The 65,384-nt window shown below is 28.3% G+C and overlaps 4 protein-coding genes and 3 pseudogenes across 7 annotated transcripts; 3 read left to right on the forward strand and 4 right to left on the reverse strand.

The window, feature by feature from the left end:
- The first annotated feature begins 9,747 nt into the window (after positions 1–9,747).
- On the forward strand, positions 9,748–10,631 carry LOC149059666 (uncharacterized). Its single transcript, XM_089225395.1, has 3 exons — positions 9,748–9,930; positions 10,162–10,514; positions 10,588–10,631. Exons 1-3 carry the CDS (start codon positions 9,836–9,838, stop codon positions 10,629–10,631), a joined length of 492 nt encoding a protein of 163 aa, XP_089081521.1. The 5' UTR covers positions 9,748–9,835.
- Positions 10,632–10,834: 203 nt separating this feature from the next.
- LOC149059667 (zinc finger MYM-type protein 1-like) lies at positions 10,835–16,513 on the reverse strand. Of its 4 annotated transcripts, XM_089216312.1 has the most exons (10): positions 15,328–16,513; positions 14,996–15,073; positions 14,778–14,864; positions 14,557–14,634; positions 14,339–14,425; positions 14,118–14,204; positions 13,901–13,987; positions 13,685–13,771; positions 11,468–13,596; positions 10,835–11,354 (listed from the first exon to the last, which is right to left on the reverse strand). In XM_089216312.1, the coding sequence occupies exons 1-10, from the start codon at positions 15,512–15,514 to the stop codon at positions 11,085–11,087; spliced, it is 3,177 nt and encodes a 1,058-aa protein (XP_089072438.1). In that variant the 5' UTR covers positions 15,515–16,513; the 3' UTR covers positions 10,835–11,084. The 4 variants fall into 4 exon arrangements, with proteins under 4 accessions (XP_089072438.1, XP_089072439.1, XP_089072440.1 ...); XM_089216313.1 differs by lacking the exon at positions 14,996–15,073; XM_089216314.1 differs by lacking the exon at positions 14,339–14,425.
- Positions 16,514–17,661: 1,148 nt separating this feature from the next.
- LOC149059668 (uncharacterized) lies at positions 17,662–21,564 on the reverse strand (annotated as a pseudogene).
- Positions 21,565–25,555: 3,991 nt separating this feature from the next.
- On the forward strand, positions 25,556–27,245 carry LOC149059669 (uncharacterized; annotated as a pseudogene).
- Positions 27,246–29,042: 1,797 nt separating this feature from the next.
- Positions 29,043–29,461, reverse strand: LOC149059670 (uncharacterized). Its single transcript, XM_089217051.1, has 2 exons — positions 29,335–29,461; positions 29,043–29,227 (listed from the first exon to the last, which is right to left on the reverse strand). The coding sequence occupies exons 1-2, from the start codon at positions 29,459–29,461 to the stop codon at positions 29,043–29,045; spliced, it is 312 nt and encodes a 103-aa protein (XP_089073177.1).
- Positions 29,462–33,906: 4,445 nt separating this feature from the next.
- LOC149059671 (uncharacterized) lies at positions 33,907–34,429 on the forward strand (annotated as a pseudogene).
- Positions 34,430–35,296: 867 nt separating this feature from the next.
- LOC149059672 (uncharacterized) lies at positions 35,297–36,562 on the reverse strand. The gene has a single exon (XM_089225414.1). The coding sequence runs from the start codon at positions 36,560–36,562 to the stop codon at positions 35,297–35,299; it is 1,266 nt and encodes a 421-aa protein (XP_089081540.1).
- Between the last annotated feature and the right edge of the window lie 28,822 nt (positions 36,563–65,384).

Here is a 65,384-nt window from a genome sequence, read left to right on the forward strand (position 1 = left end):
TAGCTTATCGTTGTCGGCAACATAAAACGTAACAATTTTTCCTAATTAAACAAATCAGATTCACATGTACCCAATAACTCAACTCACTCAGTCATTCATATTAGGTATATACAATTTAAAGTACCCTCAAGGCCACAAATGATATTGTTAAATTACAATAATATAGCTAACATTGTTATTTTTGGTTATTTAATTGATAATTTCATCCGAAGTTAAACAATCCATTAAAAAAAAATTGTGTTTGAATTATTAAATTATTAAATCTTTAGATTATTTTTGCTGAAGAATTAAATAATTACGTGGAATCTTGTTTTAAATTTTCAATCGTTAGCTATAAAATTTAAGCATTTTATAAATTTTTAACAACTGAAGAATTTGTTATATTTCAATTAAATAAATTTTGTCAAGATTTGAACTTTAAATGCTTATAAAAAAAAAAACGTGGCTATGTATTTTTAATATTTTCAATCTACTATTATATAAACTTATGTGGAACCTTGTATTAAATTTTCAAGTTTTTTGACCCGACGGATAAAATTTTATTGACATTTATAGAATAAAAAACGAAAAATTTCAAATGTCAGTTGTCTGTACATAACTTAAAAATTGTTGAAATATTTTGAAACTTTTATCAATTGTAGGAATTAATAAAATAAATATATGTTGTAAATTTCAGGTTTCTACAATTATTCATTTTTTAATAACATTAAAATAAGAAAATCGGTACCCAAGAAATTGAGTGAATATCCAATGTTGTAATTCAAATGCTCATAAAAATTTGATTTGACTTTCCGGTAAATATTTTTTAATTGATAAAAGTAGACAAACTCATGGAGAATCTTGTATTGAAATTTCAAATCTTAGATTTCAAAAGAAAATTTTTATGAATTTATAACACAAAATAAATTGCAAATTTTCGGGATTTTTACGTATTTTGTCAAAATTCAAACTCTAAATGTATTATGGCAAAAAATGTATTGTAACAATGTATTAGGAGCCTTGTATTCAATTTTGAAGCTTTTTTACCATACGAATAAAATTTTACTGTCATTTATAAAAAAAAAAAAAACTAAAACGATCGAAAATTTCAAAAGTCTATAAAAATAATTTTAAAACATTTGAAATATTTTGAAAATTTTATCAAGTATAGAAAATGCCAATATAAATATTCATAAAATGTCATGTGTCTATGGTAATTCGTTCAAGAGTTACACCAATATCTAAAATCGATTTTCTCAAAAATTGATTTTGCGTAAAAATTCCCGTTTTATCTTATTTTTTTTCTCTGTTTTTCCTGGTGCTTTTACTATTGGGAATTTCTAAAAATGACCTCCCCAATGCATCAACTAGATTCACTTTCGAACCGGCAAAGCTACTGAAGTTGAAAATTGAAGCCTGGTCATTTAACCATTGATGTATTTTTATATATTTATTTATTGTATATTTTGCTATAATATGGTTCAACTTGACTGCAGTAGTAATCGAGATTAAGAATAAACATTTATTTATCAATTTAGTGTTATCAGTTACAAAACTGGTATCTAATCATAGATAATAAATATCTATTATTTACACAGATATATAAAACAACTAGATAGCCGACTTTCTATACCGTGCTATACAAACCGGTGAAACTGGCCGCCATATGTTAACAGGGCAATGTTTACGTTTGAAATGTAATGATAATAATGATAACAAAATATGAAATATTCCCTCCATACTAGGAAACCGATGTCCTATTCCGTAAAACATTTTTCTAATTTCAATGGTAAAGCGAATTTCAATTGATATTTTTGAGTTTTTGATTTGTTGCTTGTTTCATTTGTTTGCTATAACGCTTAATTATTATTCGCCTAAAGCACTTAAGTATTGCAGGTAATATAGCTTTAATTGCTTTATAGTTTTTTATTTATATGGTTAGGTATATTAGTTATGATATTATAATTTATATATTATATTTTTTTAGGACTTTTATGAAACTACCTAGTTGCAAATCTATTCGTAATTGGACTTCAAGTGTAGATGGAGAACCAGGTTTTTTTAAAGAAGTATTTACTGCTCTTAAAAATTTAAATCCTGATGATAAACATTGTAGTCTTATGTTTGACGCTATGTCTATAAAAAAAACAAATATTATGGGATGAAAAATTACAGAAATTTGTGGGAAACTGTGATTATGGAAACGAAATAGATATTGAAGGTATTGATACTCCAGCCTCTGAAGTGTTAGTTTTTATGCTGGTTAGTATTAACGGAAGGTGGAAACTGCCAGTAGGTTATTTTCTACAAAATAAAATTACAGCAATTGCTCAAGCTGAACTTATAAAATCAGCATTAACCCATGCTTATGATTCTGGTTTAAATGTCTGCAGTGTTACATGTGATGGTGCATATACTAATTTTTCTTCCTTAAAGATACTTGGTTGTGAATTTGGCTCAAGTTATGATGACATAAAGTGTTGGTCTGAACACCCTATTAGTAAGACAAAAGTATTTTTTATCCCCGATGCCTGTCATATGTTAAAACTTGCTCGTAATACACTAGCAAATAACTTTGTGTTAGAATCTGAAAAAGGCTTCATTCGATGGGACCATATAAAACAATTATTTAATGTTCAAAAAGAAGTAGTTTTAAAACTTGGTAATAAATTAAGTATGGCCCATATTGCTTGGTTCAATAACAAGATGAAGGTAAAATATGCAGCACAAACCCTTAGTTCATCTACAGCTGATTCTTTGCAATACCTTCAAAGTACACATTTTCCTAATTTTGAAAATGTTGAAGCCACAATAGAATATTGCCGAACAATAGACCGAATTTTTGATTTTCTCAACTCCAAAAGTAAATTTTCAAAAGGATTTAAGTCCCCTATTTTCTCTAATAACATATTGAAACTTGAAGAAATGATAGTGCCATTAATTAAATATCTGTTCACTCTAAAGTTTAAAGATTCCCTATTGTATACTTCCAATAAAAAAACTTTTATCTTAGGGTTTGCTATTGCAGTTAAGTCAGTTTTATCCTTATCCAAACAATTATTTTCACAACACACAAATTTTAATTATATATTAACGTACAAATTTTCTCAGGACCACCTAGAGTTACTTTTTGGACGCATTCGACAACGTTTCGGCTCAAATAATAACCCTAATGTTTTTCAATTCAAAACAGCAATCAAACAAATTTTAATGAAAAATTCAATTAAATGTCAGTCTAATTTTAATTGTAATACTTTTGATGATGAACCAATTGGTTCCTTATTTGAATATAAATGGAGTAAAAAAAAGAAAGAAATTGATTATGATAAAGAAGTTGTTATAGATGAAATTGACGATATTGCTTTAAAAAAAGTGGAACTCCTTAATATTTATGATAGCTCCCATAATATATGTCAATTACAAGATGCTAAACATAACATTTTATACTATATTGCTGGTTATATTGTGAAAAAAAATTGATTTAGATTGTTTCAGCTGTACTAATTCCTTGTATAAAAAACCTAATGAACATGATTATTGTAAAGAAAATTATTATTCTAAATTTGTTAACTTAAAAAATCGGGGTGGTCTTATTTCAGCTTCTAAATCAGTTTTTCTAATAATTTTAAATGCAGAAAAACTATTTTTACATCTTACAGACAACTTAAAATCTCTTCATGTTCCACAACTAGATGTAAAAATTATTAAACACGCCATCAACACTTTTTCATTAGACAAAAATATATTTCCAGATTTAAATTGTAACAATGTAACTCTTCTTGAACGACCACACAAATTAATATTAATCACCCTAATAACAAAAAAGTTTTTAAAAATAAGATTAAAATCATTTGGAAAAATGTTTTCTTCTGATATATTAAATCCAGTAAGCCAAAGACACAAGTTGACAAAACTTATTTTATTTTCAAATCAATGAATTGAATCTAAATTTAATTGTAATTGTAATTGTAACTGCACAACAGAGAATATTATAATATATCGATATTGTCAATAACTTATTTTGATTATAATATGATTTAGTATAAATAATCTGTGATAAATTATGTGATTTATGTATACAAATAAATGCATTATATTATAAACTAAGATTATTATACTTAGTAGTTTGAACTTTTTTGAAAATAACACCCAAATGTCCCAAACTCGGAAAACATTAATTTGACAAATTATTTAATGGACTTTTATCAACTAACAAAATTCTTATCATTATTGATGTTTTGTAAACATTGCCCTGTTGGAATATGGCTACTTTTGCTTCACTATTAATACAGAGTCGGCTATCTAGTTGTTTTATATATCTGTGATTATTTAATATACGTGTCTGATAATAATGATAATATAAATTGATAATCATAATAATTAGTTTAGTTTTAGCACAGAACAATATAGAAGCGACCATTGACATAATATAAATGGACTGCGCTTGATGTGTTAATATTGTGGAGTCATTATTTGCCCTGATCTGGTAGTCAAAATCAATGGAAAAAAAAATATAATTTTTCATATTTCCATGACAATATTTCTTATTATCATTGTGTTGAATATATTAAGATAATAATAATATTCACATTATCATCTGTGCCCTGTGGTAAATATGATTGAAATTTGACAGTTGCAACTTTCTGAATTTCATAGTGACTTTAAGTTTTTTAGAAGTGTAATTTTTAAAATGGTTATTGTTTGTGGTATTGCATCTTGCAGAAATCGGAGTACTAAAGAAAATGATGTCATGTTGCATAGGTATGTGCAATTTTTGTAATTTATAATAATATAATTGAGAATATAATGTACAAATATTACTCTTATGCTCATATGAATAAATTAGTTAGTAAATAATTATTTTTGACAGATTTCCTGCTGATAAAATTCGTGCCGAATTGTGGTTGAAAGTTATACAAAGCCATCAACCATCATTCAACATTTCGAATCAAACAAGAATCTGTAACTCACATTTTGTTGAAACAGATTACACTAAAAAAAAATTAAATAAAGAGGCAATTCCAAGCATTTTTAGACCAAGTATAGTATATATAAAAAAAATAAATATTATATTTAAATATTATAATTTGTTAATTATTATTTTAGCTCCACGTCGATCATTGGTTCGAATTTTTGATTTACCAACTGATGAACAAATTCGAATGATTTCTCAGTATACTGGAAATGAATCATTATTATCAAATATTTCTTCAGAGTCTGGTAAATAATTACTTATAAGTCTTATAAATTTATTTATATACATTCAATTTTTGATTATTTAGAAATTCCAGAAAATGATATTTCTCAATATACTGACGATCCATCTTTTAATCAGCCTTCAGAGTCATACATGGAACATATTCCTTCGGAGTCTAGTAAATAACTCATATTATACATAATTTTTATGTCTATAAAATAACTTCATATAAATGTATTAAAAAATATTTTTAAATATATTTAATATAATATTTTTGAATATCTAGGTAGTCCAGAAACAAATCTGGCTGTTATACCTGAAACTCCTGAAGTACTTAACATATGTTCTGTTGTTAGAAAGAAGTAATTAAAATAATATGATATGATTTACCTATTATAATAAAATTATGTATTATATTAATACAATTTTTATAAATTACAGGCGGTATATGGGTGACTTCAGTCAGGAAGATTTAAATAGTCCAACTAAAAGGCGCAAATATTGGTATATTACACAGAAAAATAGTCAAAATTATGTCAAAAAAATTAAAAATTTAAAAAAAAGGAATCAACGCCTTCTCAAGAAAGTTAAAACGATGGCTAATTTAATTGATCATTTAAAGGAAGAAAATAAAATTTCAGGAACATGTCATACAGTATTAAAGGTAAACTAAATCAAAATTTAAAAAAAACATGGTACTGGTTTAGTTGACGCCCACTAGCCCACGTATTCTCCCGTCACTCAGATTTAGTTGACATCAGCCACTAATAGTAATATCTCTCGTATTTTCGATGTGCTAATCATCTTTTATACAAATTTTCCATTCTACTGTAGATAAAAAAAGTATGAAAATCTGTGCTATTAAAAATAATAATAATAACAACACAATAAATACATAAGTATGATAAATTGGTATATATTGTATATTTTGTATTTATTGTGTTATTATTATTTTTAATTACAATAGTATCAAAAATATAAGAGAAATACAAGTGGCGGGCATCGACTAAACATGAGTGGTGGGAGAATATGGGAACTAGCGGACGTCAACTAAACCAGTACCAAAAACATAACAAAAACTGTTTTGCGCGAGAAAGAACTGAAAAGGCTAAAGTCATAATTAAAAAATGAAATTTTCACCAAATAAAAAGGAGACTTTTGGCTGTTATGACTGTACCTTCTCTGTTCTGTCCCACGCAAAATAGTTTTTCATTTGTAATACGGAGACAGCCAGTTCCTATTTTTGTGTGCAGTAGCAAATGACAAATAGACAAAAGAATGTTTATGTTTACTAGTTACAACTCTTAAAAGATGTTTGTCTAGATATGGTAAATAATAAAAAAACAAATGGTTAGTGAGTAATGTAATGTAAGTAGTAGCAAAATTTCCAAAAAATAAACAAATAAACAAATTATAGTTTTTATCATATTATATTATGTTTTTGGTTTTTATAAAAAAAAGTATAAGAAAAAAAAAATTAAAATAAAGATTTATTTATAAGCGTTTAATATTTTTGTATATTGTACCTAATGTACCTACATATTATAAAAATAAAATAAAAACTGAAAAAAAGTTTATGTTGTTTATTTTTATTGTATTTTTCCCATTGACTTTGATTTTTCCTGATCTTATTATGCTATTAATTATATATATATCCTATTAATTTATATATGTATATGTAATAATAAATATTTTTTTTCAATAGGAATCATTACCAACTTTTGAAAGTGACTTAATTTTAAAACAGTTAAATAAAAAAACAGGAAAAAAGATTTCCCCTGAACTTAGGACTTTTGCATTGACACTACAATTCTACTCACCTGCTGCTTATAAGTATGTTAGAAGCAAATTTTCTAAATGCTTACCACATCCAAGTACCATAAGAAAATGGTATGCTACAATAGATGGTTCACCTGGATTCACTAATGAATCATTAAATGCCATAAAAATAAAAGTTGATGAAATGAAAATAAAAAATAAAAAACTATACTGTGGTTTAATCATGGATGAGATTTGCATAAGAGAAAATGTAAATTTGGTTGGAAAACGGTTACATGGATATATCAATTACGGTACAGGCATAGAAGGAAGTGATGGACTACCAACAGCTAAAGAAGCCCTGGTGATTATGCTAGTTGCTTTAAACTCCTGTTGGAAAGTTCCCATAGCTTATTTTTTAGTCAATGGAATGTCATCCTAAGAAAAATGTAATGTCGTTAATTTGAGCTTAAAAATGTTACATGAAACTGGAGTAATAGTAAAAACCTTAACATTTGATGGAGCTGCTTCCAATATAGCAATGGCCAAATGTCTAGGAGCAAATCTCATGTCACAAATTGATCAAGTAATATATTCTTTACAAATGAGTCATACAATTGCAAAAGGTCATATTATGTCAATACAAATATGACATATTATTGATTTTAGCAAGATTGAACATACAACCTTTTGAAATTGAATGACTCAATAACAGTTATGAATATGATAACTTTACCTTTTCCTATAAAATTGTAGGTTACATTTTTCCAACATCCAGAAACAAATGATAGGGTACACATATTCCTTGATCCTTGTCATATGATTAAATTGTGCCGAAACACCTTGGGTGATTGGAAAATTTTGAAAGATCCTGAAGGTAATATAATTGAGTGGAATTATTTCAAAAAATTGGTAAGTTTACAGGAAACAAACGAGTTACACGCTGGGACAAAAATTAGGCAACGCCACTTGAACTATTATAAAGAAAAAATGAAGGTTCGCCTTGCTACACAACTGTTTAGTACAAGTGTTGCTGATGCCATAAAATATTGTAGAGAAAAATTAAAGTTAAATGATTTCTGTAACAGCCTATCTACTGAACATTTAGCTAGGAAATTAAATGATATATTTGATTTCCTAAATACTAGAAATTTTTTAAGTAAAAGTATTTACAACAAACCTTTGAAGTTGGACAATGAACAACAAATAAAATTATTCATTGCTGAATCAATAAAATATTTAGAAGAATTACAGGATCAAAATAATGAAATGTTAATAACTTCAAAGAGAAAAACAGGATTTATTGGCTTAATAGTATGTTTGAAAAGTGTAGAAAATTTGTTTGATGATTTATTAAAAACAGGAGAACTTAATTTCATTCTAACTTATAAAATTTCACAAGATCATTTAGAGATGTTCTTTTCAGCCATCAGAGCAAAAGGCGGTTTTAACAACAATCCTACTGCAATGCAATTTGAGGCGGCATATAAAAAATTACTAATTCATACTGAATTAAAAACTTCCGAAGGGGCTAACTGTACAGCATTAGACAACACTACAATATTATCTGTTTCAAGCTTAGCAAAACGTAGTGAAGAAAACTATTTGGATTTACTCTGTGCTAATGAGTCTGATGAAGACATGATTGAAGACGACCTCACAGAATATTCAATTGATGTGCTTGAATATATATCTGGTTTTATTGTCAAAAAAGTTTTGTCAAAAATCAAATGTAGCATATGTTCAGATGCTATTCAAGATGGTAATCGAATATCTATTAATCTTTTAGATATAAAAAACAGAGGTGGACTTAAAAAACCATCAAAAGATGTAATTTCGTTATGCAAAATTGGTGAACTGGTTTTTAAAATACACAAAGACAAACTTCTAGCAAATAGTCCTATTGAATTTTTAATAATAAAAGCATCATCTAAAATAAATATCAACAATTACTTTACCAGTCTCAATATCCATATTTTAGAACAGTCTCCTTTAAATAACCACCTTCTTCAGTTGATAAAAATGATTTTTAAAATTTTCTTTACTACACGATTAAACTATCACCTGAAAAATCTTAGTCAGCCGCAACACAGAATACGAAGCCATTTAACTAAAGTCATACATTTCAAAAACCAATAATAGAACATAGAAAATACAATATATTTAAATTTACAAAAAAAAAAAAAAACTGATGCATTTTAAAACAATGTGTATATATAATTTGTTTTTATGTACTTTCAAACATTAATATTTAATAAATAGGTACTTAATTAATCTTTTAATAATTTAACACAAAATCTACTATGTTTATTGTTAGTATTTTATACATGGGTAATATCAAATACCTACTCTATATGAATAAAGACTACTAGACTAGTAAGTAGTATTAACTATTAAGTAATATCTAGTAAAGAATTATACTTAATATTATTTTTTTTAATTATCTATGATTTTATTATTATTTAGATTTCTATGATAACACTCCTGGAAAACACGACAATTTGTTTCTCTCCTCCATGATAATTTACTACCAAGTTGAGGGTGAATGACCTGAATGATGGCCCCAATGTATTGCACGTTAAGGTATAGGGAATGCGCAGTCCATTTATATTATGTCAATGGAAGCGACACTCTGCAATCCCCACCTGCTTGGTGGTCGATCTCTGGTGGTTTAGTGTTGAAGTTGTAAATGATTACCTGGTGGTTTAGAAGTGTTGTTATGAACGATTTTTTTTTTGAGATAAACGGTTTGTTGTTTGTTTACGTTTTTGACTAAACGGCTTACGGGCTACGGCTTTACTAGAACATTTAACTTATAATTTTTCGCTAAACACGTTCAGTAATTTTTTTTGTTTTAATTATTGTTAGTAATTATAATTATAAATAATAATTAAAACAATCATGGTTATGACGTGTGCTGCATCGTTTTGTTACAACAAGACTGGACAGGAACAATCCAAGGTTTCGTTTTTCAGGTTTCCGAAGAATGTTGAAGAGTAAGTACAAATATAATTATTAATTTATATTATTCATTATATACCTAATATTATAGAATTGTTGACTTTTAAAGAAAAGTTTGTCTTTATCACTGGGTTATAAATTTGATTATTAGCACAGAACAATGTTATTAGGTATCGTGTTTAGTATTTCCATATTACAGTATTTTTTATAAACATTTAAGTGCATTAAAATTATACAAGTTTGTATGGTGTTGTGTCTTGTTTTAGGTCTAATCAATGGGCATCATTAATTGGTCGTAATGACTTGGTGAATTGTGATGTCCAGTTTCAAAGAGTCTGTTCTGCACATTTTGATGCTACATGCTTTACATCGTCATCAGTGGGGCGACAGAAAGTGCGTCTTATCAGTGGGGCTATGCCCACAAAGAAGAAGGAAGACGATGCAGAGCTTGATACTGTCACTTTCAATGATGAAACCGCAACTTCTGAGGGACAAGTATCTATGTGCACTGTAACAGATGTTTGTGACGAAGAATGTTTTAATAATGTTGAGATTCCAACTGATGTATCACAAATGGTTATTGAAAGTTGTTCAACTCCATTGTCACTTAAGTACCAAAGTAATTTAATTATGTATATTTATAAGTTAAAGACATTACTATGTTGGATCAATTTATTATTTACTCTCTCAAGCCACGTTAACAAGAATGTCTTCTGTCAATTGTTATTTAAACTAATTCTATTAATGTGTGATTATGTAACACCATTACTATAATATTATATTATTATAAAACATTGCACACAGCAGTGGCGCCGAGTTCATTAAAAAAAGGTGGTTCAACTCTCCCCAAAGACCACCCACCCACCCACAAAACTAAACCACACAAAACCGCTCGCTTCGCTCGCGAATCACATACACTTTACTTATCAAACAACTGTATTTATGAAATTAAATGAATTTATCTAATTCAATAAACCTTACTGTTTAGTATTTACAAACATTTTGATACCATATTATTAGCATACATTTATAGGATGATAAATATATTTTACCTCTTAATTCTTATCAATCTATTATTTATTATATAAGTATAAACCTTAATAGGTACATAAATATGAAAACATTTAGAGATTTTTATTCATAAAATAAAAAATAAAAAATATACCGGTAGGTACCATAATACCAAACATTAGGTTAGATGTTTTGATAATACAGATGTAGTACTGGCAAACTCATCTACAACTTGATTATGATCTATATCAATATCAGATTCGCAAGAAATAATCATTAACTGCTCCAAGCGGTCCTGACTAATTGTTGTCCTCAATCGGTTTTTAACGATTTTTAATTTAGAGAACGTCCGCTCTGGTGTTGTGCTAGACACTGGTAGTGTACATGCGATTTGAAGAGCCATGTATAAGGTCGGGAAAATGCTCTGTAATCCGGAAGTATGACATACCTATAAATTACAATAATTTAGAGTTACTATATTATATAATTTATTTTTTGCTCTTATCCAGCAAAAATATTTAGGTCTAAATAGGGAATGTAAATAAATAAATTAGTAACAACCTTAAATACGTGAAGAAGTGTTCCCAAATTTTGGCTACTGTTTTTTTTTAGACCAACGGTATCTTCTTTTTCTTCTTCTTCATCGCTGCCTTCTAAATCTGAAGAACTTTCTTTATTATCACTAGTTGCAGAACTAGGATGTAAACATTGAGAACCTATCATAGCAGATTCAAAATAAGAAAATAATTTTGAAAATTCTAAGTATTCTTTTTTTAACTCGGTATGATTAATAAATTTGCTGTACAAATTACAAAATTTATTAAATGCATCATCTGGTAATGTGTTAGGGTCAGATTTTGTTTTTTTCAGAACTGAAACAGAAAATAAAGAAATATCTTTCAATAATTCTTGAGATTTTGAATGAAAGCGTTCTTCAATACAAGTAATTGCTGAATCTATTGCAATTAAGTATGTTTTAACTTTATAGTGGAATTTAGGATCAATAAATGTATGGTCTTCAGTTGTTTCACCAGACAATAACTTTTTCTTTCTACTACGCTGTATTGGTAATGAAGTAAATGTAAATTCCGATGTATTCATAAATTGTGTTGCTTCATTGCACAAGTCGTTATATGCATCATCAGATCTCAAGCGTTTGATGCTGCTCGAGACTGCTTGAAGACTATTTACTGCACCTAGCAAATCAATATCTTGACTTTGAAAAATTTTTGTTACTGGGTCTAAAATATTGAATAGATTTTTATAACAGATTGCTGTCAAAACAAATCTTTCTGATAAAAAAAAATCTATTAAACCCGTAGCTTTAGATCTGGCTTTGAAGTCTGCATTTTCAGTTATTTTGATCTGTTCTAATGTATTAATAACTATGTCGTATGTTAATAATACTGTATTCAGTGCTGATGAGTATGACATCCAACGAGTGGTTTCTACTCTTTTAAGTCTATGCACTCTTGCTTTAGGATTTTTTTCTTTTTGCATATTTTCATATATCGCTACCCGCTTTTTACTTGTTGAAATCAGTGCATACAACTGCTCCAGATTCCCAAATGTATCAACTGCATTAGCTGAACAGCTTGACATTTGAACAACAACCAAACTAAGTCTATGTGCATAGCACCATGTATAAATCGCTGCTGGGTTTATTTCTCTGATTAAAGCTTGTAGTCCTTCATATTCACCCCGCATATTGCTGGCTCCATCATATGATTGACCAACAAGCAGCAATTTCCAATCCAAATCATTTTCTTTGCATATATCTTGGAATACGGAAAATAATTTTTGACCGGTGGTAGTAGATGTTTCTTTAAGTCCTAATAAACGTTCTCGTATAACTGGAGAATGTTCAACTATACAAACATAACGAATTATAAATGCCAGTTGTTCTCTTCTAGAGCTGTCAAACGTGGTATCAATTGAAACACTAAAAAAATTGTTAAGATCTAACTCTTTTTTTATAGACTTTTTTATACATTTTGAAACAGAATTTATCAATTGATTTTGTCTCTGCCATGAGATGAAGTTAATTTGATTTCTTCCATGTATTTGAAGACGGTCCATATAAACAGCCAAGCTAGGAGAAAATTTACATAAAAGTTTTACCAAGTCTTTAAAATTGCCTTTTATTTGCTCAGACCACCCTTCTCGATGACCCCGAAATGGTAAAGAATGTTGTCCAAGAAACAGTGTTATATCAATTAAAATATGAACTATTTCACGATTTTCTGCTACTTGATTTCTTTTACTTGCATACATTTGTGGAAGAACAGCCATTGATGAACATTTCATTTTCACAACAATTGAAGCATTGATATGAACTTCTGTTTTTTCATGTACACTTATATCCGTAAGACGTTGCCACGCATGAAATCCATCAAAGGTCCAAGATTTTTGAGCATTTTTCCCAAAGAACATGCAGTGTAAACAATAAAATCGTTTACTACTCAGAGAATAGCTCAACCAATCTCTCCAAAGGCGACTACCATTTGGCAAAGATTTATAATACTGGTTACTATTAAAACGATGTCCATGCTCTTGAGGAAAATTTCCACCAGGAAGTTCATGCTTCTCAGGCTGAAATGGTTTGCGAATTAAAGACATTTTTTCTTCAATTGATAAATTCTTTACCAAAGTAAACAACTTTGGATCATATGATAAAATGTTTGGCCGTTCTGTAATAGGGTAATACATTAAAAAAATAGATATTTAAAGTTGTTTTGTTACAATTAAAATAATATTAATATAAACATTTGTACCTACCAGTTTCATTTAAACAACTCGACTTAGACATAATCTGTTCTACTGGCTCATTACAATTAACACTGGAACTTGGATCATCAGTGAATACTATAATACATATAAACAAAATAAACTTATTATTTTTTAAAAAATCTAGTATTACTTATTTAATTTTCTATAATTGTTATTCGTTTGTATTTATCAAAGAAACAGTATTGAATAATTGTTTGTACCTACCAGTTTCATTTAAACAACTCGACTTAGACATAATCTGTTCTACTGACTCATTACAATTAACACTGGAACTTGGACCATCAGTGAATACTATAATACATTTAAACAAAATAAACTTATTATTTTTAAAAAAATCTAGTATTACTTATTTAATTTTCTATAATTGTTATTCGTTTGTATTTATCAAAGAAACAGTATTAATTTAAATATTTGTACCTACCAGTTTCATTTAAACAACTGGAGTTGGATATAATCTGTTCTACTGGCTCATTACAATTAACACTGGAACTTGGATCATCAGTGAATACTATAATACATTTAAACAAAATAAACTTATTATTTTTTAAAAAATCTAGTTACTTTTTTCATTTTCAATAATTGTTATTTGTTTATATATATTAAGGATTAAGGAAACAGTATTGAATAAATGTTTGTACCTACCAGTTTCTTTTAAAGAACTCGACTTAGACATAATCTGTTCTACTGACTCATTACAATTAACACTGGAACTTGGACCATCAGTGAATACTATAATACATTTAAACAAAATAAACTTATTATTTTTAAAAAAATCTAGTATTACTTATTTAATTTTCAATAATTGTTATTCGTTTGTATTTATCAAAGAAACAGTATTAAATATACATGTTTGTACCTACCATTTTCTTTTAAAGAGCTCGAGTCAGACATTATCTGTTCAACTGGCTCATCACAATTTACACTGGAACTTGGATCACCTGGTAATAATATAACATATTTAAACAAAATAAACTTATTATTTTTTAAAAAATCTAGTTACTTTTTTCATTTTCAATAATTGTTATTTGTTTATATATATTAAGGATTAAGGAAACAGTATTGAATAAATGTTTGTACCTACCAGTTTCTTTTAAAGAACTCGACTTAGACATAATCTGTTCTACTGACTCATTACAATTAACACTGGAACTTGGACCATCAGTGAATACTATAATACATTTAAACAAAATAAACTTATTATTTTAAAAAAAATCTAGTATTACTTATTTAATTTTCAATAATTGTTATTCGTTTGTATTTATCAAAGAAACAGTATTAAATATACATGTTTGTACCTACCATTTTCTTTTAAAGAGCTTGAGTCAGACATTATCTGTTCAACTGGCTCATCACAATTTACACTGGAACTTGGATCACCTGGTAATAATATAACATATTTAAACAAAATAAACTTATTATTTTTAAAAAAATCTTGTATAACTTATTTAATTTTTAATTATTGTTATTTGTTTGTATAAATATATTAAGGATTAAGGAAACAGTATTGAATAATTTTTTGTATCTACCAGTTTCTTTTAAAGAATTTGAGTTATTTTATATTATAGATTTATATTATAAATTGGTTTAAATTCAAAAACTATGTATCCAAGTTAAACTTAGTAGGTACTTACCAATAGAATAAGAATAATTTGTTCCTGTATTCACTTGAACTGTAATCGGTGTAGGAAAAAATGAAGATATTGAACGAGAAGAAATTTTGGTTTTTCGTACTTTACAGTTGTCTAAATGTCTTTTCCAGTTAGTGATATTTAGCTGCTCTCGTTTTTTTCCACAAACGCACATACACTTTTCCGACATATTAAGTTTTTTATATAAACAAGAAGTTATAAAAGTAAATTATGAATATAAAATATTGTAATGTAGTATCTATATAGAAGGTAGTCGCTACTAAGGTAGAGCAATATTCAAAAATGTATAAATAAAATCAAACTTTTAAATTCAAGTAGGAAAAAATGTATCATTAATTTGTAAATAGGTACAACACTTCACATTTCACAGTACACAAATAAAAATAACTAATAAGGACATCAGTAATTACCAACTGGCAACTGCACAAAATATGAACAAATAACAATGTTCAATATACACTGTAATCCGTGTTGGTATAAATTTTCGATTTATGATTAGTCGTAGGTCGTAAGCCGTAGCCCGCATATTGATACGAATACGGAATAACCACAATAATAATATTATTATTAGGTATGCATTTATCAGTTTTATCGCAGTCTAAAAATATCTTGTCATTTTTATATTATTGCGTCGTCGTCGTCTCATGTCATATACAATAATATTGTATACGCCATATTATACATTTATACGGTATACTGTATAGTACTATAGTGTATACCTACGTGCTAATAACATGGTGGTGCGACTGGACGGTGTTATTGGATTTAAAGATAATTTAAGATTTTTGCCCGATTTCGATTTTTGACCAACGATAGTCAATAAATAATCCCACAATACCTACATAATGTTCAATCAAACTATGAAGTATTCAGTATTGAATTATCAGACTATATAGACTAATAGAGTCCATGAATCATGAGTCAATATTTTGGCCACATACTTTAATATTTTATCCATAACTATCCATACGCTAACGTAAGTGTTATAATAATAATATAATAATGCAATACCTTATACCTACCTAGGTTACAGGTAAACAGGTAATATGTTGTAACTGGTAACTGCTTAACGCTTAAGTAGTTAAGTGCCTAGTACCTACTTAAATACTTTATACTTAGTATAGTAAAAGAATTAACTATCTTGGTTCAATATTTTTACTTACCTACCCAAGACCCACACAACCCACCCACCCACCCACCCACCCATAATTTTAGGTGGTTCAAATGCACCACCTTAAGTGCGTACTCGGCGCCACTGGCACACAGGCACAAAAATGAAAAAAAACATGTTTGACGATATAATATAATTTATTAAAGCATAATAATAAATAATAAATTATGGAATTAATAAAATTTCTGTGTTATCATAATGGTATCAAGTATCAACTATCAATTATTGAAATATCTGATATGAGCCGTCAGCTGATTCTCATAACTAACAAAATGGCAGTGCCCATGAGCTCAAGGCCATGTCCCCACTTTTTTCAATTAACATTGGGATTTGGGAGAGTGTCGTAGGCCTGGTTTTAGTCACGGCTATAGATAATATGGATGCGGAACGGCCTATACTAAACAACGCAATAAGCCGAGCCGGAATCTTATTGAAAAGTCACGTGACTAAAATGACGAGCCTGTCACGCCATCTACGGCATTTGATAGAACCACGGCTATAGATAATATCTATTGGGATAACGCACTCTGGTGGAGACAATTTGTACCTTCCGATTCGGGACAGATAACCAAGCATAATAGTAGCTACCACGGTTTAAGATAGAATGGTTAAGCGACGAGGCCTGTTATTTCGGCGGAAGAGTTTCTTATCAAAAATATGAAAAACTCACTGCCCCGTGGCGCGATCTACTAAATTACCATGATAATCTTGATATTCTATATTATAAATTATAATTATTATTAATTATTAATTATTATTATAATACCTACTTCATAATACTTTATGATTGAAAACCACGGTTTAAGATCATCTATCTAAAACCGTGTTGAAAACGTAGAAGAACTTTACAGTGTATTTTTTTTTAACAAATGTCAAATTTATTTTTATTTTGGCATTTAATAGCTTTCCAATCTAATACCAGCTGTATGAAGTGTTAACTAATTTTACAAATAAAAATAAAAACCAGTTGTTAAATAAACCGATTTTTAATTTCAATTTTTCTATTCTAAACCAAAACAGATTACCAAAAGGAATAATAGGTAAATCAAAATATAAATATAGTTTGTATAAAACATAATTTTATAATTTGTAATTGTTAATATCTTACTATATATAATACACTATAAACCAAAAGCTTATATTTCCTAAGAGGACACTAATTTAGATATTTTTTTCTTGGTTTTGTTTAATTTTTTTGCTTCCTGATTTTTTGTATAACTATACTGTCTCATCCTCATTGTTAAATACATAATAAAAATGTCTGTTATGATTTCTGTCTTATGTAGATTACATGGAAAAGTTATGGTTATGTTCTCTGTCTGGAAGAACTCTTCATGTGTATCATCAAAAGGACTTAAAGATTCAGCATGTTTCATAAAGCATAATTCTAATGACTCCAAAAGTTTGAATAAATAGTGATTTGGATGGGTCAAAAATCCCCACGTTTTCAAATTCACCAAATCAGCAGCTGGATTTGATGATGTTCCATAAATAGTTTGTAAACTCATAAGGCATGTTTCACATTTTGTAGTTTTTATTAATCTTTTATTTATATATCTATAAAATAATAATTTAATAATAAAAATTTTATTTTTAATTATTATATAATCTGTAGGTATAGTACACCTACCCTGCCATAAAATAAACTGCACACTCAAAAGCTGTAGAACTGACATCACTATAATTATGTTCGCTAAAAACATCCTCAAAATTCCATTGACCTTCTTCAACAATGTTATCAATTTTTTGTTTTAAATTATTTATTTTTACTTCCCTAACATTTACATCATTTTTATCGTTTAAAATAGTTTTTAGGTCTGTTATTGTAATAACAGGGATATTTTCTACAAGAATAAATATGATAAAGTACTTAAATTAGTAAAAAAATGAATTGTTTACCTTCTAGTATACAACAATTTCCTGATTTGGGGGGCTTGATTATTGAATATACCGATAACATTCTGTATAGTTGTAGAAATGTAGGTGTAGTAGGGTGGTCATTGGGACCAGCAACTTGTCTAATGGTACCAAAAAATTTCTAAAGAAAATAAATTCGCATACAGTATTAATGTATCATATTTCTAGGAAATCAGTAATTATGTACCTAACTATTTGATTTCACTGAACAAAATATAGTAAATTTACAACAATTATAACTACCTACTTTATAACAAATTATTAATTAGCAAATAAATAAAATACTTTCCTAGGATTTTAGTACCACAAAACATCACATAGAAACGAGCAACACATAACATTTAATTAAACCTCCAAATCTTGACTATTTTTTTTTATCCCTTCTGCTGGAAATTTTCTATTGAGGGCGTCAAATAAATTATTCATAAAAATAGTAAAATGTATTGTTTCTTCACATTCATTGAACCCTGGGTATGATTTAGTATTAAAAAATCTTATACCATCTGCTACTGATTTGCTGAAAATCTGTTTAATAAAAAATAATTTACACAATATTAAATAATGTTTTTATTTTATTTTTCATAAGGAGTTATTTGATTTTACTTGTGAAGCAAACTTCACTTTCATCTTTGAGAAACTGTTGAGTTGAAAGTGATTTTTGGTGAGTCTTGGACAAATTCTTGTCAACGACTTAGAATCAGTTTCATAAAGGTGCTCATAAATTGCCCATTTAATGGGAGGTTTTGTTGGACTAATCTAATCAACAAGTAATGTTAATATAATAGGTATATAATTATAATATATATATAATTATTTAAGTTGTATTTACTAATATTCTTTCAAATATTGTACTATTAATACAAATTAATAATTATATATTCATTGCTGAATCAAACTATTTAATGAATAATATTATATGTGAAATAATCACTCTTAATGTTTTTTTAGTGTGCAACCGGTTTCTGACAGTTTTCAGCAAATGTGGCGCATCAGAGAATACAAACACTTGGCGATTGTTGTCGAATGGATTGGTAAATGAATTTCGTATTTCATCTGATTGTGCATAAATTCCTAATGTATGCCACATTGTACGATTAGTTGATGCGCCATCACTTGTTATGGCTAGCACTTGAACCCCAGAATTTTCCAACAATAGAATTGCCTTCAGCACAATTTTAGTTAGATCAATACCTATTCAATTTCAACAATTAAAATGTAACTTATTGTACTATTTAATAGTTAATACACGGGTTCACTTAAATGTACCTTTAACTGGTCCTTTTGAGGCAAAGACAGCGATTGGCTGATGAAACTTCTCAGATAATCCTTGAATCATCAAAACTAATGCGTGATTAGCTTTTTCTGTACTTTTAGTATTCAACTCATCACCATAATCTTCCAAACCATGGTATGTTAGGTTTCTAGTGTTAACTGATATACTCTCTCTCGAAGATATTTCATCGAACACTAATACAACTTTTTTTTGATTCTCTGTCTTATTCTCAAATTTTTTTTTTAATAGTTTGAAGAAATTACTGTCAAAACCACATCCAATTTTAACTGCTAACAAGTGATGTCTTAATGTTGTTACACATGGCAATGGCAAGATATTTTGTCCACGAAGAAATGAATAACCGCTTGGAGATCTATGAAATATTCCAGTATTTGTAAATTATTAAAATACTTGAATATTATACTATTATTACTTACCTTATTTGAAACATTAGGCATAATAACATCCAGTTTTCATTATAGCGTCTACTTTTAGGATTTTTAAATTTTGCTGCTGCGAATATTTCTTTAATTAATTCTGATTGACCCTGAGAAACGTTTGCATTATTTAAAATGTCACTTAATTTTTGTTCACTTATGTTTTTCATTTTATTTTGAATTTTATTTAAACTATTTTGTAATTTTACTATTTCTACGAAAATTTTGTTTTTGAATGATTTCTTTAGCCTTTTGGATTCTACTATAATTTTTTTGTTTGTTAGGAGAAAAAACGGTTAAAATATTTTGTCCGCTATTAATTCTTGCACGTTTTTTTTGAATTGAATACAGTAGACGTTTACACCAGAGACAAATATTGCAGTTACTGGAACACATTTATTACAGTATTGTGAGTTAAAACTATACATATTATATATCATTATTCTAATTTTATCAACTGCTCAATAATTTACCTATCATCTTTAATTACACTTGAACATTGTATGTGTCTCCATTGACCACATGATTCAATGTATTGAGGACCATATGAAGCCCTTATATCTTGATTTTCAGTAAAAGATAAAGCTCCTTGACAACATTTAATTTGATCAAATTCATTGAAAAGTGACTGAAATTCTATTAGGTTTTTATGTTGATTGTTTTTTAACCCAATTTCATGGGGTGTTACAATTTTATTGTTGATAAGTAAAATTATTTTAGAATCTAAAAAATATTACATTTAAATATTATTAGTTATATTTATTTAATACTGTTCTTTTATAATACTGATATAATAAATAGTAATATACCATTGTTAATAATGAGTTGCTTTTCAATATATCTAGAATAGTTGCTTTTGAAAGTACTCAGAGTGTGGAAAGCAATATCAATTGGAGCTATTTCATTACTATGAAACCAGTTATTTGGTACATCGATCATTTTTCTGTTGTTTAAAACCAATTGGTATAATGAAGTTGAAGGGTTTAATGTGTCAATCTGCTTAAACAATAAAGTAATTGAACAATGAAAAATGTTATTCTATTTTATTTTGTAATCTGTTTTTGAAATTTACCTTTCTTTTTTTAGATTCTGGTGGAAGCAATGTATTACTAGGTATAAATGGTTCAATAAATGTCTGTACACAGTTAGAGACGTTACCAAAATCAATTTGTTTATTAATATTTAAGCTTGGGTTAAGACTTAGTGGTAATACCACATTTTCATTACAAATATTAATATTATCATTTTTAATGTTTATTGGGATCGCACCCTTTTTAAGTTGCAATCTCTTTAAACATACCTAACAAAATGTAGAAAAGATTAATTATACAAAAACTTAACATTATTTATAAAAAATATATTTACAGTATATTTACTGGATCCTTGACCTGAGTCTCAAGTACTAATAATATCACTTTCATAGAAATGTTTTGCACAGATCCTATGACTTTTTTTAAGTTGCATCCCTAATGCTTCTTCCCACAAAATTTTAATATCTGCATTTTTGGGGACTCCAAAAAGAGATTTTGATGCCTCATGAGGCTCGTGTACACAACAATAACTTGGCATTTTTAAATTAATATAAAAAGAAGTATGAACATTTTATAATTAATTCACAATAACCACAATTATTATAATATCATGGTAAATAGAATTGGCGCGAATTAACATATACTTTATCTCTTTTTATGTTTATGACCATTGCTATATTCTGTAGTGTGTTCACAGCACGGTTATAGATCTTAAACCGTGGTTCACAGTCTCACAGAATAGAAATCTATTTATTTTCTATTCTGTGGTATGGCTAAATAGTAAATAGTAAAATTCCGTCTGGAATTATTGCTTTTGGCGCCAACATTTAGTGATAGTTCATGTTGGCACCGGAAGCGCTAGTATCCAGTGAGTAAAAACATTTATTTGATAAGAAACTTTTCCGCCGTAAAGTACCGTGGGATTGTATGGATCGTCGCTTAACCATTCTATCTTAAACCGTGGTAGCTACCGAGTAGGTACCGGTCTACCGCATTACCGTTTATTACGTATTTTTTGTGTTTGATTTTTCTGAATTTTTATTTTTTGTGTTAATCTACAGTAGTACATTAATTACTACCTACTACCTACCTATTTGTTTTTACTTTTAGATTCTGAACGAAGTGATGAATGTATTGATTTTACAATGATGTGTTGTTTTTTTTTTTTTTTTTTTTTTTTTTTCGTGTCTGTGTACAGCATAACTAGTCGAAATAATGCTTCGATTTCAAACTTTGGGGGTGGTTTCCGATTTAAAATTGAAGATCCTTGGTGCATTATACAGGTCAAAAGTAAACATTTTCCAACAGTTTTCAAAAAAATCGAGAAAAACAAAAAAAAAATGACAGAAAAACGGGAATTTTTACGCAAAATCAGTTTTCGACCAAATCGATTTTTTTATATGGTTGTGATTCAAAAAATAATCACTTTAAATACTTGAAATTTTCACCAAATGTTTATGTTAGTGTTCTCTATATACAATTTAATTTTCAAAAATTTTTGACTTTTTTTGAGTTATTTATAGACCACTGAAATTTACACTTTTTTTAAGAATTTTTTTTTGAAGTGTCGGTAAAAAAATGTTGGACGACCAAAAAAACTTGAAAATTTAATACAAGGTTCCTTATGAGTTTTTCTTATTGTAGCTAAAAAAAATTAAAAATCGTAAGTCACAATTTTTTTTAATAAGCTTTTATAGTTCAAAATTTTACGAAATCTGTCGAAAACGTGAAAATTTGCAAGTAATTTTGAAGTTGAAAAATCATAAAATTTTTTGCGTTTATAACTAAGGATTAAAAATACAACACTAAGTTCTCCATAAGTTTTCCTTCAAGTAGCTATAGAGAAAACTCGAAGTATCATTATAGAAAAAATTTTAAGTGCGTTTGAATTTTAAATTTTTACGAAATAGCGTAACGATAACGATTTATCCTGAAACGATTTTAAATATTTGTTATTATTCAAAAAGTATAAGTCCTAGATACTTGAAAATTTTACCAGTTATTAGGATTGGTATTTTCTTTACATGATTAAATTTTCAAAATATTTTGACTTTTTTTGAGATATTTATAGACGACTGAAATTTTCAATTTGTCTGAAAATTATTTTTAGAAGTGTCGATAAAATTTTTTTGGCCCTATCAAAATACTTGAAAATTTAATACAAAGTTTCTCATAAGTTATTCTTAAAGTGATTAAAAAATTATAAGAATACATAGGCACAATTTTTTTTTATAAGCGTTTATAGTTCAAATTTTTACGAAATCTGTCGAAAATGTGAAAATTTGCAAGTAATTATGAAGCTGAAAAATCATAAAAATGTTTGTGTTTATAACTAAGGATTAAGAATACAACACTAAGTTTTCCATAAGTTTTCCTTCAAGTAGCTATAGAGAAATCTCGAAGCGTATAGGAAAAATTTGAGGTGCGTTTGAATTTTAAATTTTTACGAAATAGCGTTCCGGTAACGATTTATCCTGAAACGATTTTAAGTATTTGTTAGTATTTAGATTGGCATTTTCTTTACATGATTTAATTTTAAATGAAAAATTTTTTTGAAGGGTTGATAAAATTTTTTTTGTCCTATCAAAATACATGAAAATTGAATACAAAGTTCCACATTAGTTATTCTTATAGTAATTAAAAATTTATAAAAATACATATGCACAATTTTATTTTATTAGCATTTGAAGTTCAAATATTGACTTAATACATAAAAATTACGGCAATGTTCAAATTATGTTAGATAGAAATTCATAAAAATTTTTCTTTTTAGATCTAAGACTTGAAAATTTAATACAAAGCTCCTAACATATTTTTACAATAGCAGTTGAAAAATAAAAGAAATATACATGAATACATTATTTTTAAAAAGTATTCAAAGTCTGAATTTTGACAAAATACATAAAAATTATGGCAATGTTCAAATTATCTTAGATAGAAATTCATAAAAATGTTTTTTAGATCTAAAATTTGAAAATTTAATACAAGGCTCCTAACATATTTTTACAATAGCAGTTGAAAAATAAAATAAATATATAGTCACAAATTTTTTTTTTAAGAATTTACAGTTCAAATTTTGACTAAATACGTAAAAATTACGGCAATGTTCAAATTATGTTAGATAGAAATTCATAAAAGTTTTTCTTTTTAATTCTAAGATTTGAAAATTTAATACAAGGCTCCTATCATATTTTTACAATAGCAGTTGAAAAATAAAATAAATGTATAGTCACAATTTTTTTTTACATGTATTCAAATTTTAATTTTGACAACATACGTAAAAATCACAAAAATTCGTAAATTATTTTATCCTAGAAATTCATAAAAAATTTTCCTTTTATACCTAAGATTTGAAAATTTAATACAAGGCTCTTATAATAGTTTTACAATAGCATTTGAAAAATAAAATAAATATATAGCCACAAATGTTTTTTATAAGCATTTACAGTTCAAATTTTGACTAAATACATAAAAATTACGGCGATGTTCAAATTATCTTAGATCAAAATTCATAAAAGTTTTTCTTTTTAATTCTAAGATTTGAGAATTTAATGCAAGGCTCATAATATAGTTTTGCAATAGCAGTTGAAAAATAAAATAAATATATAGCCACATTTTTTTTTACATGCATTCAAATTTTAATTTTGACAATATACGTAAAAATCACGAAAATTCGTAAATTATTTTATTCTAGAAATTCATAAAAAAATTTTCCTTTTAATCTAAGATTTGAAAATTTTATTACAAGATTCCTTTCAAATTTGTCAATCTTAATCACAAAAAAAATGTCCACCGGAAATTCAAATTAAATTTTTATTAGCATTTGAATTTCAAATATTGACAAAAATTTGTCAAAACCATGAATATTTGCAAATTATTTTGTAGTTCAAAATTCATAATATTGTTTGTATTTATATCTAAGGTTAAAAAATTTAACACCAAGTTTTCCACAAGTTTTGCTTCAAATAGCTATAGAGAAAATTTGAAGCGTCATTACCTATAGGAAAAATGTGTTGAGCGTTTGAGTTTTAAATTTTTATGAAATCGCGTAATGATAACGATTTATCCTCAAACCAGGTATTCGTATATATAAGGTATTATGAATTATGATAACTACATGATAACTATACTAATTGATTAACCATGCCATATGCAAAATGCATCTTAATTGAAAAATAAAATATTTGTTTCAAAATAGAATATATGACAATATTTAAATATAATATATCCTAGACTGACAAATCATCTCCGTTCAGAATCGTTTTTCGTATACAATGATACCTATCATTGCATTCAAATTTAATCCCACCCATTACAGTAACCTACAGTACAGCAGAGCGACATCCACGACTTACCCGCTTTTTTTTACTTTTGAAGTTCAATGGCAGTTCAAAAAAAAAGCAACAACTATTGCAGTGTTTTTGGTTGTAATACATATTATTGTTCTGATAAAAGTATTAGTTTCCATCAGTTGCCGAATCATAATGAACCAAAAATTCTACAAAAAAATAATTTCGGAATTCAAGAGTTGGTCGACCGTCGGAGAATGTGGGAGATTGTTTTAAAATTATCTAAAAAATCATTAACAAAGAAACGGATTCAAGTACTTTTTGTAAAAATTCTTTTTTACTATTCATTATAAATGCTATACTCCCATGATCCATTAAAATGAATGTAAATATAAATTATGAAATATATTATTTTATGAATCATAATTATTATATCTTATGTTTAGCAGATTTATTTTCTTCTTATACCTTTTAATTTATAGGTTCAAGTAAATTACGCTCACGCCTTAAGCCTACCTCAATTCCATCACAAAATTTGCCTAAATCATCTGTTAAGGTCTTTTCTCCAAAAAAGAGAGCTTCGCCTAAGAAAAGATCTTCTCCAAAAAAAAAAAAATTTGGTACCAAAAGATGAGGAACTATAATTATGTGATGTAAGTATTTTCATGGTAACATTTTTATCTGATTTTCTTCTATACAATTATTTACTGTGATTAATATTTACTAGTGTATTGATGAGTCAAATGTGAATAAGGAATTTGAATCTACATCACAAATCCTCCACCCAGACTGTGATGACGTTTTAACAGACATCACAGTTGCTAATAATCTTATCTCAGAACTAACAACTTTCAAGGATAGGGCAGTACAAGTAACTAGTGGTGATCTTGTTACATCGTTTATATCTTTAATAGATTCAAAACAAAAATTAATTACGATGAGAGGGATCAATTCTTTCAAAATTTTGGATGAGATAGTAGATTTGCACAAAACATATTTTCCTGATACAAGAAAGCACCATTTAACTTTAAAGGAACGTGTTATTCTGGTTTTTTTAAAACTGAAACAGGGACTGTCTTTTGCAATTCTTAGTATTTTGTTCAATTCCTTAACTTCGGAGACTTGTAGATTACTGTATAATTCAATGATTCCTCAACTTGCACAAATTTTTAAAAGTTTAGTTTATTGGCCATCTAGACAAGAAATATCATCAAATACTCCATATTGCTTCGATAAATTTACTAACGTTAGAGTTATACTTGATTGTACTGAAGTGTCATTGCAAAGGCCAACATGCTTAACATGCAGAATAAAATGTTACAGTAACTACAAGTCAACATATACTTTAAAATTTTTGATAGGTATAGCACCCGCAGGCATTATAACTTATATCAGTAAGCCTTATGGAGGTAGATGTTCTGATAAGGCTATATTTGAACAAAGTAATCTGGTTGAATGTATGCAAAAACATGATGCTGTGATGGTGGATAAAGGCTTCCTAATTGATGACTTGTGTAGTAAAAAAGGAATTATGGTTATCCGTCTTCCTTTTTTAAAAAATCAAAAACAATTTAGCAAAGAAGATGCAATTTTATCTAAAGACATTCAGTCATTTCAGTCGTTCATATAGAAAGAATCAATCAAAGATTAAAAACATTTAATATACTTCGGCATACATTTCCTTGGCCGCACATCCATTTAGCCTCAGATATAATGACTATCATTGGTGGCATATGCAATATTAGCCCATCAATATTTGGTATGGATAAATTTAATTTATAATCAATTTTGTGTTTAAAAATCAAAAAAAAAAAAGTTTGTATCAACATTTTATTTATTTGTAAATAAATAATAAAGATTTTTTAAATGACTATAATTCTGTTTTTTTAAATTTTTTTTTACACTAGCACATACTATTTTTCAATAGAATAACATTATAAATATAATTGTGTGGTTGTCCACGACTATTAAATATGTAAATAAAATGAAATAGCAATACTGATTGAAAGTGTAAGTAATAACTAATAACAAGATGACAATTGAACATTTTGGTAATTTTACATTGCAATATATATTTTCATAACATAATAATATAACATTGAAATATGTAACAAAATAGAAAGGGAGAATAAAATGTGTAACTTATTTATAAATACTAATAACATAATAACATTAATAGGTAACAATTAGGTAAAACATATTAAAATTATACTAATTTGGTAAAAATACATATTTCATGTAACAGTCTTTCAAAATAAACAATTTTTAAATTGTTCAACATTGTTTTACAATACATTTCATCAAAACTTACTTGTATCAAAAAATAGTTGTTGTCATAACTACTGTAGATGATAAAATCACAGACAGTAACATTTAATAATACAATACCTAGTTGAATTTGAGCATAGTATGAATGATTAGGTTTGATACTATATGAACCATCTTGGTTTTTAATATTATAATTTAAATCATTTATAAGGTCACTAATAGCTGATGTTTTACCTTTATAAGGGCATTTTATTTCAATTATTTTCACAGGAATATTTTCATCATCAACAATAACTCCGTCTGGTGTATAACCTAACCATGGATTGCTGGGGTTAGTTACTAGCCCACACTCTAATACTGTTTGGTTGGTATTTTTAACATATACATTTCTAGCAGCACTTTCATATTGAATACCATGTTTTACAAATTTATTTGTAAATGACTTTGGCCATAAATATCGGCTAGCTTTTAGTGACCATTGAGCATCTGTTTTTGGAGTTTTGTGAAATGTATATAGACCATAGCATCGGCTTCCAGTAATTCTAAATTGTCTGCATAACTCCCAGAAGGTTTTGTCCCTTTGAGAGCGATTTAAAATGTCCATAGTATCCATTGATAGTGAGGAAAAAACCTCTTTGCAGCAATCACCCATATCCATTACAGGATAGTTTTTCAAATTTTTTAGTAATAAATGCGTTGTTAATGTTAAATTTGTTAACTGTACATTTTCATTCTGTGTTAAAACAGATGAATCACCAGATAAATGACGGCCTGATCTGTGCAAGGCTATAGCTGATGTGGGAGCACAAGCAATGAATCTAGATCTAAAATTGTATTCAACATTAATCAAAAGTAAATCTTATATAAATATTAAATATTATGTACCTTATTAAATCAGCCATGTCAGTTCCTAAATTGATACTTGCAGTTGCATGTGTTTGTTTGTGACAATCAAATGTATCAATTGGCTTTGGCTTGTACTGAGCCAAAGTAGGCTCTTTCAGTTTGGTCCATTGGCATTTTATATCAGTTGAAGATAAAATTTCCACCTCAGAAATCAAATGTCTAAACAAAAAATATTTTTTTCACGTTGAATACAGTCATAAATAGAGAAAGCTTTAATATAAGTTGTTTTATATCAAGTTTATTAAACCCCTAAAGCCCCTCCTAGAACTTGGATCTGCTACTAATATAAACTGAATATTCTACGTTTTATGTTTTCTGCCCTGGATAGTATAATGTTGCAGGAAACCTCAGAATAAACTGAATAAAGAGTAAGCTTGTTATAACTTATAATAATTGAATAGTAACTTACCTTTTCAGGAATAAAAGTATTGCCACCACATGTTTACAACATTCAGAAGCTCCAGCCTTACAACTACAAGTAAAATTTACTATTTTACATTGTGGATTAGTAAGTTCGCCATTAACTTCGTGTGGCATTTCGCTTATGTGTGAAGTTTGCACAACCAAGGCTTTAATTGAATGACAGAAATCTATAATAAATTATTATAATCATTATACTCTAATTTATTCAATAATATAATGATGTATTTATAATATATTTTTAATGATATATAAAGCTAATTTTTTTAAATTCTACTTACCATTTCAATTTTTCCGCAAAGGATAATTTGTTGACCTTTTAAAATCTGCTCACCTTCTACAGCACTCCGAGAATTGAAATTACACTTGGCATAGTTGAAGATGTCAATCAAAGATAAAGCCATGGTTTAATATATACAATAAATAGATACTTATATTTAAATTTGTGTTGACTAGACATCAATTGGCAAAGTATTCTTAATTATATGAAATTTATAAATAATAAATCAAATTATTATTCGAGAAATGCCGGGAAATGGCATACCAGCTGATATTAGTATCCCGAATCGAACTGGGGGGAAACCGCCAGCCCGACACGACATCAGCGCTCTTGGTGTTAATTTGTTTCCCCAATAGCCGTGGATAGAAATAATTGTACAACGGCTATTTATAGTATATTATCACAGATTATATAAAACTTATATAATATTATAAATAAATAAACTTATAAATATTTTATATAATCTGTGATATTATCATTATATTATTGTTCTATGATATTATGCAGATTTGCGGACCATAAACCTTTTAGACCTTTTTTATAGACCAGTAGACTACGGTTACGGCTATAAATATTTGATTTAGTATTTTAAAAATATATCATTATGGCTAATTGTTGTGTGAACTATAAACTATAAACCTGAATATTTATTTATTGCATATCTACCTATTTATAATATTTATATAGAATTTATAGATGAACATTAATATTTTTGTATTACTATATTTTACTTTTGTAGGTATAATAAATTGAAGAGACAAATAATAACCTTTATTACTAAGTCCAACCTTATCAATAGTATTTAATATGTAACTTGTATATCATGTAAATAATTTAGAGTTAAACCCATTGTTGCCAATGCCCATAGTTGCCGAGGTTTAATTCAAATAAAAAAAATAAATAAATAAATTGAAGAACAAGATTTATGATAGAAATACAGAAACAAAATATTAGAATAATTATATTTTATTAATGAAGTCATACAATTTATCACCTAGAGAGCGCTGTGTGCTGGTGTAAAAGCCAATACACGTTTTGAGCTTCACATTTTCATGGTTCGTTCCGCAACCATATTATCTATAACCGTGGTTTTAGTCGTGATCATGGACCATGCCGCTCAGGCGCTCATGGTTAGCAAAAAAATCTTAGCAAAAGGAATACCTAAATATTTGTTACACGTTTTTTTAGCGTACTCCGTTTTATATTGTGCACATATTATTACAATGTAGATTCGTTAGAGTGGTTATTCTTTAAAATGCGTAGTGAAATCGTTCAGATAAATTAAAACACAAAAATAAGCTCGGTAAGTATTTTATATTACAACGATGTTAACTGTGAAACAAGTCAATGGTACTTGTTAAATGTACAACATAATGTTATACATACCTACCTAATGTTTTTGGTCTAGTAAACATTAAGACACATCTACACAAATTAAAACGTACTAATGTACAAAACATAATGAGTAAAAAGTCAATTGTGTTTTGTCGTATGAATAATTAATTTTTTTTTTCACTTTTAGCTGTGAAATTTGGTTAGAAATCTATCAACATTCAACAGCTAATCCAGCTAATATTCTATAAAAAAAAAAAATGTTAAGTTGTATAGAAAATATTTTGAGAAAAATATGTTTCTTAATGATTTGGAGAACAGGTTACACCTACACAATTTTTAGGTATTTATGAACTAATACAACATTCGACAGCAATAACTTTTAATCACCTTTTATTAATGTTCATATAGAAAAGATAATCGTGATGTGAATACGTCTTCAGAGCCGATGACTAGTGATAAGGTTGGGAGTTTTAACAATTCAATTAAAACATTGTTTTGTTGCTCAAATATTCAACTATATATACTGATGCTCCTGGTAAATATATTTTTTTAATTTGTTTTTGTTGCTAACTTTATACATTTAGATTGTTCGAAATCATACTTTACTTAAAGTAAAGTAATAATGAAATACTTGATCTTCCATTACCTGGTTCACCTGGTAAGATAATATAATTTTTATATAAATCAATTTATAATTATTATTTAATATAATATTTTTAGATTTTATCTAAGATACATGACAATATTGATTATACTTTTCCTCCTGGGACATCATCATCATAAGCCTATTGTGCCTTAAGCATAAACAGTTTGAATTAGTAAGTATAGATATTTTAATAATTAATAGTGTATTAATTTTATTGATTTCTAGTTATAAGCATTGATATATATGTTTCCACTCAACAATATGGCTTTGGAAAATGTATTTGAAAATAAACTCACAGCCAACGCTGCATGCCATTCATTTGAGCAGTAAGTATCCTCTACAAAAAATTGTATGTGATTCTTTAATTGATTTATTTTCTATGATTAGATAAAATTAATTCAGGAAAGGACTGAGCCTGTCTAAGCCTACTGACCTACAATTATAGGAGCCCCCACATTAAGAAAAATGTATAGGTACGATTAGTATTTTCTCTCAAACACAGTTGTGGTTCATGGAAAGTAATAAATTATTTAATGGATATCTATTGCTTTTATTTATAAGTGAATTCTGTACCCATAGAATATCTTTTTCAAAATTTAAATTTAAAACAAACCTGTTTTTAATTTAGCTCTGCTATGATTTATAGATATCCTAGTTCTTAATTTGTAAATTAGTATTTATAGTTCAAATCAAACTCTTATTCCCAAATTTATTATTGTTATTATGATTTTCCACATGTCAATTCTTAATAATGGTGACATTTTATTAAAATCAATAATAATTTTGAATGTGTTAAATAATATATAATTTTAACATTTTATGATTTGGTGATTTTAAGTCGATACAATATTGAGTATTGCATCATCCCTGGAAAATCACTCTAGAGTATAGATGAATACAATGTTCTTAATATAATTAACCTTTTTGGCTTTTTGTGTGATTTCAGATTGTATATAATTGAAAACTTATGAAGAAAACAGAGCCTACCAAATTTTTGAATACGTATTCAATATTCATAAATAACTTTAATAGTTACTATATTATTGGTTTATGCCGTTTATGAATATGGTATGGAGTGAAATGTCATGTACTAACAACTTGGGATAAAAAGCTACAATGAAGATACAACTTCTTACTTCTACAATGAATTGATTGTTTATATGAATATCTTTATATATATATAGTAAGTAATTCTTCTCATACATTAAATATAAATTAACTACCTAAGTAAAACACAAAATGCCGTCCCACTTTGAATCAGACTGCGGACTGTCAATTATGCATGAATAAATTAAATTAAAAGTCAGATAATATATTAAATGCATAACTAGTGTGGTTACAAATTGTGTTTTGAAGCTATGTCTGATGATTATGATAATAATACATGCAAATTACTGTTTGCGTTTAACTTATATTACAAGGTACTGGTTTCAAATTGGTTTTGTTACAGTTGCCCTAGGTTTAAAACAAAAAAAATATTTTCTAAACATAGCAGCTATTATTGATATAATAATAAATCATAATAGAACAATAAACTTGTTCACCTATTTAAACTCAATATTTAATATTTCTATATATTGTTTTAGTTTCATAATTTCTGACAAAGAAAACAGTAGAAATTATTTATTTCATAATTATCAATTCTACTCGTATCTTTTTTAGGAATGCAATTTATTGCTATCCAGCGGCAACACACCGAACACGACACCCATACATGACTCCGATGCTTATCCGAGTGCCGGCTACAGTATAAGCATATGTTTGTCATGTCGTCAGAATTTTCTAAGAGATAATTTTTTAAATATTCTCTGTGATTTTCAGTAATAAACTCTAAACTGAATTCAGAATCGTCCATAATTTTAAATGCGTAGTATATTAAATAAATTCCACAATTATACCCATCTTTTTGTCGTGGAACGTTTTCCAAAGGGCATGTAATATGTGATAACGTTGGACATTGTAAATCGTCACCGTATATAACATTTGATTTTAGCATTTTTGATACATTGATTTGAAATTTTGATAATCGAATTTCTGTGTTATATAGATTAAATGGATCCATGATGTAATACTCTTTGGTTTTGAAATTTAAAACAATTACTATCCAGTGATTATTATTAACTAACCATAGTAGAATAACTGTACTGTCCTGAGTAAAAGTAGTTTTATAATGCTGTTCACCAATTTCTCTTTTTTCAAACAGACGTCTGACATGGTTGACTGATAAAACCTGGATATTCATTGAGCCTAGCTTAAAAGCAAATGACATCAAGCAGATATCTATAACAAAGTTAGTCAACCAATTTTCCCCAGATAATGAATCAAAATCTTGAAAGTACAGGTCGTCCAAAACGTCCATCGTATGTCTGGAACTAGGTAATATGTACCCATAACTTCCTACTATATAATCTGTCTGGAATATATCGTTTGGCATTCATTTATAATATGCCAAATCTTTAGGAAGCATATTTTTATATAAATCTATAGATTGCACTGATTGTCTAAACGGAGATTTATGACTGCCAGGTGTCGAGACAGATTTCATTAAGCAATTATCATTGATTTGCTTACTCAAGTCATGTATATCCATGTCATTGTTAATAGGCTCAACAACATTAAACCTAGTCTCATTGTCACATTTTGTAACCACAATATTTTCAATACCATCAACCGCAATGGGCAAAATATTTTCATCTGCTGTAGCAGTCGAATACTTTGGGATTTTTAATGACAGGGCTTTGAAAGGACGATACTGGGTGTGTTGGAGATGTCTGTGCTATTTCTCTTTTTTCCCCCAACTTTCTATTGCCTCTAAATGGTTATGGCTAGAAATGTCCAAGATTTTTCTTTTGGTAATTATCTGCCTTGACTTATTCTCAAAATCAAGTGCACGCGTACAAGTTTTTTTTCTAATATTATACTTTATTTGTTTGTGAGCATTTAACACACGCTCTCTCATAACTTTTAGAAAACGACCGCATTTCCACCTTCGGTCGCCATCAAGTATGGCAACTTTTACCGTTTTAAACCAAGACTCAACGGAGCATTACTCTGGCGGATTTCAATTCCATTGTTGACTTTATTATTCATAACAGGTGTCCACAATGCTAAGAAAGGTACACACTTGACTATGAATTCGTGTAAATATAATTCATCATAATATTCATTAATATAATTATATCATCACTATTTACAGCACAATTTAAGACTTCGGTTTTAACATGTTCTTTTATAGACTGAAATCTACAGTACATCATGGAATTACTCGTGTCGGACTCGCATAGAAATTTATTTATCTCTTCTGAATAATCTTTGCCCTCGTCGTTTGATTCATTCGAATCGTTGGTGGTTAATATTACACTTGTCTCTCATCATACTAATGGCATTTTTGGTTTCTCCTGTACTACACGGAGACAACAATATTAATGAAAATATTTTGAATCAATTTTCAATATCATCCAAACTCTTTGCGTTAAACAGTAAACATATCCAATCAATAACATTACCGTAACACGGGGTAACTTTGCGCCATTTTAGCACTTTTTTCAACTTAAGGGCAAAATTGAACGAGGTTGCGAGTAAAAAAAAATAATACCTAACAATTTTCACGTAAAGGTGTGGATGCAGACATCTCTTCTGCAAAATCGAATTTTTAATTTTAAAATTTTTTTGAAAAAATGGGCCAAAGTTACCAGGCAACGGGGTAACTTTAACCCACCTCTAAAATTCCTATAGTTTTCACCATATATCTGCATTGGGCCAAAGTTAGTCTATGCTAGGTTAATTAGCTACTACCTTATAAGTAAATACGTGTATTTTGATGGTAAAATAAGCTAAAATAACAAATAAAAACAACTTTTAGAAAAAAGAAACTGTTTATTTCATTAGAAATTTATACTTACATTATTATTTGAATTATTATTAAAAAAATCTTTTCTGATCACGTAAAACAGTTATGCAAATTAAAAATTTATGATTTCAAATAAAATCATCGAGGTCTGGAACGCGGAAAAAATTACGTTTACATAATATAGGTGGTTCGATTTTGCCAATTACGTCGCTCCACTCGTAATCAATGCAGTCTTGTTTTGTCGGCCACCGCCAGCTTTTTGACCTCTTTTCCATACAATCCACTTTTGCGCCTTTTTCACTTATCGCAGTAATCCGACCCGGAAACTTGTTGCCATCAAACATGACTATAACAAAATCACCAACGATGTAAGAAGCTTGATCAGGTTCGACTTCAGGTTCGCTGGCTTGAGCTTCGTCGGCTTGATCTTCGTTGGCATGAGCTTCGTCGACATGTAAGTTATCTACATACTCGCTATCGTCAGATCCGTATACTTCACTGCCACTATCTAACTTTTTTTTTCGCGGTTTGCCAGGTCCACCTATGAAGTCTTGTCGTTCTTTCTGAAGACGATCTAAAAATGCCTGTCCCACCAAATCTTCATCAAATGTATTATTTTTATTTTCGGCCAATCGATCAAGGAGTTTTTGTCTATTTAATGGGTAGATCCCCGCTTTCGCAAATCCTGATTTTAAGTTCTGTGTTTTATTCAAATCAATTTTTTCCATCAACTTGTTGAGAAGCCTGGGAAACACGTCTTTTGGTAAAGATGAGTAGCAAGAACCATTTTTTGTCTTTTTCCAGTCTCTCAACAGTTCCCTCCAAGCCCCCTTCATTGGCCGGAAAAAAGCTATGTCCAGTGGTTGGGATATGTGTGTTGTATTAGGAGGTAAACAGATGAACTTAATATCGTGTTCATCACATAACCTCAACACACGTTCGTTGATGTGAGACGCCAAATTATCACCTATCAACGCTGAAGGTCCGCCACCTTCTACTTCCTTCAAGAAAACACTCTCGAACCAGTTTTCAAAGGTAACGGAGTCGAACCAACCACTTTTGGTTCTGTTGTACCGGGTTCGAGGTGGACCACCTTCTGTCCACGTAGTCCACAATGATTCCGCTTTATAAACCACATAAGTGGGAATCACCTGACCCTCCGCATTGCCACAAAACATCAAGGAAATGGCGCTTTTGCTAGAATTACAAATATTCTCAACATACTTTGAACATACTTTATTTTTTATAGTTGATCGAGGTATTTTATAGTGGTCTGAAGCTGCACGTTGGAACATTAAATTTAATCTAATGGCCCTTAAGCACATTTGTAAAGTAGCATCACTATAATTCTGACACATCCTGGTACCGGGTTTACGTATAATCTTCCGCGGCATGGTGGTCTATTAAGCAAAAAGGACGAAACAGATGAGATACTATACCAGTTAAGTACCTAGAGGGACTATTTAAAACATGGAAATAGCATTATTATGTAAAAAAAAGGAAAATAAACGAAAATGTTCGACTCAGATTGTAGCTATCGGGAAACATTGGCCCAGGGCCAAAGTTACACCGACCTCAAAATTGAGTTTTAACCAACCCAAAAAAAAATTTTTTTTACAATTGTTGATAAATACTTTATAGCGGTTATATATGTGAGACAATATGCTTACTTACCGAGTACTACGTCGATTGAATCATACAAAATCAGATAAAAGTTATACAAGCACACTGTTTCGGAACAAAAAAATTGAAAACAAACAAAATAGTTATTTATAGCAAGACAAATGATAGCGGAAAAAACTGTTATCATATTCGGTTACCAATGTTGTTATCTATCGAAAACAACCACAACATTCTGATAATAGTCACATGTCTTATCACAACAAACAGAATGGTTTACAAATTCCGAAGTGGGACAAAGTTACCCCGGTGGACCAAAGTTACCCCGTGTTACTTTCGTTTTTTCAACACTCTTACTGTTGTTTGTCTCAGATTGAAAAAATATGTATAGACATGGTTTACTATGATTTTTGTATAATGATTCGCACATATGTTTATGATCGTGACATTAGACCCGTTATTGTTTTCAACCAATGCTCTGTAACACCAGTTAAGATAATCGAATATGGAGGTAAAACCATTCATTTGTGCATAACTGAAATCCGTCACTATGTTTGTGAATACGGGCCAAGTCAGTTTGTGTTTCAAAACAAATGCTTTAAAAGCATTCAACCATTGTGAAATTGCAACTATGTCGTGTGCTGAACTAATCATCTCAACAACGGGACACGTGACACTAGAGTTCCTGGGTAAAGGGACATTCACAACTAGAACATAGTAAAGAACTCTTTTGCTGTTCTTGTCAATTTTCCTTACCAATGTACCAGTTGCATCCAAATAACCAGTTACTGAATTTTGACTTTTAATCAGTTTTCTTAGTATGTCTAACTGTTCTTTACTATAGCAATGCACTGAAGGTATACCGACATGCTGTACAAAATTGTTTTCTTTATCGTTACACATCAATAAAATATCATGAAAATCGTCTTTATCATAATCATCAGCAGTCAAGGCCTCTGATCTGATTTTTCTGACATCATCTGATTTAATGCCTTGCAAATTGCCACAATTCAACTGAGTGGGTGATGCCGAGTCAATAGTGTCTGACCTGAAGGAAAACGCTTTAGTTTTTTTTTTAGTGCTTCTTTGCTCAAGTCACGCTGAAACCCTTTTACGTGATTTGTGAGACCAGTGTCATCTGGATTGTGATGATAATTCAAACCAGAACTATACACATCCGCCACTAACACTCCGTTTGCGGGCTGAACTTTAATCCTAAAAGTTTTACACCCCTCATGGCTACAATACATGTACACGTTGCAGTGATTTTTAAAATATCTGACCATTTTAGCATTAACAACGCATGTATTGTTCACAGTTCTTATGCGCTTCCTAAACATAATAGGATACTTAGTCTTGTCCAAACAGGTTTCACCTCTGAAATTTGTATAATTCATAAGAGACCATTCTTCAAATGAAAATTTAAAAGATCCTTCAAAACACTTAAAATCATGGTTGTCATATTGTTTTGGAAATTGATTTTTTGTTTCCAAAGGTAGAACAACACCAGACTTTACAGGCGTTTTCTTATAGAAGGCATTCCTGAGGGGGCTTGGAACATGTTTTTTGTTAGTTATTTTACTCGGGGTAACAAAAACAGATTCATCGGTTATGTTTTCTGGTAGAATTGGAGTACTACTAGGTATTAGTGGATCTCTTTTAGTCTGAATGAAATCAATTTCTGGCGATCCATTTGTATATTGCAATGAAACATTGTTAATTTGTAGAAGTTCAGACTCTGTGTGCACAGAGTAAGAAATACAATTTTCAAAAGTATCGTTATCATTACCAGAATTTTCATAAAAACAAAAACTATTGGAATCAATTTTTTCTGTGTTATCCATCGGTAGACACGAAGGCAGATTGAGGTTCTTTATACATTGTTTGTACACTTTATAACAATTGACTCTATTTGCAGTGACTTTAATGTGTTTACATATGTCAGATAGAATTTTATTATTGTAATTTACGAAATCGTCAGACTTGTAATTACAATGTTCAATATAGTTTATTATTGCACTATTATTCATTTTTGATGTATTAACTACATTATCACATTTCATAGTTTCAATACACTTACGAAGAGATGAAGTTTTTCTGTTAAAAGCATTTATTATTGATTTTTTCAACTTGTGATCAATATTTTTCTTAAATACAATATTGCAAATATTACTTACACAACTGTCAGAAACTGAGACATTCCCAAAATTCAATTTTGGATATTCAGTAACTGAATTTTAAAATTGAATTTGAGATTGAATCAATAAGTTGGTTCTGTCGTTGCCAAGTAATAAAAGATGTCATATGTTTTCAACTGGCATATACACGACTACACGAGTGCGGAGTGACACGACTACACGAGTATACGAATATACGATTGCATTATAATAGCGTCAATAGCGATATACGTATACCTACTGCTTGTCGACCTGCTATTATACTATTATACCTACTATTAGTACAATAGTACTTATATAGCTAGTAGTTACTATTAAAGTATTATTACTTATTACCTATTTACCTATCTATTCTTTATACTTACCATTATTGTACTATGATGATATTTAAATATAAATATCACTGATCACTTATTATTACCCACCCACCCACCCACCTGACCCACCCAAAAATAGTTCTGGGGAATTTTCCCCAGTTCATACCCGTGTTCGGCGCCACTGATTCAGTTATTATATAAAGAGCTACCTCATTTAATTTATCTTTTAAACTCATTTTTAAACTTAATTGTTTACCTTCTGTGTCTGAAATAGTAATTCGTCGACACTTTTGTAGGAAACTTGTGTATGTCTGAAATAATTCAACGACACTATTGTATGCCTGAGATAGTAATTCAACGAAACTATTGTATGCCTGAAATAGTAATTCAACGACACTTTGGTGTGCCTGAAATAGTAATTCAACGACACTTTTATATGCCTGAAATAGTAATTCAGCGACAATTTTGTATGTCTGAGATTGTAATTCAACGACAATATTGTATGCCTGAAATAGTAATTTAACGTCACTTTAGTATGCCTGAAGAGTAATTCAACGACACTTTTGTATATCTTAGCCGTCTAAGTATTATCAATTATGTTATATCATTACCATAGCCAAAGGCATACGTTTTTATATTATTAATTAGTATTCTCTCCAGCGTTGTCGCAAATAAAGCTCGTACGTGCGCAAATCGTCGTCGGCAGTTTCTACAATAAAAATTGTATTTTGTGAGCGCGAATCGCCACTGTTTTTTATACTTAGGTGTATTCTATGTGTGCGCAAATCGCCACATCCTTTTATATATATTGTATTCGTGCAGGCGCTAATCGCCACTGTCAGTATTATATTTGCATTTTTTGCAAATCGTTTGCGCTAATCAACGCGATTTGTTTGTATTATATTAAATTATTATATTGGTGCAGGCGCGAATCACCTTATTGTTTTTATATTTGTGTGCGCTGATCGCCACATTTTTATTATTATATATTGTATATACGGCGCGAATCGCCGTAATTTTATTTTGTTATTATTTTATATAGGCGCTAATCGCCGCATTTTATTATTTTGTTTATTGTGTGTGTAAAAATTGTACATTATTATTTAGCATAGGTAGCAGCTGGCCAGTCTACGCTCCACAAATTGTGAGTTTTTATTTATTTATTTATTTATTATTATTTATATTTTTACCTATTATCTTATTATTGCCTATTGGTGTTATTATTTTATTATCGGCTGTGCCAAACCGGCAATTTAATTTATTATATATTTATATTGTTGAGCCACAAGGGCTATATTATTAGTATATTCTACATTTTTACCTGTTGGGCCAAAAGGGCCGTAGTATCATTATTACCGTTTATTACATATTTATCAGCATTTAAATTGAGTTACTATTTTTTACTTAGAGTTACCTATCTCCTTTATCAGTTGAGAACACACACACACAAATATACACATCTACACACACCACCACACACTAGCACTCTCTGGTCTTGCTCGGCGACCCCGTCCACTTCCCTTGAGTCGCTATATACACGTATACACATTTACACAGGTCGATCGGTGTGTGCGTGCGCTACGAAGTAGTTGGGTAACCGGGCGCGCGTATTATTATCTTACGCTCCCGGCCCGTACAACATGATCATTTTAAATTTAAAAAAAAAAGTATTACTTGTTATAAAATTATGTTATTAAAAAACGAACTTTAATTTTAAAATTAATCTTTAGTTTCTTCATAATTATTTTTAGTAGAACAATTATTATATTCTATGATGCCTGTAGCCTGTGCTGACGATTGTCACTTACGAAATATTGAATATTCAAACAATAAATATTACACATGTATCATTTTCATAATTAAATTAAATTAAGTCTAAAAGGATACAACAATACTGAGTTCAATAATAAATGCAATAATCCAATCTTGTGTACAACAGTAAATGTAAACTGCATGCCACCTGAAAATGGTTGGGAAAATAAATACAATGGGAAGTACAAGAGAAAATTGTATTTTCTTATCGTGTCATGAAATCTAGTCAACCAACAGCTTGCGAGCTGAAACACTAAAAACATGAACACTCCTTCAATGATAGAACTGTGACTGGATGTTTCATACTTATAAATAATAAACTGCATATAAATGTTTTTGTCATTACTTATAGTATTTAATAGTATACTATTTTATATATATTAATAATATACAGCTACAATATTGTGTAAATATATAGCTATAATGTTTGTGAAAATATATATATATATTTATAAAATATTGTGGAAACGTTTTATGTCCTGCCAAAAAATATTTTTAAACATTCTGACAATCTAAATAAAATATTTTAATGTTCGCAAAAAATATTTACACAATATTTTGAAAATATAATTTTGCTGTGTGAGTAACGAATACTCAATTAAAAAGACATTTTTTTTTTACCCATTTATTGAATGAAATATTTCAAATATAAACCATTATAGTATGTATGAATATGACTTAAGTATGTATTAAGTTAATACTGAGGTCACTTAAGACCCAGAATTTGAATAATCAATTGCATTAACTATTTGAATAATATATACATTTTCAAAATTAATATCTTATAATTTTTTTTTTTATATCAAGAGAATCTCAAATACATTTAATAATTAATATTGAAAACTTAAATACTTAGAACTTTAATACAATACTACCTTACATATAGAAACAGTTTCAGTTATTCTAAAACGTATTAAAAACTATTTCTCATTATGAAAATTATTTCTTTACCTATATGTTTTTACAGTTATACAAACAAGTAACAACTTCTTCGATATATGTCATAATTTGATACATATTATTATTTATTATATATTTTACTTACAAAAATAAATAATCGTATAAACTCCAAATGTCCATCCATCTTTTTAATGTACCTAGAATATTTCTAATACATAGGTAGATATCCTGTAAAATATTGGGTACAGTGGCGTGGCGTGGGTTGTGAGAGAGTGTAAGCAGTGGTACATATTATAATTACCCCCCCCCCCCCCACACCACCACACACTGATACCCCGATAAATTAATTTAGTTACATATTTTAGAATTTTATTTTTTTTTTTTAAAACTTCTAACAAATATTAATAACATTTATTTATATATCAAATCGATTTAAAAAACAAAAAAAAACTTCTAATAAATAATAATAACATTTATTTATAAATCAAATCGATTCTTCTTGTTTTTTTTCGTGAAATAGTCGATTACATCATCATAAAATGAACTTTGATTTTGAAGTGTAGTCAACAATCGTTTCTCAATTGTTAAAAGAGACAGATCTGAAAGTCTATTTTGTGACTGGGAGTTTCTGAGATGCGTCTTTATTCTTTTCAAACAGGAATGTGTTATGGCTATGTATAATATAAACTTTGCCCCCCCCCCTGTGAAAATGTCTGCGGGCGCCCTTGCCGCCTGCACTTGTTGCTGGAATGGTTACAATCAATGATGCTAATTTTGTAACTTGTGGTAAGCTATCTGATAAGTCAGTAGATTTGAGATATATCCAAAGCTCATGAATGTTTGCTTTATGAAATTCAGTAGATGAGTATATAATAGAAAGTTCACTTCGTAGAATTGCAAAATCAAAATGTTCACCATATTTATCTTTTAACGAGTCCATTGCGTTTGTAGGAAATTTATTGACATACTGTTCAAATTTTAAAAAATCTAATAAAGAAAAAAAAGTCAGTTGAGTTATCTCTGAAAATCTTTCATTCGTTTTTAAAATTAATACGTCGATGATTTCAATATAGAGTCTTCGGTAATTTGTTTTTCTATCTACAGATACTTCAGTCACCCTTTGCCTTTTTGATCTTAACGGTAAATCTGTATGATACTGTTCTAATTTCAACCAAATTCGATCAAAATCATTTTTCATATTTTTTATATGATTTAAAAAATCAAATATTTTTCTATTACAATAAGTCACATCAAATATTTTTGTTTGTATTATATTAAAAAGTATTGTTGCTTGAGGTAAAATATTTCCAAATATTAAAAGAAAAAAATTGAAGTCAAAATCTTGAATTGTTTGACAAAATCCTTTAGCGCACAATAACGTTTCACTATCCCATTTCTCGCCATTTTCTACGATCGAAATCATGAGATTTAAAACTTCTTCTTTGTACTCAGTCATCATTTCAATAAGTCTACTATTATAATTCCATCGTGTTGGAGCCACAGACGGAAATCTTTTTTTGACTTCTTGATCAAGGGCATGAATTCTTTTTGTTGATTTTGAAAAAAATGATGAAAGTCCAGAGAGTGTGGTGAAAAATATTTTGCATTCTTTTATATAATCGACAGATTGTTTTAATATAAATTTAGTTTATGAGCATAACAATGTACAAAAATCGCGTTTTTACATTTTGAGCGAACTAATGTCTGTAACCCGTTATAATCCTGACATGACGGCAGCCCCGTCATAAGTCTGTGCAACTAATTTATCTATGCATTTATGTTCATATAATAAACGAAAAACATGTTCAGCTAAACACTTAGCAGAGCGATCATGACTGACATCTACAAATCCCAAAAATCTTTCTTCTACTCCTTCATTAGTCACATATCGTAAGATTGTAGATAACTGAGATTTGGACATCATATCTGTTGTTTCATCCATAAACACAACAAATTTTATGATTTTTCAACTTCAAAATTAATTGCAAATTTGCGCGTTTTCGACAGATTTCGTAAAAATTTGAACTATAAACGATTATAAAAAAAAGTTGTGCCTATGTATTCTTATAATTTTTTTATCACAATAAGAATAACTTATGAGGATCTTTGTATTACATTTTCAAGTATTTAGGTAGGGCCAAAAAAATTTTATCGACACTTCAAACATTTTTTTTAAGAAAAATTGAAAATTTCAGTTGTCTATAAATATCTCAAAAAAAGTCAAAATATTTTGAAAATTAAACTGTATATAGATAACACTAACATAAACATTTGGTAAAAATTTCAAGTATTTACAGTGATTAGTTTTTGAATTACAACCATAAAGAAATCGATTTGGTTGAAAACTGGTTTTGCGTAAAAACTCCCGTTTTTCCGTCATTTTTTTGTTTTTGTTTTTCTCGATTTTTTTGAAAACTGTTGGAAAATGTTTACTTTTCACCTCTATAATGCACCAAGGATATTCACTTTTACATCAGAAATCACCCCCAAAGTTTGAAATTGAAGCATTATTTCGACTAGTTATGCTGCACACACACACAAAAAAAAAAAAAAAACACACATCATTGTAAAATCAATACATTCATCACTTCGTTCAGAATCTAAAAAGGTACTATTGGGGGGAAAGTAGTACTCGTCTGAAGTAACTTCAATTAAAATTTTATTTTAGGTTTTACTAAAAATATACATATAAGTATAAATCTCTTTATTTGTGACTTTAATACCTACTATTTATTTATTGAAATTTAACTTTATGACTACCTATTTATTTTTCTATCTTGTACCTATTGTAATAAACTATTAATGTTTTTACATTTTAGTTGAATGACAATGACGATACTGAAGAAATGATTGATGTTGGGACGGAGAGCGTGGTTTCAAAAATTAATAATAGTTCCATAGTTTCTGAAGATTTGGCAATGACAACTAGAGAACCTAGTAATAAAACTATAGTGGTGGAAAAAAACGATCTACTGATGAAACTCAAATTCCGTCAAGAAAAAAATGGTATTGATGGTTTTGAAATGGTTTGTTTTGAAATTTTTTTGACGTTATAGCAAAACGATCTTGAGCAGGTATTGCTTTTCTAAAATTAGTGTCATTTTTCGTGATACTAGGAATTATCATGTTCAGCAATTCATCAAACTGAGACGGTGACATCCTGAAAAAGTTTCTGAAACCTCCATTGCATCTATATTCTAGATTTAATATATCAGAATCATCTGATATTAAATCGGACAAAAGATGACTTGTGGTGTAGATTTCACGACTTTGAAGACTTGGCCGTACCCAGAATTTCCGTGGTTTCGCTTTTTTTTTAAATTTTTTTATTCGCAATAACTATGAACGCGGCGGCAGCCAATAATGCGTCCAGGTCGCACGACATTTTAATGAAAACTAAATAAACTAATACTGATTTATATTTTGTTGCTAGTAAAAAGCCGATTTTATTGGGGACGGGTAGGCCGAGCGGCTAAAGCCGAGCTGCCAGGCCACCCGGCTAAGCCGCGCGGCCTAGCCGCATGCAATGGAGACGCACCTTAACATATGTTGCTATGTGCATTATTGTCTGGAGAGTCTCACGGCTCACGCGATACTTGATTTACGACCGTTTTATTTTTATTGTGCTGTTTTTAAGTTTTTATACTTTTTATAATATTCAGTATTCACTTTTATTCGGTAAGTATACACATTAATTCATGAACTGTACAAATTAATTTTTTTACTAACATGTTCGTTTTTAATTATGTTTTATAGTTTATATTCCATTTATAAATATAATATTATAATAACTGCCACTACAGACCACAACAGGTTTAAAAGATAAATATATCTGCAGCTATATTACAATATTGGATCTTTTGATTGTAAGTATATATAACATTGATACTTTTAATTAAAATAATATAAGTATTTTGTTAAATAACATTAATATTAAATTTAAGTCAATATATATTGTTTATAATACCTGGTGGCTGGTAGTTTATAGCTCTACGTAATTTTTTAGACTTATAACTTTTAAGTATCATAGGTGAAATAAATAAAATATGATTGTCGATTTAATATGTGTATAATAACTGCAGGCCTAGGATTTTATAGCACTAAAACTTACTAAAATATGCGCAATAATAGGTATTTCCTTTAAAATCTTTTTTTTTTCATATATTCAATTTTATTGTTTCGACATAATCTTTGTTTTTACAATTTTTTTTTTATTTATTTAATATAGAGTATGAGAGTATTATAATATAGTGTATAAGATAATTTATAAATTGTTTTAATTTAACAAAAAGTACTTAAATTATTATTATTAATATTATTATTATTATTATTATTTATTATTATTGTTATATATTATTATTTGTTATTATTATTAAGATATATGATACATGTGTTAATTAAGGAGTGGAAGTGACGATAGGAATGGAAATTTATTTATCAGGGATGTTAGAGCAGCTAGGAGGGGGTTTAGGATTAATTTTAGCTTTTAAAATCTTAAAATAAGCGATATATGCATACTATTGCATAATATGCCCTATTGCCCTAAAAACACCATAAATAGCAAAAATTAAAATTTATTCTGTTAGAAAACCAATTAAAAAACATATATTTATAAAAGGTACACTAAAAAAAAATTGAAAAAATTTATACCTATACCTGCCTATTAATTTTTATTTAAATATTAGGTAATATTACTTGAATTTTGTTTATTTATTAAAAAATTAACTAACTCAACTACCTATAAAATAAAAACGCTTTTCGAATAGGTATGGCAAATATTTAAAATTGTCTGGAAATAAGAATACAATTTAAGTAATTATTATTTATTAATTAAATAATATACCTACCTACTGAATTATTTTACTTGAGTTAAACTGAAAGACATAATGTTAATTAAAATAATTGATAACGAACGTTTTCTATTTTTCATAGTTTCGTACAGTATAATATAAATTAGATATTTATAAAAATATGAAATAAAATTTATATCAATACAGCAAATTAATCTAAAATGACACCAAAGCTTAAAAAATAGCAAAGTAAAATTTCATATATGGAGTCTGGTGCACAAAATAAATGTATAGCTTACTCTGCTATTTTTATCGCTGTATCCAATAAAAATTAGCAAATGCTATAAAATCCGAGCCCTGCTAATAAGTTAAAAAAAATAACTGCATGTAATGTTATAATTATTTGTATAGTTTAAATAAACATAATTTATTTTAATACTAGGGCTATGGGTAAAATATTTTAACAATAATTCATATAATTGGTTTCAATTTATTTTAAATTAGTTGAATATGAGTGGTATCAGTTATAGAACTAAGCGTCGAAAGATTCAAAAAGAATTGGATTATTTAGATACTTCTGATTACAATGAAATACCATCTTCTTCAAAAAATTTGGAACAAAAAAATAATTCATTTCTCAAATTGCCAGTTTTGGATGATCATTTGTTAAACAATAAAACCAGCACTTTTGAAGTTCAATGTCCAAATTTGTCAAATTCAGTTGAATATAATACTAATGATAGTACTATTATAGATCCTCCAAATAACTATCAAGATTCTATGCAAGATATAATAAAACAAAAGTTAGGAAAATGGTCAATAGATTTTAATATACCTCAAAATGCAGTCAATGCATTGTTAAAATTATTAAAAAGTGATGCTAATATGACATTTTTACCTAAAGATTGTAGAACGTTACTTAATTCAAGATCTTTCACATTACTAAATATACATGATATGGTACCAGGTAATTATTATCATTTTGGTTTGGCTGCTGGCATTGTAAGATTTTCATCAACATTCCCTCTAGATGACATAATAAGACTTGCTATTGGTATTGATGGTCTGCCATTATCAAAAAGTAGTGCAAGCCAATTTTGGCCAATTTTAGCCTATATTCAGCCATACCATAAATATGTTTTCCCTATTGGTATATATCATGGATATCAAAAACCAAAAGATAGCAATGACTATCTTAAATATTTTATTTCAGAAATCATACAATTGACTACTGAAGGAATAGTAATTAATAATGTTGTAAAAAAAATTTCTATTGAAGTAATCTGTTGTGATTCACCAGCAAAGGCATTTATATTACGCATTAAAGGTCATTCGGGATTTTCTTCTTGCTCTAGATGTAATCAAGAAGGAGAGTTTATTTGTAATCGTGTGTGTTTTCCATATATTGAAAATGGTTGTAATAAACGAACTCATGATGAATACATTTCAATGACAAATGAAGAACATCACACTTCACCTTCAATATCATGTCTTTCTTTAATACCCAACATAAATATTGTAGATCTCTTCTCTATGGATTATATGCATTTGGTTTGTCTGGGTGTAATGCGTAAACTTATTTTTGTGGTCAAGTAAAGGACCAATAAACGTTCGTATTCCAAGTTGGAAGAGTAAACAAATTACCACATCTCTTCTAAGCTTAAAAAAATATATTACTAATGATTTTTCTCGCAAACCAAGACCATTGGAAGATGTTAACCGTTGGAAAGCAACAGAATTTCAACAGTTTCTTTTGTACACAGGAATAATAGTACTTAAGAATGTAATTTCTGAAGATTGCTATCAAAATTTTTTAGCTCTCAATATTTCTATGAGAATTCTTTTGAGTGATAATCATTCAAAATATTTAAACTATGCTCAAGAACTTTTAAAATATTTTATAAAATCATTTGATAAAATTTATGGTACACATTTTATATCTCATAATATTCATGGGTTACAACATTTATGCGATGACTATGTTAAACACGGATCACTTAATAACTGTAGTGCATTCCCATTTGAGAACTATATGAAGAACTTGAAAAAAATGATAAGAAAACACGAAAAACCACTTCAACAAGTTGTACATCGTTATAACGAATCATGCAAATATGATCTTGTAAATAATTATGATAATGCAAATCTATTATCATTTTCTATTAAAGAACCTAACTGTTTTGCTCTCACTAATGAAGGAGAAATAATTAAAATATTGAATATATCAAAGACATCTATAACAGGAAAAGCAAAAGTGTTGTTTAAAAATATTGGTATGATAATTTTAAACTACAACACATTACTTATTATTTTTAACTTGCCAAAACTAAATTTCAGATACTTATTTAAAAGCTCGAGCTTTAGCACATGAAAATTCTGATGTTTCTTCTAATGATATCCTGTATAACAATGATTTACCTAGGACAATTAAGAAGAAATCAATTTTTAAATGTGACAGCTTACAAATATCTAGTCCACCCATTTATGGTGATTCCGATGGTAAAATTCTCAATTTTCAGAATAAAATGGTTTTATGTAGACAAATGTTATATCACACACTCTAAATATATTATCTATGATTTAATTATTGTGTTTATGTTGTTAAATAATCTTAAACAAAATGAACTAAAATGAAGATGCCAATTATGATAAAACTAGCTGCTTGCCAACCAATAAAAATAAAACATCACCACCAATGAGTGATGATGACAATCGTTCTTTATCTTTTGAACATCAACAGACTTCTGGTTCTTCACGCAAAAAGTTAAAGTTTGATCAAGTCAAATCTCTATCATTATCTAATACGCTAGTCGATTCTCCATCATTGTCGCAAGTTCTTTCCAGTAAATCATATAATGATTTTCCATCAACGTCTCATTATAATCCAGCAAATGAATCTCCATCAACACCTCAAACTATATTAAATTCAATCAATAAACATCAAACACTGACTGCTGGGACTCAACTAATAAATGACGAATTGGAAAACAAACTTAATGGTAGATATTGTAGTAATAAATAATAATGTAATGATGTGATAATGTGATACTATGATTATTATATTGTTTGTGTTAGTAGATAGTAGTTAGTTCGTCTTGACGACCCATCGTGTGCGGAGTAGCCCGATGTCGAGTTCTTATTTATATATGTTTCTTTGATATATTTTTATATTTTGTCATACGTTAATTTTTTATTTAAATAAAGGTTTTTGTGCCGCTGTGCAATAATTAATTATATGCAATATTAATTAATTTATCATTAATCCTGACCATGACGCCCCTACAATATATAAATATTTTAAATGTCCTAAGCAAATCAGTTAACTAATTGAATCTTATTTAGTCTTAACTTCAGCTTTAAGAGGAATAGAAAGAAATGTAATTGTAATCAAACACGAAATAAAAAACTGCCACGATCGCTTAGATTCAGTAGTGACAATGCAAGAAACGATACTGGACAAACTAAGTATCCTGCAACCACTTCAAGCGATTGACTATCAATATGATTCAGAAAATGATGGCATAATATTTATTGATAGTGAGGCTCATGAGCGGATAGGCCAATTTTGGCCTACCGGGAAATTTTACAAAGGGGCCCCTCACATGAAAAAAAAGTCACTCGCTTCGCTCACAAGTACATTACTATATCAATTTTATTAAGTACCACATCAAAATAAAGCATAACACATAACCAACAATGTATAACAAAACAATTTTTTACTATTTAATCAAATTTAGTTTTTCATTTTAAAATAATAACATTCTACCAAATACTGGGCTCCTAGCTCCTAATTTATTTATGATGTCTTCGGAATGAATTTTGTTGAGAATATCTTTCTCTACATTCATTAGCAACATACTCTCTAATACATTCTGACCTATTGTATTTCTTAAATAATTTTTTACAAATTTTAATTTCGAAAATGTACGTTCACATTCTACTTGTATAATGGATAAAGTAAGCATAAATTTATATGCAAAGTGGAGGCCACGATATGTATTTGCGTATAAATTATAATTCACCAACACTTCATAACAGCAGGTTACACAATACTTGGTACTGGCACTATGCACACATACTATAATATCATCATCACTCGAGTCCTAGAACAAAACATAAAATAAAATATAACATAATTATTGATGATTTTATTTTTTAATATTTATGTAATAATAAATATAGATTACCATTTTCTGAATCATCACCATCATCAGTAACTTGATTATTTAGTTCATCATACACACAAGCAATGGTTTTTTTCAATTCTCTCCATTTAGATGTAAAGTCAACATATTCATTTCTAAGATCATCGTAAGTTATGTCCGGAATAAAATTTCTGATTTTTTCATATATTTTTATTAAAGCATTTGTTGGAAGTGGTAAATCTGGTTGAAAATTGTTTGGGTCAAGACAAGAAAAATCGGCACATAGTTGTTCATGTTTTTCAAATCTTGATGAAATACTTTCAATAACAGTATCAAATACTTGGTTATAAACATTGATTTCAAATGCCCGTAATGGATCTGTAATAGGATCATCTATTGATTCATAGTCAGTAAATTGTCTTTTTTTATTTCTTACTCTAATATGAGGTAACTCATTTAGAATTTCTAAAGTATTATTCTCCATTTCATCAAATTTTTTATAAGTATATTCAACAAAAGTATTGGCTGCTTCTTTTATACATTGAAATTAGAGGGCAGGGAGGTTTTTTTAAAAATTCGCAAGTACATTTGGGCATATTTTAACAAACCTTCTTTTAAATTTTTTGCCTTGAATCGAGCATCTGGAGTTATACCTAAATTGTTTTCAATTTCATATTATGTAGTTATGAGATCAACATACAATCCATTTTCGGGTTCATTAAATTTTCCAAAAACCTTTGTCAATGCTGCATCTTTGGACCACCATCTTGTTTCGCCCATAGTACATATTTTTTTTTTGGAATTTTTGGTTGTCCATATGTCCATACGTTTATATGACTCACATATTAATACCGCACATCCTTGCAAGATACCAAACAAAGAAATAGATTGGACAATTTTTTTGCTTGTAATATCACTAATAACTAAATTTAATACATGTGCATAATACCATACATGTACTTGTTCAACTGCTGCTTCGCTCATTTTGTGGAAAATCCATTATAAACTCCCTGCATATTTGCAGATCCGTCGGTTGCGTTTCCTATACAGCATTTTGGGTCTAGATTCATATCTTTGAGTACTTTTAAGAGTAACTCAACAAAATCGGAGCCTTTACTTGAGCTACACCTTACCATACCAACTAATCTTTCAAAGACAGATGTACCATTTACATATCTTAATATTATTGAGCATTGATCTGTAACGGATATATCTTGTGTTGTATCGAGTTGTACAGAATATAACTATTACAGCATCTTTCACTTCATTAGAAATTATAAATTTGATATTTTTAGCAATAATTTCAAGAATATAATTAATTGTAGTTTTTGATAAAAAAGTAACTTGACCTCCTCCTTGTTGGGCTCCAGAATTATGACATTTTAAACTTTTTTTTACAACTTTATCTAAATGTGATTTAAGCAAGGAATCATATTTACTAATAAGTAAAGTTATTTCCAAAAAATTGCCATGGTCTAAGGAAGAATCGTCGAGTGAATAAGCAGCCCCATTTGTTTTACCTCTATAACTTAATCCGCGCTTTCCAATTAACTTTAACACATCAATAAGACGAAGTAATACATTTCGATTGTTTTCAACTTGTATTTTTCTTATTGAACCAAGTCCGTGTGTTAAAAGTGAATCCACTGAGGAAAATTGCTTTTTCATCAAATGAGCATCAACATTTAATTTGTGTGTTATTGTTTCTTCGTGATCACTGACTCGCTCATATACATGTTTCCAGATAGAAAATCCTTTGGAAAATGATACAGAACCATCACAATAACAAAGACATATATTGCAAAATAAAGCTTTTTTCTTAACACAATAACATATCCATTTACGATGACCTCCATCCTTACGGTTGTACAATTTTGAAGGTTTGAATGGAATGTTGGTTTTCGGTTGATGAGGATGGAATGACCAAAAGCTTGTAAAATTAATATTTCTAGGTTTTATAAACATATCAGTAGCCTCTGTAAAAAAAAAAAAGTTGTACTTGTTTAAAATTATAGAATTCAAATTTACGTATAACATTTATTATAAACTATTATTATTAGCACTCAGTGTGCTGAAACATTTTAATTTACAATAAAAAAATAAAAATAAATGTAGGTGTATATTATATAGGTACCATTATCAATATTTGAACAGGTTTCAACTATTTCCATGGTATCAACATTTTCAACATTTTCAATTGTATAAACTTGATTTTTTCATTGTCTTGTTTTGAAGCATTGACATCTAGAAAGTAGTTTTAGTTTTTAAAATAGTTTAGGTAAAAAAGTTAACTAGAAATTACCATTATCTCTTTCATTTTCAATAGCAGTACTGTTATATTTTTTCAAATTACTGTCACCTACAGATGATAATTGGAAATTAGATTTATATAATTAAAAATTAGGTATATAATATTATATAGGTACCTACCATTATCAACATTTGAACAGGTTTCAACCTCGGTTTCAACTATTGCCATGGTATCAACATTTTCAATATCTTTAATATATTGTTTTGAAGAATTGACATCTAGAAAGGGAAGTTTTCATTTTTAAAATAGTTTAGGTAAATAAGTATAGAAAAATAACTAGAAATTACCATTATCACTATTCAGATTTTCTCTTTCATTTTCAATTACACTACTGCTACATTTTTTCAAATTATTGTCACCTAAAGATGAAAAGTGGAAAGTATATTTATAAAATTATTCAGTTAAAACATAATATATCTAATGTTTTATATTATTATAATTTTGTTTTTTAATTAAACTAATTCTGAAGTCTTAACATTATTCCAAAATTAAATACAATACAATTAATGCATCAATTTACCTTCTAGCTTAGTATGATTTGAAAAATTGTCTGTTATATTAGCATATAAAAAATGCATAATATATCTATAATATAAATATATTATAACAACATCAATTATCAATTAAGTACATCTTATTATACAAGTGTTTAAGTTAAGTTTTTATACTTCAAATAAAGTTAAAAATTATAAATATAATAGACACATTCAGAACACAAATTGTGTCTTAAATATTTTAAGTACCTATATTTATTTGACAAACCCTACTTATTTTATACTGCTAATTGCTACCTATCAAATGTAATAATGATATTAAGATATCTATACAAAATATAGTGTAATTTTAGTTAATATACAATATAATATATAATATAACCAATGTGAGTACTTACTTGATTTTACAAAATTTAATTTTTTTTGATTAGGGTTTTGACCTTCCTTTCTAAGCAACTCTTTCTCCTTTTTTTTTGTATTCTTATAATTTTTTTATCACAATAAGAATAACTTATGAGGATCTTTGTATTACATTTTCAAGTATTTTGGTAGGGCCAAAAAAATTTTATCGACACTTCAAACATTTTTTTTAAGAAAAATTGAAAATTTCAGTTGTCTATAAATATCTCAAAAAAAGTCAAAATATTTTGAAAATTAAACTGTATATAGATAACACTAACATAAACATTTGGTAAAAATTTCAAGTACTTACAGTGATTAGTTTTTGAATTACAACCATAAAGAAATCGATTTGGTTGAAAACTGGTTTTGCGTAAAAACTCCCGTTTTTCCGTCATTTTTTTGTTTTTGTTTTTCTCGATTTTTTTGAAAACTGTTGGAAAATGTTTACTTTTCACCTCTATAATGCACCAAGGATATTCACTTTTACATCAGAAATCACCCCCAAAGTTTGAAATTGAAGCATTATTTCGACTAGTTATGCTGCACACACACACAAAAAAAAAAAAAAAACACACATCATTGTAAAATCAATACATTCATCACTTCGTTCAGAATCTAAAAAGGTACTATTGGGGGGAAAGTAGTACTCGTCTGAAGTAACTTCAATTAAAATTTTATTTTAGGTTTTACTAAAAATATACATATAAGTATAAATCTCTTTATTTGTGACTTTAATACCTACTATTTATTTATTGAAATTTAACTTTATGACTACCTATTTATTTTTCTATCTTGTACCTATTGTAATAAACTATTAATGTTTTTACATTTTAGTTGAATGACAATGACGATACTGAAGAAATGATTGATGTTGGGACGGAGAGCGTGGTTTCAAAAATTAATAATAGTTCCATAGTTTCTGAAGATTTGGCAATGACAACTAGAGAACCTAGTAATAAAACTATAGTGGTGGAAAAAAACGATCTACTGATGAAACTCAAATTCCGTCAAGAAAAAAATGGTATTGATGGTTTTGAAATGGTTTGTTTTGAAATTTTTTTGACGTTATAGCAAAACGATCTTGAGCAGGTATTGCTTTTCTAAAATTAGTGTCATTTTTCGTGATACTAGGAATTATCATGTTCAGCAATTCATCAAACTGAGACGGTGACATCCTGAAAAAGTTTCTGAAACCTCCATTGCATCTATATTCTAGATTTAATATATCAGAATCATCTGATATTAAATCGGACAAAAGATGACTTGTGGTGTAGATTTCACGACTTTGAAGACTTGGCCGTACCCAGAATTTCCGTGGTTTCGCTTTTTTTTTAAATTTTTTTATTCGCAATAACTATGAACGCGGCGGCAGCCAATAATGCGTCCAGGTCGCACGACATTTTAATGAAAACTAAATAAACTAATACTGATTTATATTTTGTTGCTAGTAAAAAGCCGATTTTATTGGGGACGGGTAGGCCGAGCGGCTAAAGCCGAGCTGCCAGGCCACCCGGCTAAGCCGCGCGGCCTAGCCGCATGCAATGGAGACGCACCTTAACATATGTTGCTATGTGCATTATTGTCTGGAGAGTCTCACGGCTCACGCGATACTTGATTTACGACCGTTTTATTTTTATTGTGCTGTTTTTAAGTTTTTATACTTTTTATAATATTCAGTATTCACTTTTATTCGGTAAGTATACACATTAATTCATGAACTGTACAAATTAATTTTTTTACTAACATGTTCGTTTTTAATTATGTTTTATAGTTTATATTCCATTTATAAATATAATATTATAATAACTGCCACTACAGACCACAACAGGTTTAAAAGATAAATATATCTGCAGCTATATTACAATATTGGATCTTTTGATTGTAAGTATATATAACATTGATACTTTTAATTAAAATAATATAAGTATTTTGTTAAATAACATTAATATTAAATTTAAGTCAATATATATTGTTTATAATACCTGGTGGCTGGTAGTTTATAGCTCTACGTAATTTTTTAGACTTATAACTTTTAAGTATCATAGGTGAAATAAATAAAATATGATTGTCGATTTAATATGTGTATAATAACTGCAGGCCTAGGATTTTATAGCACTAAAACTTACTAAAATATGCGCAATAATAGGTATTTCCTTTAAAATCTTTTTTTTTTCATATATTCAATTTTATTGTTTCGACATAATCTTTGTTTTTACAATTTTTTTTTTATTTATTTAATATAGAGTATGAGAGTATTATAATATAGTGTATAAGATAATTTATAAATTGTTTTAATTTAACAAAAAGTACTTAAATTATTATTATTAATATTATTATTATTATTATTATTTATTATTATTGTTATATATTATTATTTGTTATTATTATTAAGATATATGATACATGTGTTAATTAAGGAGTGGAAGTGACGATAGGAATGGAAATTTATTTATCAGGGATGTTAGAGCAGCTAGGAGGGGGTTTAGGATTAATTTTAGCTTTTAAAATCTTAAAATAAGCGATATATGCATACTATTGCATAATATGCCCTATTGCCCTAAAAACACCATAAATAGCAAAAATTAAAATTTATTCTGTTAGAAAACCAATTAAAAAACATATATTTATAAAAGGTACACTAAAAAAAAATTGAAAAAATTTATACCTATACCTGCCTATTAATTTTTATTTAAATATTAGGTAATATTACTTGAATTTTGTTTATTTATTAAAAAATTAACTAACTCAACTACCTATAAAATAAAAACGCTTTTCGAATAGGTATGGCAAATATTTAAAATTGTCTGGAAATAAGAATACAATTTAAGTAATTATTATTTATTAATTAAATAATATACCTACCTACTGAATTATTTTACTTGAGTTAAACTGAAAGACATAATGTTAATTAAAATAATTGATAACGAACGTTTTCTATTTTTCATAGTTTCGTACAGTATAATATAAATTAGATATTTATAAAAATATGAAATAAAATTTATATCAATACAGCAAATTAATCTAAAATGACACCAAAGCTTAAAAAATAGCAAAGTAAAATTTCATATATGGAGTCTGGTGCACAAAATAAATGTATAGCTTACTCTGCTATTTTTATCGCTGTATCCAATAAAAATTAGCAAATGCTATAAAATCCGAGCCCTGCTAATAAGTTAAAAAAAATAACTGCATGTAATGTTATAATTATTTGTATAGTTTAAATAAACATAATTTATTTTAATACTAGGGCTATGGGTAAAATATTTTAACAATAATTCATATAATTGGTTTCAATTTATTTTAAATTAGTTGAATATGAGTGGTATCAGTTATAGAACTAAGCGTCGAAAGATTCAAAAAGAATTGGATTATTTAGATACTTCTGATTACAATGAAATACCATCTTCTTCAAAAAATTTGGAACAAAAAAATAATTCATTTCTCAAATTGCCAGTTTTGGATGATCATTTGTTAAACAATAAAACCAGCACTTTTGAAGTTCAATGTCCAAATTTGTCAAATTCAGTTGAATATAATACTAATGATAGTACTATTATAGATCCTCCAAATAACTATCAAGATTCTATGCAAGATATAATAAAACAAAAGTTAGGAAAATGGTCAATAGATTTTAATATACCTCAAAATGCAGTCAATGCATTGTTAAAATTATTAAAAAGTGATGCTAATATGACATTTTTACCTAAAGATTGTAGAACGTTACTTAATTCAAGATCTTTCACATTACTAAATATACATGATATGGTACCAGGTAATTATTATCATTTTGGTTTGGCTGCTGGCATTGTAAGATTTTCATCAACATTCCCTCTAGATGACATAATAAGACTTGCTATTGGTATTGATGGTCTGCCATTATCAAAAAGTAGTGCAAGCCAATTTTGGCCAATTTTAGCCTATATTCAGCCATACCATAAATATGTTTTCCCTATTGGTATATATCATGGATATCAAAAACCAAAAGATAGCAATGACTATCTTAAATATTTTATTTCAGAAATCATACAATTGACTACTGAAGGAATAGTAATTAATAATGTTGTAAAAAAAATTTCTATTGAAGTAATCTGTTGTGATTCACCAGCAAAGGCATTTATATTACGCATTAAAGGTCATTCGGGATTTTCTTCTTGCTCTAGATGTAATCAAGAAGGAGAGTTTATTTGTAATCGTGTGTGTTTTCCATATATTGAAAATGGTTGTAATAAACGAACTCATGATGAATACATTTCAATGACAAATGAAGAACATCACACTTCACCTTCAATATCATGTCTTTCTTTAATACCCAACATAAATATTGTAGATCTCTTCTCTATGGATTATATGCATTTGGTTTGTCTGGGTGTAATGCGTAAACTTATTTTTGTGGTCAAGTAAAGGACCAATAAACGTTCGTATTCCAAGTTGGAAGAGTAAACAAATTACCACATCTCTTCTAAGCTTAAAAAAATATATTACTAATGATTTTTCTCGCAAACCAAGACCATTGGAAGATGTTAACCGTTGGAAAGCAACAGAATTTCAACAGTTTCTTTTGTACACAGGAATAATAGTACTTAAGAATGTAATTTCTGAAGATTGCTATCAAAATTTTTTAGCTCTCAATATTTCTATGAGAATTCTTTTGAGTGATAATCATTCAAAATATTTAAACTATGCTCAAGAACTTTTAAAATATTTTATAAAATCATTTGATAAAATTTATGGTACACATTTTATATCTCATAATATTCATGGGTTACAACATTTATGCGATGACTATGTTAAACACGGATCACTTAATAACTGTAGTGCATTCCCATTTGAGAACTATATGAAGAACTTGAAAAAAATGATAAGAAAACACGAAAAACCACTTCAACAAGTTGTACATCGTTATAACGAATCATGCAAATATGATCTTGTAAATAATTATGATAATGCAAATCTATTATCATTTTCTATTAAAGAACCTAACTGTTTTGCTCTCACTAATGAAGGAGAAATAATTAAAATATTGAATATATCAAAGACATCTATAACAGGAAAAGCAAAAGTGTTGTTTAAAAATATTGGTATGATAATTTTAAACTACAACACATTACTTATTATTTTTAACTTGCCAAAACTAAATTTCAGATACTTATTTAAAAGCTCGAGCTTTAGCACATGAAAATTCTGATGTTTCTTCTAATGATATCCTGTATAACAATGATTTACCTAGGACAATTAAGAAGAAATCAATTTTTAAATGTGACAGCTTACAAATATCTAGTCCACCCATTTATGGTGATTCCGATGGTAAAATTCTCAATTTTCAGAATAAAATGGTTTTATGTAGACAAATGTTATATCACACACTCTAAATATATTATCTATGATTTAATTATTGTGTTTATGTTGTTAAATAATCTTAAACAAAATGAACTAAAATGAAGATGCCAATTATGATAAAACTAGCTGCTTGCCAACCAATAAAAATAAAACATCACCACCAATGAGTGATGATGACAATCGTTCTTTATCTTTTGAACATCAACAGACTTCTGGTTCTTCACGCAAAAAGTTAAAGTTTGATCAAGTCAAATCTCTATCATTATCTAATACGCTAGTCGATTCTCCATCATTGTCGCAAGTTCTTTCCAGTAAATCATATAATGATTTTCCATCAACGTCTCATTATAATCCAGCAAATGAATCTCCATCAACACCTCAAACTATATTAAATTCAATCAATAAACATCAAACACTGACTGCTGGGACTCAACTAATAAATGACGAATTGGAAAACAAACTTAATGGTAGATATTGTAGTAATAAATAATAATGTAATGATGTGATAATGTGATACTATGATTATTATATTGTTTGTGTTAGTAGATAGTAGTTAGTTCGTCTTGACGACCCATCGTGTGCGGAGTAGCCCGATGTCGAGTTCTTATTTATATATGTTTCTTTGATATATTTTTATATTTTGTCATACGTTAATTTTTTATTTAAATAAAGGTTTTTGTGCCGCTGTGCAATAATTAATTATATGCAATATTAATTAATTTATCATTAATCCTGACCATGACGCCCCTACAATATATAAATATTTTAAATGTCCTAAGCAAATCAGTTAACTAATTGAATCTTATTTAGTCTTAACTTCAGCTTTAAGAGGAATAGAAAGAAATGTAATTGTAATCAAACACGAAATAAAAAACTGCCACGATCGCTTAGATTCAGTAGTGACAATGCAAGAAACGATACTGGACAAACTAAGTATCCTGCAACCACTTCAAGCGATTGACTATCAATATGATTCAGAAAATGATGGCATAATATTTATTGATAGTGAGGCTCATGGGCGGATAGGCCAATTTTGGCCTACCGGGAAATTTTACAAAGGGGCCCCTCACATGAAAAAAAAGTCACTCGCTTCGCTCACAAGTACATTACTATATCAATTTTATTAAGTACCACATCAAAATAAAGCATAACACATAACCAACAATGTATAACAAAACAATTTTTTACTATTTAATCAAATTTAGTTTTTCATTTTAAAATAATAACATTCTACCAAATACTGGGCTCCTAGCTCCTAATTTATTTATGATGTCTTCGGAATGAATTTTGTTGAGAATATCTTTCTCTACATTCATTAGCAACATACTCTCTAATACATTCTGACCTATTGTATTTCTTAAATAATTTTTTACAAATTTTAATTTCGAAAATGTACGTTCACATTCTACTTGTATAATGGATAAAGTAAGCATAAATTTATATGCAAAGTGGAGGCCACGATATGTATTTGCGTATAAATTATAATTCACCAACACTTCATAACAGCAGGTTACACAATACTTGGTACTGGCACTATGCACACATACTATAATATCATCATCACTCGAGTCCTAGAACAAAACATAAAATAAAATATAACATAATTATTGATGATTTTATTTTTTAATATTTATGTAATAATAAATATAGATTACCATTTTCTGAATCATCACCATCATCAGTAACTTGATTATTTAGTTCATCATACACACAAGCAATGGTTTTTTTCAATTCTCTCCATTTAGATGTAAAGTCAACATATTCATTTCTAAGATCATCGTAAGTTATGTCCGGAATAAAATTTCTGATTTTTTCATATATTTTTATTAAAGCATTTGTTGGAAGTGGTAAATCTGGTTGAAAATTGTTTGGGTCAAGACAAGAAAAATCGGCACATAGTTGTTCATGTTTTTCAAATCTTGATGAAATACTTTCAATAACAGTATCAAATACTTGGTTATAAACATTGATTTCAAATGCCCGTAATGGATCTGTAATAGGATCATCTATTGATTCATAGTCAGTAAATTGTCTTTTTTTATTTCTTACTCTAATATGAGGTAACTCATTTAGAATTTCTAAAGTATTATTCTCCATTTCATCAAATTTTTTATAAGTATATTCAACAAAAGTATTGGCTGCTTCTTTTATACATTGAAATTAGAGGGCAGGGAGGTTTTTTTAAAAATTCGCAAGTACATTTGGGCATATTTTAACAAACCTTCTTTTAAATTTTTTGCCTTGAATCGAGCATCTGGAGTTATACCTAAATTGTTTTCAATTTCATATTATGTAGTTATGAGATCAACATACAATCCATTTTCGGGTTCATTAAATTTTCCAAAAACCTTTGTCAATGCTGCATCTTTGGACCACCATCTTGTTTCGCCCATAGTACATATTTTTTTTTTGGAATTTTTGGTTGTCCATATGTCCATACGTTTATATGACTCACATATTAATACCGCACATCCTTGCAAGATACCAAACAAAGAAATAGATTGGACAATTTTTTTGCTTGTAATATCACTAATAACTAAATTTAATACATGTGCATAATACCATACATGTACTTGTTCAACTGCTGCTTCGCTCATTTTGTGGAAAATCCATTATAAACTCCCTGCATATTTGCAGATCCGTCGGTTGCGTTTCCTATACAGCATTTTGGGTCTAGATTCATATCTTTGAGTACTTTTAAGAGTAACTCAACAAAATCGGAGCCTTTACTTGAGCTACACCTTACCATACCAACTAATCTTTCAAAGACAGATGTACCATTTACATATCTTAATATTATTGAGCATTGATCTGTAACGGATATATCTTGTGTTGTATCGAGTTGTACAGAATATAACTATTACAGCATCTTTCACTTCATTAGAAATTATAAATTTGATATTTTTAGCAATAATTTCAAGAATATAATTAATTGTAGTTTTTGATAAAAAAGTAACTTGACCTCCTCCTTGTTGGGCTCCAGAATTATGACATTTTAAACTTTTTTTTACAACTTTATCTAAATGTGATTTAAGCAAGGAATCATATTTACTAATAAGTAAAGTTATTTCCAAAAAATTGCCATGGTCTAAGGAAGAATCGTCGAGTGAATAAGCAGCCCCATTTGTTTTACCTCTATAACTTAATCCGCGCTTTCCAATTAACTTTAACACATCAATAAGACGAAGTAATACATTTCGATTGTTTTCAACTTGTATTTTTCTTATTGAACCAAGTCCGTGTGTTAAAAGTGAATCCACTGAGGAAAATTGCTTTTTCATCAAATGAGCATCAACATTTAATTTGTGTGTTATTGTTTCTTCGTGATCACTGACTCGCTCATATACATGTTTCCAGATAGAAAATCCTTTGGAAAATGATACAGAACCATCACAATAACAAAGACATATATTGCAAAATAAAGCTTTTTTCTTAACACAATAACATATCCATTTACGATGACCTCCATCCTTACGGTTGTACAATTTTGAAGGTTTGAATGGAATGTTGGTTTTCGGTTGATGAGGATGGAATGACCAAAAGCTTGTAAAATTAATATTTCTAGGTTTTATAAACATATCAGTAGCCTCTGTAAAAAAAAAAAAGTTGTACTTGTTTAAAATTATAGAATTCAAATTTACGTATAACATTTATTATAAACTATTATTATTAGCACTCAGTGTGCTGAAACATTTTAATTTACAATAAAAAAATAAAAATAAATGTAGGTGTATATTATATAGGTACCATTATCAATATTTGAACAGGTTTCAACTATTTCCATGGTATCAACATTTTCAACATTTTCAATTGTATAAACTTGATTTTTTCATTGTCTTGTTTTGAAGCATTGACATCTAGAAAGTAGTTTTAGTTTTTAAAATAGTTTAGGTAAAAAAGTTAACTAGAAATTACCATTATCTCTTTCATTTTCAATAGCAGTACTGTTATATTTTTTCAAATTACTGTCACCTACAGATGATAATTGGAAATTAGATTTATATAATTAAAAATTAGGTATATAATATTATATAGGTACCTACCATTATCAACATTTGAACAGGTTTCAACCTCGGTTTCAACTATTGCCATGGTATCAACATTTTCAATATCTTTAATATATTGTTTTGAAGAATTGACATCTAGAAAGGGAAGTTTTCATTTTTAAAATAGTTTAGGTAAATAAGTATAGAAAAATAACTAGAAATTACCATTATCACTATTCAGATTTTCTCTTTCATTTTCAATTACACTACTGCTACATTTTTTCAAATTATTGTCACCTAAAGATGAAAAGTGGAAAGTATATTTATAAAATTATTCAGTTAAAACATAATATATCTAATGTTTTATATTATTATAATTTTGTTTTTTAATTAAACTAATTCTGAAGTCTTAACATTATTCCAAAATTAAATACAATACAATTAATGCATCAATTTACCTTCTAGCTTAGTATGATTTGAAAAATTGTCTGTTATATTAGCATATAAAAAATGCATAATATATCTATAATATAAATATATTATAACAACATCAATTATCAATTAAGTACATCTTATTATACAAGTGTTTAAGTTAAGTTTTTATACTTCAAATAAAGTTAAAAATTATAAATATAATAGACACATTCAGAACACAAATTGTGTCTTAAATATTTTAAGTACCTATATTTATTTGACAAACCCTACTTATTTTATACTGCTAATTGCTACCTATCAAATGTAATAATGATATTAAGATATCTATACAAAATATAGTGTAATTTTAGTTAATATACAATATAATATATAATATAACCAATGTGAGTACTTACTTGATTTTACAAAATTTAATTTTTTTTGATTAGGGTTTTGACCTTCCTTTCTAAGCAACTCTTTCTCCTTTTTTTTCGTTTAGCACTTCCGCTTTTATGTAATTTTTTGGAATTGCCCATTGAAAAAAATAAAACAGCACGTAAACGTCTGTTTTGACTGTATGTCTGTATGTACTATGCAATGTGTAAGAACTAAGGAATATAATATATAACACTGAATAATGATCAACTATATAACTTAAACTATCAAGAAAAATGACTAACGATTAACCGCGAGTTAGAAGAAACGTTATGTCTGCAATAGTGCAATACTTAGTATATAATAATTATAATTTTACAATTTGTTTGTGATAAGATATCGGTAAAATAGTAAATATTACCACGATTAAAGATAGTATGGTTGCGTGACGACGACCAAAAAAGCGTCGATGAAAGTGCTTACGTCTTAACTGACTACCTAATGCTGCCATCTAGTGGTTTTATGTAGAAAATACGAGTTCATACATACAACCACTAGATGTGTAAATTACCATAGTTATTACTTATTAGCATTTTGAATTTTTTTGATATGTATTAGCATTGCAAAAAATAATTTAAAAAGTCAACACATTTTACAGGTAAATACTATTCTTTATTTTTTATTACGAAGAAACTAATTTTGACAGTTTTTTTTTTGTTTTTTCATTTCCTGGTTTTTAGTATAATATGCGTATTGCCTCATATGCATTGTTATATAATGTACATAAATATCAGTCATAACTTTACTCTTGTGCTCTACACATCCCCATTGTAATTTAAAATTAATATTTTGTAGAAATTCATCAATTGTATCATCAAATACATCAATAGAATCTGCATGTTTCTTAAAACAAGATTCTAACTCCTTAATATGGTGTTGGGATATTTTGTTCCGTGGATATTTTGTTCCGCGGGATAATTTGTTCCCTTTTGAGACATTTTGTTCCGTTTTTGGATTTTTTGTTCCTCTATGGAGACATTTTGATCCTTTTAAATATTTTAACAAAAAAAAGTAGGATATTTTGTTCCTTTAATTAAAAATCAAAAGGGGAACAAAAAATCCTAGAACGGAACAAA

This window comes from Diuraphis noxia, unplaced genomic scaffold, assembly GCF_037042655.1.
Source record: "Diuraphis noxia isolate RWA-SAM2 unplaced genomic scaffold, SU_Dnox_SAM2 contig0001, whole genome shotgun sequence".
Classification (NCBI taxonomy): domain Eukaryota; kingdom Metazoa; phylum Arthropoda; class Insecta; order Hemiptera; family Aphididae; genus Diuraphis; species Diuraphis noxia.

Bases quoted from the DNA above. Each gene is read 5' to 3' on its own strand.
- LOC149059666 (XM_089225395.1), top strand. From the start codon at position 9,836: ATGGTTATGACGTGTGCTGCATCGTTTTGTTACAACAAGACTGGACAG. The intron at 9,931-10,161 runs GTAAGTACAAAT...GTCTTGTTTTAG, and splicing joins TTTCCGAAGAATGTTGAAGA to GTCTAATCAATGGGCATCAT. The intron at 10,515-10,587 runs GTAATTTAATTA...TACTCTCTCAAG, and splicing joins ATTGTCACTTAAGTACCAAA to CCACGTTAACAAGAATGTCT.
- LOC149059667 (XM_089216312.1), bottom strand. From the start codon at position 15,514: ATGTCGGAAAAGTGTATGTGCGTTTGTGGAAAAAAACGAGAGCAGCTA. The intron at 14,205-14,338 runs GTAGGTACAAAC...AATGTATTATAG, and splicing joins GAGTTCTTTAAAAGAAACTG to TATTCACTGATGATCCAAGT. The intron at 11,355-11,467 runs GTTGTTACTAAT...TGTAATTTATAG, and splicing joins CACTTCTTCACGTATTTAAG to GTATGTCATACTTCCGGATT.
- LOC149059670 (XM_089217051.1), bottom strand. From the start codon at position 29,461: ATGGCTTTATCTTTGATTGACATCTTCAACTATGCCAAGTGTAATTTC. The intron at 29,228-29,334 runs GTAGAATTTAAA...AATTTATTATAG, and splicing joins CGGAAAAATTGAAATGGTAA to ATTTCTGTCATTCAATTAAA.
- LOC149059672 (XM_089225414.1), bottom strand. From the start codon at position 36,562: ATGCCGCGGAAGATTATACGTAAACCCGGTACCAGGATGTGTCAGAAT.